Raw genomic sequence first — 70,015 nt, forward strand, 5'->3', positions numbered from 1 at the left:
AATGTGCCTAGTGTGGACGCGCACAATCGACTTTATAATATCTGTTTTATAAAATCGGTTTTAGCTGATTCAAATTTATCCTGTAGTGTAGACGTACTCTGATATTGTTAGGTTTTTGTGGGTTTTTATATAATTTTTTACAAAATATCAACAGAAAAAAAATTGTCTTTTAGAATTCCACAGGTTTTTTGGGAGAGTACTTATAAGCAAATAAACCAGCTCCTGCAGTATTTGCAACCAGCGCTGGTGTCTAGGGAATTGAAAACCTGAAGATGCAATTGGCTTGAAACTGATTTGTTACCAATGTGTAACTGACCAGTCTTTTCTTACTATCTGAACTGAAATGCAAAGAGAAAGTAAATAGCATGAATAGGAAGTCAGACTCTTTTACAGTTTCTTGCAGTTTGAGTAATCTAAGGTAGTGATATATTTATTACAAAACTGTCAATCCCAACCATATGTGGATTATAAAGTAGCCATATTATGTTGTAGAAATTAAGTTATAGTAATTAAATATTATATTATTATTTTATTTTTGTTTCTTTATTTGTTTTTAAAGTTGGTATTTAAAAATTGTTAATTCCTATTGTTCATTTTGGACTTGAATGTGGGGAGGTTGACCCTATGCAATTCTTGCTGAAAATCCTTAGTGACTGAATTCTGGGTTTCCAGGTGCTTTTCTGTGAGAGGCGGGGGTTTTCTTAGGCCTTGGAGAAGGACAATGAAGTAAACTCTAGCCCGGGGTTCTAAACCTTTTTCCTTTCTGAGGCCTCCTCTCCCCACCCCTCAACATGCTATAAAAACTCCACAGCCGACCTGTGCCACAATTGTTTTTCTGCATATAAAAGCCAGGGCTGGCATTAGGGAGAAGCAAGCAGGGCAACTGCGTGAGGCCCCTACACCACGGGGGGCCCCACAAAGCTAAGCTGCTCAGGTTTTGGCTTCAGCCCCGAATGTTGAGGTCAGGGCAGCATGGACTTTCTGACCCATTGCGATCGCCCCCAGCACCAGACTGAGAAGCCGGCCCACCAGAGCACCAGGCAAGCCCCAGCGCTGCCAGAGTTGGGCTGGCCCTAGCGCCCAGCTGAACCACCAGCCCCCACAAGCACTGGGCCAAGCCAGCAGCCTCTCCGAGCGCCGGGCTGGCCCCAGTGCAGGGCTGAGGCGCCAGCCCCCCAGAGCACCAGGGTGGCCCCAGTGCTGTCACAGTTGGGCTAGCCCCAACGCTCGGCCAAGTCAGTAGCCTCCCCAAACTCCAGGCTGAGCCGCCAAATCCCACAAGCACTGGGACGAGCCGGGCCAGGCCAGGCCAAGCTGGCAGCCTCCCTGAGCACCGGGCTGGCCCCAGTGCCTGGACACTGCCGCCAGCACACACCCCCCAATGGTCCTCCGACCTGCAAGAGTTAGACTTGGCCAAGAGCTGCTGGCAGCCTCCCCAAGCGCCAGCTCCTCCCAACCCTGAAGGCCACCTACTTCTGCCGAGCTGCCAGCCCAGTAGTGCCCGACTAAGTCTCCTCACTCCACCGGCCACTGCCTCTCCACATTGCTCCTCACTCCCTCATCCCAAGGAGTAGGGATGTGGGGAGCAGCAGGGACCTTGGGGATGGGGGTGGAGAGGAGGAGGTGGTGGGGATCTCGGAGAAGGGGGGGCAATTGTGGCCCAGTTGTCCTGCAGCAAGTCGGTGGCAGTGCCCATGCTGACAGCATCTTCTGGAAAGGTTGTTTAGTGACCATCTTGGTTGGCTCTGTTATCCTCAAAGGCTGCATTAGGCGTCTGCATGGAGTGCGGCCTGTTAACAGGTTTGTCACTGTATATTATAGAGTTTGATCAAGGTTGTGGTGGTTATTTCATGGGAATCTAGAGAGCTGTGTGCCAGGCCAGTCTCCTTCGCCTCTGTGTAACGACTAGGGTTGCCAGGCGTCTAGTTTTTGACCGGAGCCCTCTTACACACCATGAACGCCTCATTTCTGGTCCCACCCAGAGCCCACACCCCCAGCTGGAGCCCTCCTCCCATGCCCCAAACCCCTGCCCCACTCCAGAGCCCCCTCCTGCACCCCAAACCCCTAATCCCTGGCCCTACCCCAGAGTCCACACTCCCAGCCAGAGCCCTCCCTTCCTCCCATACTTTGTACCCCTCAGCCCCAGCCCAGAGCCACCTCCTACACCCTAAACCCCTCATCCCCAGCACAACCCCAGAGCCTGCACCCCATGCCAAGCCCTCACCCCCTCACACCCCAACGCCTTGTCCCAGCCCGGATCCCCCTCCTGCACCCCAACCTCCTCATCACCGGCCCGCCCCAGAGCCCACACCCACAGCCCTCATCCCCCTGAATCCCAACCCCCTGCCCCACCTGGAGCCTGCACCCACAGCCCAAACCCCTCACCCCAAACCCCTCATGAATGGGGAAGGCAACCTAGTGACAGATGATGTGGAAAAAGAGGAAATACTCAATGCTTTTTTAGCCTCGGCATTCACAGACAAGGTCAGCTCCCGCACTGCTGTCCTGGGCAACACAGGATAGGGAGGAGGTGAGCAGCCCTCAGTGGTGAAAGAACAGGTTAAGGACTATTCAGAAAAGCTGGACATGCACAAGTCTGTGGGTCCAGATCTAATGCATCCAAGGATGCTGAGGGACTTGGCTGATGTGACTGCAAAGCCATTGGCCATTATCACTGAAAATTCGTGGTGATCAGGGGATGACTGGAAAAAGGCAAATATAGTGCACATATTTTAGAAAGGGAAGAAAGAGAACCTGGGGAACTACAGACCGGTCAGCCTCATGTCAGTCCCAGGCAAAATCATGGAGCAGGTCCTCAAGGAAACCATTTTGAAGACCTTGGAGGAGAGGAAAGTGATCAGGAACAGTCAACATGGATTCACCCAGGGCAAGTCATGCCTAACTAACCTGATTGCCTTCTATGAGGAGATAACTGGCTCTGTGGATATGGGGAAAGCTTTTGTTACGGTCTCCCACAGTATTCTTGCCAGCAAGTTAAGGAAGTATGGATTGGATGAATCGACTATAAGGTGGACAGAAAGCTGGCTAGATTGTTGGGCTCAATGGGTAGTGATCAATGGCTCGATGTATAGTTGGCAGCCAGTATCAAGCGGAATGCCCCAGGGGTCAGTCCTGGGGCTGGTTTTGTACAACATCTTTATTAATGATCTGGATGGTGGGATTAATTGCATCCTCGGCAAGTTCGCAGATGACACTAAGCTCAGGGAAGAGGTAGATATCTGGTTCTGAGAAGAAGGATAAAGGAGTTTAGGGTGCAAGTGGTGGTGTTGTCCATCCTCCCTGTGGAAGGAAAGGCCCAGGTAGAGACCATCGAATCATGGAGCTCAATGAATGGCTATGCAGGTGGTGCTGGAGAGAAGGCTTTGGATTCTTTGACCATGGGATGGTGTTCCAAGAAGAAGGAGTGCTAGGCAGAGACAGGTGTTGTACTTAGAGTACTGCACAGGCTTTTTTCAGGGGGAATAAGGCAAAGAGCCACATTTATTGGTAATACATGTGTCAATCAACACTGTATCATTTGCATATGATATATATTACACTCATGAACTCACACACACACAAACACAATCTGTCTTGTTGTTGTTACCAATTAGCTGCTCCCCTTAACTTCACTGGCCAGGTGAGTTAGATGGAGGAGGCGTGGAGCTGGGCTTCTGCTGATCCAGATCGATGCTCCCACGTTGACAAGATGAGACCCGGGGTCCTCTGCAAGACATCTCACATTTATAGCAGCTTCCCTCTCATGCAAATCGGTACCAGATTCAAAATCTGTATCTGTATCCGTTGGTCCTTTGTGCTGCTTCCTTCTGGGTGCTGTCCCAATGCTGTTCAAAGAGGGTGTTTTCAAAAGAAGGTGCTCACTTCTAAACCCCAAGGCTATCAATATGTCTGCTCTTCTTTAGTGAGCCCACTTGACAAGTTTTATTGTTTTTGGGTCTGGCTTCCATCCCCTCTCCAACCCTTGCAACTGTCTGGAGGTTCTGCCTTCCCCGCCTTGCTCATTCACACCTCGTTCATTCAGCAGGGAGAGATTAAAAGGGGGGCGGGGGGCGATTTTATTCTACTCCTAGCAAAAAGACATCTTTTTAACATTATACCAAGTCTCAATACAAAGTTTTCTATATACGGATCTGATACAAAGTTGTATGAAAATAGAGGTATAATACAAAGTAATATGAAAGTTAGGTGAAGATGCTTAATGCAGAGATTTTTCTACACGGACTCCAACTAACGAAGAGAGGAAAAAGCATCTTCGCAAAGATACTGGCTAACCTAGTGAGGAGGGCTTTAAACTAGGTTCACCGGGGGAAGGAGACCGAAGCCCTAAGGTAAGTGGGGAAGTGGGACACTGAGAGGAAGAATGAGAAGGAGAGCTCAAGAGGGAAGGACTCTTGCCTCATACTCAGAGAGTTATCTTAAGTGCCTATACACAAATGCAAGAAGCCTGGGAAACAAGCAGGGAGAACTGGAAGTCCTGGCACAGTCAAGGAATTATGATGTGATTGGAATAACAGAGACTTGGCGGGATAACTCACATGACTGGAGCACTGTCATGGATGGATATAAACTGTTTAGGAAGGACAAGCAGGGCAGAAAAGGTGCAGGAATTGCATTATATGTAGGAGAGCAGTATGGCTGCTCAGAGCTCCAGTATGAAACTGCAGAAAAACCTAAGAGTCTTTGGATTAAGTATTAGAAGTTTGAGCAACAAGGGTGATGGGAGTCTGCTACAGACCACCAGACAAGGGGGATGAGATGAACAAGGCTTTCTTCAGGCAACTAACAGAAGTTACTAGATCACAGGCCCTGGTTCTCATGGGGCACTTCAATCACTCCGATATCTGCTGGAAGGGCAACACAGAGAATCCAGGAAGTTTTTGGAAAGTGTAGGGGACAATTTCCTGGTGCAAGTGCTGGATGAACCAACTAGGGGCAGAGCTCTTCTTGACCAGCTGCTCATCAACAGGGAAGAATTAATAGGGGAAGCAAATGTGGATGGGAACCTGGGAGGTAGTGACCATGAGATGGCTGAGTTCAGGATCCTGACACAAGGAAGAAAGGAGAGCAGCAGAATACAGACCCTGGACTTAAGAAAAGCAGACTTTGACTCTCTCAAGGAACTGATGGGCAGATTCCCCCTGGAGAATAACATGAGGAGGAAAGGAGTCCAGGAGAGTTGGCTATATTTTAAGGAATCTTTATTGAGGTTGCAGGAACAAACCATCCTGATGTGTAGAAAGAATAGTAAATATGGCAGGCAACCAGCTTGGCTTAACAGTGAAATCCTTGCTGAGCTTAAACACAAAAAAGAAGCTTACAAGAAGTGGAAGATTGGACAAATGACCAGAGAGGAGTATAAAAATATTGCTCAGGCATGCAGGAGTGAAATCAGGAAGGCCAAATCACACTTGGAGTTGCAGCTAGCAAGGGATGTTAAGAGTAACAAGAAGGGTTTCTACAGGTATGTTAGCAACAAGAAGAAGGTCAGGGAAAGTGTGGGCTGCTTACTCAATGTGGGAAGTAAACTAATGACAGAGAATGTGGAAAAAGCTAATGTACTCAATGCTTTTTTTGCCTCAGTCTTCACGAACAAGGTCAACTCCCAGACTATTGCACTGGGCAGCACAGTATGGGGAGAAGGTGACCAGCCCTCTGTGGAGAAAGAAGTGGTTTGGGACTATTTTGAAAAGCTGAACGAGCACAAGTCCATGGGGCCGGATGCACTGCATCTGAGGGTGCTGAAGGGGTTGGCGGATATGATTGCAGAGCCATTGGTCATTATCATTGAAAACTCATGGCGATCAAGGGAGGTCCTGGATGACTGGAAAAAGACTAATGTAGTAGCCATCTTTAAAAAAGAGAAGAAGGGGGATCTGGGGAACTACAGGCCAGTCAGCCTCACCACAGTCCCTGGAAAAATCATGGAGCAGGTCCTCAAGGAATCAATCCTGAAGCACTTAGAGGAGAGGAAAGTGATCAGGAACAGTCAGCATGGATTCATCAAGGGCAAGTCATGCCTGACTAAACTAATCGTCTTCAGTGTTGATATAACTGGCTCTGTGCATGAGGGGAAAGCAGTGGACATGTTATTCCTTGACTTTAGCAGAGCTTTTGATACGGTCTCCCACATTATTCTTGCCAGCAAGTTAAAGAAGTATGAGCTGGATGAATGGACTATAAAGTGGATAGAAAGCTGGCTAGATCATCGGGTTCAAAGGGTACTGATCAATGGCTCCATGTCAGTGGCAGCTGGTATCTAGCAGAGTGCCCCAAGGGTCGGTCCTGGGGCCAGTTTTGTTCAATATCTTCATTAATGGTCTGGAGGATGGCGTGGACTGCACCTTTGGCAAGTTTTCAGATGACACTAAACTGGGAGGAGTGGTAGATATGCTGGACGGTAGGGATAGGATACAGGGGTACCTAAACAAACTAGGGGATTGGACCAAAAGATACCTGATGAGGTTCAACAAGGAAAAGTGCAGAGTCCTGCACTTAGGACAGAAGAATCCCATGCACGGCAGCAGTTCTGCAGAAAAGGACCTAGGGGTTACAGTGGATGAGAAGCTGGATATGAGTCAACAGTGTGCCCTTGTTGCCAAGAAGGCTAACAACATTTTGGGCTGTATAAGTAGGGGCATTGCCAGCAGATAGAGGAACGTGATCATTCCCCTCTATTTGACATTGGTGAGGCCTCATCTGGAGAACTGTGTCCAGTTTTGGGCCCCACATTACAAGAAGGATGTGGAAAAATTGGAAAGAGTCCAGCTAGGGCAACAAAAATGATTACTGGCCTGAAGCACATGACTTATGAGGAGAGGCTGAGAGAACTGGGATTATTTAGTCTGCAGAAGAGAAGAATGAGGGGAGATTTGATAGCTGCTTTCAAATACCTGAAAGGAGGTTCTACAGAGGATGGATCTAGACCAGGGGTAGGCAACCTATGGCATGCGTGCCAAACGCGGCACGCAAGCTGATTTTCAATGGCACTCACGCTGCCTGGCTCCTGGCCACCGGTCCAGGGGGCTCTGCATTTTAATTTCATTTTATATGAAGTTTCTTAAACATTTTAAAACCTTATTTACTTTACATACAACAATCATTTAATTATATAATATAGACTTATAGAGAGACACCTTCTAAAAATGTTAAAATGTATTACTGGCACACAAAACCTTAAATCAGAGTGAATAAATGAAGACTCGGCACACCACTTCTGAAAGGTTGCCAACCCATGAGCTAGACTGTTCTCAGTGGTGGCAGATGACAGAACAAGGAGCAATGGTCTCAAGTTGCAGTGTGGGAGGTCTAGGTTGAATATTAGGAAACACTATTTCACTAGGAGGGTGGTGAAGCACTGGAATGGGTTCCCTAGGGAGCTGGTGGAATCTCCATCCATAGAGGTTTTTAAGGCCCGGCTTGGCAAAGCCCTGGCTGGGATGATTTAGTTGGTGTTGATCCTGCCTTGAGCAGGGAGCTGGTCTAGATACCTCCTGAGGTCCCTTCCAACCCTCATATTCTATGATTCTGTGATCCCTGGCTGCACCCCAGAGCCTGTACCCCCAGCTGAAGCCCTCAACCCCCCTGCATTCCAACCCCCTGCACCACCCCAGTGCCCTCTCCTACACCCCCCAAACCCCTCATCCCTGGCCCCAACCCCATCCAGAGTCTGCACCCTCCCACATCTCAGAACTGGGAAAGTGAGTGAGGGTGGGAGGAGAGCGAGGGAGGAGGGATGGAGTGAGCAGGGGCGGGCCCTCAGAGAAGGGGTGAGGCAGGAGTGTTTGGTTTTGTGCTATTAGGACAGAGGTGGACAACCTGTGGCTCTGGAGCCACATGTGGCTCTTCAGAAGTTAATATGCGGCTCCTTGTATAGGCACTGACTCTGGGGCTGGATGAAGCTACAGGCGCCAACTTTTCAGTGTGCTGGGAACTGCTCACCGCTCAACCCCTGACTCTGCCACAGGCCCTGCCACCACTCCCCCTTCCCGTCCCCTCCCTTGAGCCTGCTGTGCCCTCATTCCTCTCACACACACCCCCGAGCCTCCTGCACACCATGAAACAGCTGATCCGGAGGTGTGGGGATGGAAGGTGAAGGAGGTGCTAATCAGTGGGGCTGCCGGTTGGCGGGAGGCACTGGGAGCGGGGAGCTAATGGGCGGCTGCTGATGTATTATTGTGGCTCTTTGGCAATGTACATTGGCAAATTCTGGCTCCTTCTCAGGCTCAGGTTGGCCACCCCGTATTAGAAAGTTGACAAGTATCAGGGGGTAGCTGTGTTCGTCTGTATCCACAAAAACAACGAGGAGTCCGGTAGCACCTTAAACACTAAATAGATCTGTTAGTCTTTTAGGTGCCGCTGGAGTCCTCCCTGAGCATGCTCAAATAAACGTGCTAGTCTGAGAGGTGCCACAACAACTCCTGTTCTTTTTATTAGAAACTTGGCAACGGCAGCAGTGCTGCAGTGCCTTGGGTGTAGTGTACAGCGCCGAGCGCCCTGGCCCAGAGCTTGGAGGCCCCATACCCAGCCCCGCCCCGCCCGGGAGTTGCCCCTCTCCCTCACAAAAGACGCGAGAACGGAGCGCGGCCCCCATGATTGACATCCCGCGGTCCCGCCCGCCTGGCCTCGCTAGCTAATCGCCTGCGCCGCCTCAAGCTCATCTTCTCTTCTATTGGCTGCTTCGAATGAGGCGACGGCCAATGCGCGCGCAGGAACGGCTGGCTGCGGGAAGGGCGGGCAGACCGGGCCGCTGTGCTGGGCGCCGGCGGAGAACGTGAGGGTGTCATGGGGCGCGCGAGGGCCACGGCCGCCCAGGGTGAGTGCGGGTGGGACCCCGCCCGGCGGGGGGTGTGGGGAGAAGGGGGGGGTTCGGGTTGGGGTGCGGGGGGCACGAGCCCCTCCCTCCTCGGGGTCCTGCGCGGGTGGCCCCCGCCTCTCGTGGCCGGGGTGTTGTGCCCCCGCCCCCTCCTCTGGGAGCGGGGCCAGGCTCTGGGCGGGGAGCGGGTCGCGGGGAAGCAGCGCTTCCCTTGGCGCGTATAGGACAGCGGGTCTCAGACTCAACTGAGCTCCAGGGCCACATGAGGACTAGTACACTGGGCCGAGGGCCGCATTTACTGCCCCCCCCCCCCACGGTCCTGCCCCCAGTCCGCCCGTTCCATGAGGTCCCGCCCCTGCCCCACCTCTGCCCACCCTTTCTCTGCCCCCATTGCAACCCCTTCGCCAAAATCCCCGCCCCCTCCCTGCCCCCAGCGGGTGTGTGGTGTGTGGCAGGGGGTTGGGGTGCAGCAGGGGACTCAGGGCAGGGGCTTGGGTTGCAGTGGGGGGTGGGTGTAGCAGGGGGTCAGGGTGTGGCGGGCAGGTGCAGGGTATGGCAGGGGACTCAGGACAGGGAGTCAGGGTGCGGCGGTGGGTGCAGGGCAGGGGGTTGGAGTGTGGGGTGCAGCAGGGGGCTCAGGGCAGGGGGTTGGGGTGCAGGAGGTGTTCGAGGGGGCGGGCTCCGGACCGACGTGCATCGGTGGCAGAGCAGGCTGCCTGCCTTTCCCCTGCACCGTGCCGGGAAGTGGCCAAACCTGGGGGACAAGGGGTGCAGGGGTGTGTGTGGCTGTTGCTTCAGGCTCCGCCCTTAGCAGCTCCCATTGGCTGGGAATGGGAACTGCAGCCAATGGGAGCTGCTGGGGGCGGTGCCTGAAGGAACCGCCACACACGCCCCTTGTCCTCCAGGTTCCGGCTGCTTTCTGGCGCACCTGCCCTGCCCCTGGTGCACGTCGGTCCAGAGCCGCTCTAGGTAAACACTGGGGGGAGGGCGGAGGGGCTGCAAGGAGCTCGCGGGCCGCAGAAAATGATCCTGCGGGCCGCGTGTTTGAGACCCCTGGTATAGGAGATGCTGTGGCACACTACTGTACCCCTTTCTAAAGTTTGATTTGTCTGTGTACCCCCAAATTTTACCTCACTTAAAAACTACTTGTTTGCAAAATCACACAAAAAATATAAAGCTGTCTCAGCCACACTATTACTGAAAATTGCTGACTTTCTCATTTCTACCATATAATTATAAAATAAATCAATTGGAATATAAATATTTTACTTACGTTTTAGTGTATAGGATATAGAGCAATGTGAATAAGTCATTGTCTATATGAAATTTTAGTTTGTACTAGGGATGTAGGAGGTTAACTAATAAGTTTGATGCTTATTGGAGAGATCCTATCTCCTAGAACTGGAAGGGACCTTGAAAGGTCATCGAGTCCAGCCCCCTGCCTCTGCTAGCAGGACCAAGTACTGATTTTTGCCCCAGATCCCTAGGTGGCCCCCTCAAGGATTGAACTCGCAACCCTGGGTTTAGCAGGCCAATGCTCAAACTACTGACCTTAGACCTCTCCCACAGGTTTCTGTTAATGGTTAAACTCTGGTTGCTTGAGGCTGCTGGCCCCACATGCCCAGGGTCCGTCTAGGCTGCCAGCACTGCTGCTGCCTGGCATCCTGGTGCCCCCGGGAGGGTCTCCAAGCTATGGGACCCTGGGCGTGGGGCCAGCAGCTGAGACACCTAGTTCCCTGGGTAAACTTAACCATGTAACTGAATTTAAATCGGTTACACTGTTACTGTTTTTACACATTACTTACATCCCTAGTTTGTACTTACTTTGCTAGTGTTTTTTATGTAGCCTGTTGTAAAACTAAGCTAATAGCTAGATGAGTTGATGTGCTCCCTAGAAAACCTCATGTATTCCCATTGGGTACACATACCCCTGGTTCAGAACCACTGCTCTAGTCTAATGCCTCATTCTGTTTCTGCCTTGAATTCCCTTTATGCCAAAGGCCTGAGCACTGAACTGTTGTTTTTTTTGTTTTTGTTTTTTGCTATAAAAGCATTTGTGTGTGCTGTGCTGGACTGTAATACCTTCCCCTATATTCACAGTCAGGCACCCAAACTGCTGCACGAGGGCATTGTTTCCAGAATGGTCTTGCCTCTTTATTTTATGGGGCTCAAATTAAGGATGTCTCTATTTCCTTGTGTTTTGCCCCGTCTGTCTGTCTGTCTGTCTCACCTGTTGTCTGTAGTCTTATAGTAGGTTGTAAATTCTTTGGGTCAGGGATTATCTTTTTAGTTCTATTTGTACAGCACTTGACACAACAGGATACTGGGGGTTCCTAGGCACTATGGTAATACAAATGGAAATAGCTATATACTTCAACGGCAGACATCTTTGGGATGGTCTAAACTAGAAAATTAAATTGTCCCAGATACATTGCTGAGGGGTGTTAAAAATCCGCACCATGAATGATGTAGTTAAGCTGACCCAAGTTTCTGTGCAGATAGTGCAGGCCACCTCTTATAGAGTTGGATTACCCACACCAATGGGGGAACCTCCCCCATCGCCGTAGGTAGTCTCTAGACTGAAGCACTACAATGGTGCAGTTGCAGTGCTGTGGCTGTGCTGCTGTTGCATTTCAAGTGTAGACAAGACGTACTTACTTTCCATGTGCAGAGTTTCAGAGCATACTGGAGAGCCACATCTCTACATTTCATTTGGGGAGCGTCCACACTAGCTTTTACAAATGTGTTAACTACCTTGAGTCAAGAGACAGAAAGTCTAGTGAAGACAGAACTTATGCATTACTAGAGCAGTGGTTCTCAACTCTTGTTCCCAGTAGCAACTTGGGAAGAGCGAGGTGGTTATGACTCCATCACACATGTTCGTAGCTCCCAGGCTGCAAGCCTTTGTTCTAGAATTTCATAGGCCTGATCTAAAGTAGGGGTATGTCTACACTACAGCAGCACAGCTGTAGCATAGACACTTACTACAGTGATGGAACGGGGTTTTCTGTCACTGTAGTAAATCCACCCATCTGAGAGGCAATAGTAGGTTAAGTTGACCTAACGAGGTTGCACAGAGTGTGAAATTTTTCACAACCCTGAACAATTTAGCTAGGTCAACTTAGTTTTAGGTATAGACTAGGCCTAGGATTTGGAAGGGGTTATCTGGGTTGCTTCTGTTGGTCAGGCTAGTAAGTGTGAGAGGAGGAGGAGGAAGAGAACTTCTTTTCCTAAATAAAGCATTGGCTATTTTGCTCATGAATGACACCGCTCATGGCTCCTTTTTGCTAGCCAGGAAGGGTGTGGGGCAAATTCACAGGTCTTGGATCTGGACACCCTAATGGAGTCTTGTATTACTTAATGAGTGAATGTACTGAACTTGGGAATACAGGTGAGCTGTTTGTTAGCAAGTATAGGCAGGGTGGATCCAGAGAAGCCTTCCTAAATACGTTTGATCTTTTCAGTGAGGTACATTGGTAATTCTTTGCAGAGCTTGGTGCTGCGTTCTGTTATGAAGTGGTTGCCACCCTGGATAGCTCCTTGGGATGAGATTTGGCAGCTTGAGTGGAGACTGATAGGAAGTTTCTCTTTGCCTGAAATATAGCTTGTATAGGCTGGAAGAAAGTCTTTATTCCAAACTTTCTCAGCCTTTGTTTTCCTCCATCAATGCTCAAGTTTCTAACCATCTCTCTCCATTTGGTGCAAGGTGTCAGGAAAACCAAGGAGATCTGTGTGGCTGATGAGAAGTTTGGGGCTGTTTGGGGACCAGTTTGTCAATGGTTGAGGATAGCATATAACATGGAAGCTAACACCTTCCAAATCCTAATCTAGACAAAGCCATAGAGTTTGTCTTGACTAGGATTTAAACAGTTCTAGAAATCCAGTGCGTACAAGGCAGTGTATTCTTTTAATGTGCTAGATGGTCGAGTTGAAACCTTGGGGTGAGCTACATTGAGATCAAGGTGTTAATCTGTGTAAATACTAGGGAAAAGGTTGAAATTATATCAGGGCTAGTGAAGTACTCAATAGTCCTCACTGAGGTTTGTCTAAAGAGTTTGAAATTAAGCGTTAGCCTACAAAGAAGAGAAAATTGTGCTCTTTTTGGGTAGTTTGTATAAATAAAGGTTAGGAGTTATATATTTTTTCTTGTCTTTTTTTAATGTTAGACATATCAGGTCTTGTCTAGCCCATTTTTAGTAGAGGACTCTGGATGACTAGAGAACTAGTGACTTATGATTTAAGAAGATGAAAATTAAATAACTGAGGAAGAAGAAATTTTAGGCAAAACTCTGGGTTTTTTAGGTTACCTTGGGGTAACACCAAGCACCCCCATGTTCATCCTTGTAAAATAATTGTGCGGTATTTGATGCAAAGTTTGCATGTCGGGTGTCTTCGGAAGGCTCATGATGCACTGAGCATTGTTATAGTGATGTCATAGGTTATAATCTCATGTATATCGTTATGAGGCTGAAAATGTGTCTTCATGGCTTAAAATAAGCCTGGGCAAAAACTCTCCAAGAGCAAAGAGACAGTTCACACCTCATCAGGGCGTATATGGGACAAATCCAGCCCAGCCACACAGGAACAAAGGACACTGGTGTAGGCAGCAACAAAAGGATTTGTTGGACTCTTCAGTGAGTCACCATCCCCCTTCCTTTGGTCAGTTTGGGACTGTGATGGAGTAATACTCGCCTGACTCTGAAGGGATGGAAGCAAAGGGAAGAAAGGACATGATAAAAGGGAGGGTATGTCTACATCTACAATTTTGCAGCGCTGGTTGTTACAGCTGTATTAGTACAGCTGTATAGGGCCAGCGCTGCAGAGTGGCCACACTTACAGCAACCAACGCTGCAAGTGGTGTTAGATGTGGCCACACTGCAGCGCTGTTGGGCGGCTTCAAGGGGGGTTCGGGGAACGTGAGAGCAAACCGGGGAAGGAGACCAGCTTGCCCGCGGTTTGCTCTCGCGTTCCCGGAACCCCCGAGCAAGCAGGTCTCCTTCCCTGCGGTTTGCAGGGGGGTTCGGGGAACGCGAGAGCAAACCGGGGAAGGAGACCAGCTTCGCCGCGGTTTGCTATCGCGTTCCCGGAACCACCCAGCAAACCGCAGGGAAGGAGACCTGCTTGCACAGGGGTTCGGGGAACGCGAGAGCAAACCGGGGAAGGAGACCAGCTTCGCCGCGGTTTGCTCTCGTGTTCCCCGAACCACCCTGCAAACCGCAGAGAAGGAGACCTGCTTGCTCGGGGTTCGGGGAACGCGAGAGCAAACCGAGGAAGGAGACCAGCTTCGCCGCGGTTTGCTCTCGCGTTCCCCGAACCCCCCTGCAAACCGCAGGGAAGGAGACCTGCTTGCTCGGGGGTTCGGGGAACGCGAGAGCAAACCGGGGAAGGAGACCAGCTTCGCCACGGTTTGCTCTCGCGTTCCCCGAACCACCCTGCAAACCGCAGAGAAGGAGACCTGCTTGCTTGGGGTTCGGGGAACGCGAGAGCAAACCGGGGAAGGAGACCAGCTTGATTACCAGAGGCTTCCTCAGGTATGCTGGGATACCTGCTTATTCCACGGAGGTCAAGAAAAGCGCTGGTAAGTGTCTACACTTGATTACCAGCGCTGGATCACCAGCGCTGGATCCTCTACACCCGAGACAAAACGGGAGTACGGCCAGCGCTGCAAACAGGGAGTTGCAGCGCTGGTGATGCCCTGCAGATGTATACACCTCTTAAGTTGCAGCGCTGTAACCCCCTCACCAGCGCTGCAACTTTGTGATGTAGACAAGCCCGGAGAGACATTTGCCACGTTCTCTCTCTTCCACCTGCATCTGCTGACAGCACACAAAACCATTGAAGCACTGATCAAAGGGGAGAGCCTGGCTGAAGGGCAAACTAGCCAGGCTGTGGTGAGAAGCATCTTAAGTTTGTAAGGGTACTGGAAGTGTTAAGATCAGCTTAGAATGCTTTTTTCTTTTATTTCATTTGACCAAATCTGACTTGCTATGCTTAGATTTTAAATGATTGTAAGTCAGTCTTATACATTTGTTTGTTTGTTCTACCTGAAGCAGTACATTTGGTTTGCAGTGTGTCAGAGGCTCCCTTTGGGATAACAAGCCTGGTACATTTCAATTCCTTTGTTAAATTGACGAACTCATATAAGCTTGCAGTGTCCAGCAGACATAACTGGGCAGTGCAAGACAGAAGTTCCTAGGGTTGTGTCTGGGACCAGGGATATTGGCTAGTGTCATTCGGTTGCACAATTTAGGCAGCAGCTTACATGCCATAGGCTGTGCGTGAACAGCCTAGGAGTGGGGGTTGTCACAGCGGTGCAGGGTAAGACTGGCTCCCGGAATCAAGGATTGGAGTGACCTAGCAGATCACCGGTCTGGATAACACCAGAGGGAAACGTCACTCACTTGGGGAGCAGGAAGCATATTTATTTAACATGTTTATTATGCTAGTGCCTGGGGCCAGCCTCATTGTGCTAGGCACTGTACAAACAGTCATAGATGGTTTCTGCCCCCAAAAGCTTGCAATCTAAATAAATAGGACGAACACAAGATGTGGCAAGGGGTATAACACAGAAGCAGAGTAAACTATGTGATGACAGCAAACGTCATGTTAGGCTTTGTCTACACTTGCACTTTTGTTGGCAAAATTTTGTTGGTCAGAGTATGAAAAAAACACACCCCTGGCTAACGTAAGTTTCACCGACAAAAGCATTGGGATGGACAGCGCTATGTGGGAGGGAGAGTGTCTCCTGCTGACATAGCTACTGCCACTCACTGGGGGTGGTTTAATTAGAGCTGCTACACAACAGACCTTTGGCTCTGTAAGGTCCATAATGTAGCCATAGCCTCGATTCTCCTTTTTAGTTAACCTTTAAAAGATTCAGCCCAGCACCATCCTGCCCTGTACTCCCAAAGTCACCTCAAACAAAACAAACCTTCATATGAAAGATGAGAACCCACTTTATGTCTTATAGATCTCAAGTCTTACTTTCAGATGTTAGCTTTAATATTAACACCACAAATATGAACTAGTTTTATGGTACACCAATTTCAGTGACATATTTCTAGGAATAGTGTCACCTAGTGCAGTCAGCAGAGAAGGGAGCCCAAGAGATTTGTTTTAGGGTAAAATAATTTAATTGTGAATTAAAACAAATCAGCCACTCTCATTAATATGATAGAAATATTAAGTCCTGTGATTTTTTTAAAAAATGTATATTATACTTTACTGTGATCTCATTGCAGAAGAGCGGCAGAAGAAGCTTCAGGAGTATTTAGCAACTAAAGGAAAGCTGAAGTGTCCAAATACAAAGTGAGTTTAAACAAATTTCTAATTGAATCCTGCCTTGCTTGCTAATACTTAACTTCAAAATTCTCAGTTAATGATTAGCTGAGAATTTCTATTTCCCTGTGCATAGCTGCCCCTATAATGACAAAAGGAACATATTTTAGTACCCTGGTTCTCAAGTTGTGGTCCCCACAGAGTTGCTGTCACAAAACAGAATCATCTCTTCTTAGTTATAGCCTCTTCACGTATTTTTTTTTTGTCCTTTTGTCCAATTAAAGGGATATAGTTGACTCAGATTACACTGGTCAGAATATGTTGACTATAGTTAGATCTAAGATTACTGTAACTGAAAAATTAATTACCCTGTGTATTTGACAAAAAAATCTTATGCATTGTCAGTTAGGCCCCAATCTTGGAGCAGGATTTCTGAGGATAGACTCTTTTATGCTCAAGGAAATCCTTTTGGAGGACAGAGGCCTTGGTCAGTTTCCCTTGTTTCTGTGAGGGTCTCTCACAGAAAAACATTTCATTTTTAAAAAATGAGATTGTAAAGCTACAAATTGGCAGATAGATTTGTGTGGATGGGAGCAGATGTGGAACCTGATATTGTTCTTAATTCACTTTTTTTTTAATTGACTAGATTTATAGTTGACTTTAAACTATATTCTGTCTAAGTGCTTTGTCTGTCTTTAATTGAAGTTTGTAAATTGCACGACGATTGCATTTTGTGGCTGATGCCAACATTAGAGAGGTAGTAAAAATATTGGGGAGCAGAATAGAGCAGGGGAATTTGCAGGTGATATGGGGAGATTTGATGCTAATAAATTTGAAGTCATGCTCCCAAGGAGAGGAGGTAAATAGCTCAGATAGGGTGAGGTGATAGTCTTGACTCTTTAATTCTGACCTAATATTCAGTTGACAAGTACTGGTACTATGGCAAAGGGGAGCCCTCTTTTAAAAAAACAAAAACAAAAGAACTTCATATATGTTTGTGGGGTGATGAGGAATAAGGGCTGGGAGCCAGGGTTAGAAAACTGGCTCCCTGCCCTTCAAATAATGGCCAAATTGAAGCCATATGTTGCCTGTGGTAGTGCAGGGCCTCAAGAGGGCTACATGGCTTGGTGGTTTCTAAAGATCAGAAATACAGCTTAGTAGGAAGGGGAGAAAATGCATAATCTCTCAGTCACTTAGTCAGTGCACAGTTATGATCAGATATATATTCTCTATCTAGGCCCTTGTATCTCACCATCCAAGTAGTATCTGAGCACCTAACTAAGCAAAAATTAATCTCTATAGAAATTCCTGTTGTGCTGCTAATCTTTATTAATATTGCACTGCAGTTTGTTATGCTGTCTGGAGTGGCTCCCAACCCTGAATCCCTGCCTGGTGGTGTGTTCTATAATTAGATTTCACCAAGCCAGTAACAACTGTGAACTCCTGGATCACTATATGAGTCTTATGGAATCACAAAGAGTCCCCTAGGGCAGGAGTGGGGAACCTTTTTTCTGTTGGGAGCCACTGACCCACAGAAAAATCAGTCGTGGGCCACACACAGCCCCGTTTTTTGGGGTGGGGGGACCTCAGGGCTTCCCCCTAGGCTCCAGGGTGGGCCCAGAAATTAGGGGTTCAGGGAACGGGCTGGGGTAGGGGATTGGGGTGCAGGCCTTGGGAGGGGGCTCAGGGCTGGGGTAGGGGGTTCAGAGTGGGGGTGCATTCTCTGGGAGTGGCTTGAGATGCAAGAGGGGATGAGGGGTGTGGCTCCGGCTGGGCACCGCTTACCTCAGTTGACAGCGCAGCGGACTCCTCTCCCTGCCCAAGCCCCGCGCCACTCCTGGAAGCGGCCATGATGTGGCCAGGCAGCTCTATATGGTGCAGGTGGGGGTAGGCACACATGGACTTGGAGCTTCCCTGATCACTCCTGTGCCTAGAAGGGACTGCAGGGACAGTTGCCTGACAGTCCTGGCACCCTAGCTTCCCCCCGCAGTGGGGCGAGCCAGCACTCACAGTTCCAGCCCTGGGGAGGGGGGGTGGGCACCGAGTCTCAGGGCTTCCAGCCAGCAGCACAGAGACTTGCTGTGGGCCAGATAAAAGTAAGTAGGGGGCTGGATTCGCCCCGTGGGCTGGAAGTTCCCCACCCCGGCCTTACAGTGTGCCTACATTGGCAAGTTTTTGCACCAAAATTTATACCACTTTTATTAAAGTGCTTTAATTAAAAGCACTATTACGTGTCCACACTAGCTCCTTGTGTTGCTGGAGCAGCTGTGGTAGCTATTCCACTATGCAACTGGCTGTAGGGTACCTTGGGAAGGGTTTGCAATGCCTCATGGGGCAGGTACAGCCTCACATGATGTAAGTTTCTCAATCCCTTTGCCAGCTGCTTTTCAACTGAAGTGTGGTGGGGAGAGTGTGTGGGGGAGAGAGAAGACACTGTGTGTTGCGGGAGAGTGTTGGCATGCTGCCTCATAAATTCAAACAACTGCTGGAAGTAACCAGTCCTGAAACACAGAGAGGGGGAGACCCCAACCTCGGCCCCCGCCTCCCTCCATGGCTGTGCACAGCACAGTCTCTCTCACTGTCACACACACATGCCTGCCTGTCTGCCGCTGTTGTGGGAGATAGCAGGAGCATTCCTCATTAATGATTTACTTTCTCTCAGAGCAGCACAACAGCCCAGGCTGTCAGAACATCAGAAAGGAGCTTTGAAAGGGGAAGCATGCATGCCTGAAGGGCTGCTGAGTTCAAAACAATAAGCAGAGTGGTCATTGCAGGCACTGTGGGACACTTCTGGAGGCCAATTGCAGTGATAAAAGCAATCAAGGCATTCATACTGGCACTACTGCATTAAAGCCTCAGTGCAAAAAGCTTTATGACTATTGTCAGTGGTGGTTTTATTACAGAGCTGCAACTAAGGAGTTTTGGCACAAAAAGTGACTTGTCAGTGTGGATGCCACTGTTGTTTCATCACAAAAAGCTGACTTTTAGTGCAAAAACTTGCAAGTGTAGACCAGGCCTTAGACTCTCCAGTGTATCTTGCCACCCAGACAAAATTGGACTTTGTGATAAAATGGTTATTTACACCAAAAATCACATCTCATTTTGGTTGCTTCCAGTCCCAAGAGACTAGTCACTTACCCTAAATCAACTGGTACTCTATATCATACACCCAAGACAACGCTGGTAGTCAATTCTATAGTAAACTAAGTTTTATTAGCTAAGAAAAGGAAGTAAGAGTTATTCAGAGATTAAAGCAGGTAAAATATATCGACAGAAGTCACAGTTTGTAATTCCAAATGGTGGATGTGATGTAATAAACTGCCAGTTTCCCAAAAGTCTTTTCAGGGTAATCAGATTCTCTCTGGGGATTTCTGCTTTGCATCTGGTACACTTCCCTGTAATAGTTCAAACAATCCAGAGATGAAGGATCTTTCCTTGAATCCATACTTATAGCTGCTTCTAACAGAAAACAAGCTGACAGTGTCAGTACCCACATAGGCTTTTCCTTTGACAGAGAGCGAGGAATGCATTTTAGGTCTTTGACCTCAGTCTTCTCACACAGTGACCACTTGCTTTGAAATTAGTACTTTTTTGTTAAAGTTCTTCATTTGCATTTCACAAGTTGTCCTTGTCCTTTGATGTGTTTTGTTACAGGGATATACACGATGTAAATGTTTGCTACTATATTAGAACAGGATACAGATAAGTGAAAACAATGCAAGTAACGTCCCGTTAGTTCTCATGAAGTTTAAACACCAAATACACTCATACTGTGATGGGTTCCCCAGGGTGCAACCTGGAACTGGGGTACCGCTGAGCCCTCTGGATTACCAGCCTGGGCTCCCTCTCACACTGTGATGCTGTCACAAACTGCAAAGCTCTGCATTTAACACATCATCAAGCGGCTGGTGCTCAGTGGTCACCCTTTCAAAATCTTCAGCAAGACGGCTGTTCTTTAACAGAGAATATGTGCTATGGTTTAAGCCGATGGAGCTGAGGACCAAGTAGGGCCACAGAGGACACATCACAGAGCTGCTAGGGAGTCATAATCACATGAAGTGTTATTTTGATGGGCAGCTGAAATCCCAGGACATGGTGATGCTGAATCTGTACATGCGCGCCTTCCTTAAATGGACTTATGACCCACATGTGCCAGAGCCGGTACCGTGGGTGAGAAACGAACAGCAGGAGGGGAGATGGAATAACCCTCCACGGCTAGATGGCTGCTGTGGTTCGCACCTCCTGCACCCCACATAGGTGCTTGGCTGTTCCAAGCCTCATGAGAAGTAGGGAGAACTGCCCTGGACTTGCTGTGCCTTTCCTGGAGTTTGTGTCCAGCATTCATGCTGGCTGCTGCAGCATTAGATTTGGCTCACAACTGCCTATGCCCTAGTTTCCAATGTCAGTTTATTTCAATGGTAAATATCTTCACTTCAGTTTAAAAAAAAAAATAAAAATCCATAGGCAGGGACACACCCAGCTGTGATACATGAATACTTTTGCTAACTACTCATGAACTAACAATAAAGAGGCTCCAGCCAATTCCCCACAGCTCCCCAGTCTAGAACCCCAGAACTGTACCATCTTGCCCTGGTCAGAAGCCTGACCAGTGTACGTTTATAACCCTGTCCACCCATTCCCTCAGTGTGGACAGGACATGTACCAGCTCTCGTTCCTGAACAGATTTCCCAAGCACTTTGTTTTAAGTAAAATATAAAACAGATTCATTAACTACAGAAATATTTAAATCAAGCATTATCTCACCCTGATGGTATAATTCCTTCATACACAGGGGTTGGGATTCCTCTTTTCAGCCTTGGACCGCCTCCCTAGTTCAGTCTTTGTTCTACAGATGTGTTTCCAGGTGTTGAGTTGTGAGGGGAGTGAGGACAAGCAATGATGTCACTTGCCCCATTTATAGCTTCTTCCAGCTTGCTGGAAAGATCTTTTGCTATGATGTGAGGCAAGCAGTCTCCATAGGTGCTATCTCTGAGAAGTCTCCATTGTATATGGTTCCTGGGATAGTCCTCATGAGTATGTATTCCCTTTAATGGGTCATTAGCACACTTGGGCTCCTCCACTGTTATACCTGAAAGGCTGGATGTGGGTGTTTCCAACTTCGCAACAGTTTTCAGTAACACACACAGCAAAACTCCATAACTCCACGTACAATGATAGCACATACAGTTCCACAGGATATTAATGTTCATCAGATTAAGACTTTTAAAATGATACCTTACAAGGACTGTTTTGTACAAAACCTATCATAGTCATATCACCATGGTAAATATGGAGGTGTCAGGGTGTTGCTTTAGGGTACAGAGTGTCACACATACATTTAACAATCACTTAGATCTATACCAGGCCTGCACAACTCGTAGCGGCGAGGGCCATATTACTCCAAAGAAAATAGCTGAGGGCCAAACCCCCCCGGCTGCGCTGAAACCCCCCCACCACAAGTATAAAGCCTCACCACCACTACCTGCCCACCCACCCTCTCAGTCCGTCATCCCATGAAATAAGGGGAGGGGAAAAGGGGGACAGTTTGAAGGGATTTTCTGGGGCTATGAATCAGGCCAGGGAGGGGAAAAGGGGGCAGTGTGAAGAGATTGGATGTGACTGTTCAACACACAAACATGGGCCGCAGGGAGCCTGAGCGGGGCAGGGCGCAGTGTGATAGGTGCTGGGGAGGGGTAAGGTCCCTGGACCAGGGAAGGGGGCAGCAGTCAGGGCAGGGCAGGTGCAACACATACACACATGCAGGGCTGCCCAGAGGGGGGGCAAGTGGGGCAATTTGCCCCAGGCCCCATAGGGCCCCCGCGAGAATGTCGGAGGCTCCACCCTACCTCTGCCTTTGGCTTCCCTCATCCCCCGGCACCTCAGCGCGCTACCTCCAGGAGCAGCCCTGGACAACGCTGCAGCAGCATTGCTCCAGCGAGTCCTGAGCTCCACCCGCTCAGAGCCACGTGGTAAGGGGGCAGGGCTGCAAGCTGCAGCCGAGCGGCGGGAGCTCATGCCCCGCTGGAGCCAGGCCACTGCAGCGCTGTCCAGGGCCGCTCCTGGACGCGGTGCGCTGAGGCTCCGGGAGAGGGGGGAGGCGGGGGCAAGCAGCATGGTAAGCCTCTCTGAGCCGGGCATCCCCCCCAGCCCTGACCCCCAGCTCCGAGCCGAGCCCCTCTGAGCTGGACACCCTTCTTTCCCCATTCCTCCGCAGCCCTGACCCCTAGCTCCAATCCCAGTCCCTCTGAGCCGAGCACTCCCATGACCCCATCCCCCACCAGCTCCGAGCTCAGCCCCTCTGAGCCGGACACCCCCCTGACCCCAGCCCCCATGAGCTGCAGCTTGAGCCTAGGCCGGGTGCCCCTCCCCTCGCTCGCACTTACCGGCTCTGCCTCGTGCCCTGCGCTTCCTGCCTCAGCAGCCCTGGAAGTGACATACCCGCTGTACGCCAGCCAGGGAGAGCAGGAGACGGAGACGTGTGTGCCACGCTTCTGACCGTTTGGGTGGTCAGAGCGCAGTGCGCGCGCACACAGGGCTGTGAGGCCAGCCAGTTCACCCCGTGCTCACAGCCCCACGCTCCGACTGCCCAGACGGTCAGGAGAGTGGGGCTGTGTGCTCTCTCTTTTTTCCCCCCCGGCTCCTCCCCGGGCAGGGGGCAAACCCAGCAGCCACGCTTCTGACGATCAGGGCGGTCGGAGCATGGCGCACGGGGCTGTCAGGTCCCTCTCACCCCCGACGGGGTGAACCTGGCAGCTCCCGCCCCCCTCGCCGCTTGCCCGCGGGCCGCCTGCTGTGCAGGCCTGATAATACACAAGTGAATTGACCTGGGGCTCTGGCGTAAGCCGGCATCTGGTCTGCCAGTGTCACACAATTAACTAACTGGTTTCTACTATTAAACAGCTTCTCAAAAACTACTAACACTAAAACTACTTTTGAATTGTTGCCTAATGTTTAATCCTTCATTCAACATCCTGTTTGGTACATTGATATTTTGTTTGATTTCTATAGACCCTATTTAAAGGACCGGACCAATCAGCCAAATCCACAGTTACCACGACTTTCTAAATCAGGGCCTGTAAGTAGAAAAGACCTTTCTCTTATGATGATCTAGTTTTGTACTCTATGCTGGAATCAGCCTAGGCATGGTTAGGGGCTCTTTAGAAACCCATAATAAGAGCCACACCATCAGGGGCTCATTCACCTGCATGTCTACCAATGTGATATATGCCAGCAATGCCCCACTGCTATGTACATTGGCCAAACCGGACAGTCTCTATGCAAAAGAATAAATGGACACAAATCAAACATCGAGAATTGTAACATTCAAAAATCAGTAGGAGAGCACTTCAGTCTCCCTGGACACTCAATAACAGACTTAAAAGTGGCAATTCTCCAACAGAAAACCTTCAAAAATAGATTTCAATGGGAAACTGCAGAACTGGAATTAATTTGCAAACTGGAAACCATCAAATTAGACCTAAATAAAGACTGAGAGGGGCTGGGTCACTAGAAAAAGTAATTTTCCTTCTGTTGTTACTCACACCTTCTTGTCAACTGTTGGGAAGGGGCGACGTCCATCTTGATTGAATTGGCCTGATTAGCACTGACCCCCACTTGGTAAGGCAACTCTCATCTTTTCATGTGCTGTAATATATACACTGTATATACTTATTGTCTTTTTCACTCCATGCATCTGATGAAGTGGGTTTTAGTCCATGAAAGTGTATGCCCAAATAAATGTGTTAGTCTCTAAGGTGCCACAAGGACTCCCGGTTATTTTTGCTGATACAGACTAACACAGCTATCACTCTGAAACCTGACACAATAAAATGGGTTCCTTGCCCTAAAGAGATTGGTGTCAATGGAGTGTTAGCTAGCTTGGCGTAAGAAGCAATTAAATACAAAACTTTTCTTACTAAATATATTAAAAATGCTGAAGACCTCTAGTCACTAAGCATTAAATTCAGACTTTGAAACGTGCCAATATGCTTGATGTTTCAGCCACTATTAAAACAGAGTTATCTCTGGGGTGAAACACCAGCTGTCTACCAGGGCAGCAACACTGCACAGAAGTTCAGAACTGGAAGTGTGTACTACATCCAAACAAAACTAAACCACCTTAAATTACTATTTTTAAATGTTTTTTGTTCTCCTTTGAATGATTGTCAACATGTATATTCCACTGTTGGTATGTGCATGCCTAGTGCACTTGAGATGGAGACTTTTGGTCAGCAGTACCCACTGGAATGGTGCATGTATGTATTGGGATAATACTCGTACAATGCATAAATCCCCAAGCTTTAAGAACTACCCTGTTTGCAAGGCTCTTGTGCCTGTTAATGATGTTGCCACATTCAGTGCCTCATTTGCTTAGAAGATGGGCACATCACAGAGTTCTCTAAGTGTACTCAGAAGTTGAGTCTCATTTCAGGATGCATCTTATAGAGAGGTCCATGCATGTGGCCTCTGATATTGAAAACTTTAGGACAGCTGTGTCCATTACTCTTTCATGTAGACAGCTATGACAGAGCCTCTGTGATTGAGAATGGGTGTGGAAAGAGGGCCCTAGTGATTGCAAACAAGAAAACTGTCTCTCAAATGTATATGAAGTATGAACTCCTGTCTAATTTAGAATATGGTGGTGGATTCTGTTCATTTCTCTTATTTTTAAGGCTGATGTTTATCTTCTCTCTCCTCAGGTTGTCCAGCCCCAGAAGGATGTTCTCTCAAAAGTGTTCAAATGCATACCAAAGGATCATGCACCTCCTGTCAAAAACACAAGAAGTGCACGTCGTGCTCTTCAGCACAGGTCCTCAAATGCCCCTGGGTCCCAGAGGCCAAAGAGTATACCTCCCAACCTTCTGGGAAAGAGTACAGGGCCACCTGCCAACCTTCTACCAAACAAAAGCCATTGCGTGCATCTGAACAGAATGGCATCATCATCTACCTGTCATCAGTTAAATCAAATACAAGAGACTGTGAAATCTGAAAATCCAGGCTCAGTCACCGATCAAAGGGCTGTAATGTTGACCCAGACTGGAAATGATCCCCAGTGTGGGGAGCACCACTCAGTAACTGAGAATTTGCAAGAAATGGCAGACTGTGATAAAGTAAATCTTCCTAGTAAAACTGTTCTAGAATCTTCTGAGAACAGGACAGAGTCTGGACTGGACATCAAAGTACAGTCTAGGACTGGTTTAAACAAGCCAGAGAGCAAAATAGATTTGGTTCACAGGCATACCTTGGGCACAACTCCAAGGAACAATGTGAGTCTGAAAGACAGAGTTACTGGCTGTCAGACCAGTAAGGAACTAATTTCGAATAAACTAGCAAAATCTCCACCTGGCTGTAAAGTCGTGTGTCCTCAAAGACCCAGTAGCAAAGCCCAGGGGTCAGTGCCTCCTTCCCAGATATTTGCTGTTTCTAGTACTCGACTATCCAAGAAATCAGGTGCAGAAAAACAGTGTCTACATCCCAGTGTCGTGAGGCAAAACACAGTGAAACTACAGGCAGTTGGAATGCTCGATCTTGCAAGACAGCCCACACAAAAGCAATATGTGAAGCACTCAAGAACATGTAAAACTCCTGGTGCTCTGGAAGTTAGAAGGTCCAAACAACAGGCTAGAGCTGGACAAGACCTGAAACTGACAAGGTCTCCCATAAATTCTCATGTCTCCAAAAGGCCCTCTGTGATGGAACCGAAAGCAAAATCAAAACGCATGTCAGAGAGACCCAATTCAAAAACAAGTGGCACAACCAACTGGCAAATGAATGCAACAAAAGGGAAGCAGCGCATTAAAGACTTGAAGAAAGCTTCTCAGACTTGCGATACAAAATCCAAAAGTACTATCCCCAGAAACTGTACTGCAAGCACATGCATGTCCAGAGACCAAGCCAGTGTTGGCATGCTTAGGAATGTGAGAGAAACACCCAAGCGACAGCTGTTAAGGGTAAAAGAGGTCCTGCGTAATCAGGATTCCAAGACCCCAGCTGCTGAGAATCGCAAGTAAGTAACTTCCTTTCTGGTTCTCTCCTCTTTTCCCTCCTGCCTGTAACCCTGAACATGGCAGCTAACCTGTTTCCTCACCCCTTCACCAAGACAAGTTGTCCTCATGGAGAGACAGGAGGTAATGCCTCTTCAGAGTCAACCCACAGGAGATGAGCTCCTGCCTCATGGTGGCAAGGGCTCTGCTTTACCTTTCTGCTGCCTCCCTCTCCATGAGGGGGTCAAATGCCCTGGCTGGGCATCTACCTCCTCCCCTACCTCACTGGTGCAGTAGCTGTGTCTAATTCAGCTACTGATACCCTTGAAGGAAGTATCTCTTCAAGGGAAAGCTTTCTTATTGCTAAATTAGATACAGCCATCCTGAGGCAGAGTGAGATGCTCAAGGTTCACTTGTTCACCAGGATCCCAGTGTTCTTCCACCTCACAGATGGATGCTTTCCACCAGATTGCGTCCAAAATTTGGATATGTATTAAACTGCAGTATTCTGTCAGTACCCTTCTAAACAAGGCTGTGAATAGGAGATAAGGGCTCAGTATTTCCCAGGCAACAAGCAATATCTAAAACATATGCAGGAAATGCAGCTCTTTGAATTGTATTCAGTGCATTGTTTGATGTGATCTGCTGAAAGCAGGCTAGGGTAAATCCTATTGTCTGGGATATGGACAGATCCGGTCTGGGGAAGTGAAATGTTTATTACCTAGTGCCAAGTAGACATGCTGCTAAGCTGCACCAAGATATCTGTAACATTTCAATAGGTGTTCTATTCCTTCAGAAATAGTTTACCAGATATTCAGGATTATGTCAACCTGAAAGGAGAAGGAATATCTTCTTAAATTGACCTGGAAGTTCTGTTAGTAATAGTCTGTCCTTTTTAGTGTTTGGGGCTATTGAGGTGTTCTCCATTCTGACTGGTATTAATGTCCAGAGACTGAAAAAACACATGGATGAGAAATAGATGAGATTTCTAAGGCATGAGTCTGCCTCACCATCCAGGTTACAATCAAGCTCTGGCCTGTTTCTGACCAGAACATTTAAAAGGTAAAGGACCTTACTTTTTCCCTCTGTCCTGTAGACTACGCAAACAGGCTGCTTCAAAAAGCAATCATTTTGGGTGGTGGGCCCATTCTTTTACTCAAATCACTGCTCCTTGCCTCCAGAAAAACCCTACAACTTTGCTACATATTGAATTACTCTCTCTCATGCTCATTTCAACCTGCTGTCTGGGCTCATTGGAAAGCACAGAATCTAATGCTTCTAATGTATTTGAAAGTACCTGAAAGATCTTATGAATTAACATATTTGGTCCTGAATATGATAATTTTAAACTGGATGGGTTTGCTTAGAGCTGCCCATTAGTAGGACCTAAATCTGACAGGTCATCATATCTTCTAGTCTGAGCTTCAAAAATGTACCTGTTCAAGAATGGAGACGGGGTCCTCCTGAAATTCAAGGGTAAGGACAAGGGGCTCTGGGCTCCTTTCTCCTCCCATCAGAGTGTTGTCTCTGGAACTCACTGGGCAGCTTCTTTCATATCAACCTGGCAAGTAGGTCCCTGCTAAACTTGGAGCTCTTCCTACCCTTTCTGCAATTCCCTTTCTCCTGTGCATATCTTACCCCTCCCCTCTACTTACCCCCAGCAAAAACAGTAAAGTGAAACTTGCTAGAACAGGATCATTTTCACTTTGCAGTGGGCCTGAGAGTGCAATGAGATTGTGCTAATGATGCACTTTCAATAGAAGGGAATTGTAAGTTCAGATGCACCAAGACGGGTTCTCTGAAATTTCCCATACTATAGGACAAGTGTTGAAGCGTATGGCTTTGGTTTAATGCTGAATAAGCAGAATGCTCTATTCAAAATGTAGTAACTTGTTTATAAATCAGTCAAGCACTGTAGCTCCGGTCTGACTGGAAACGCCAGTGACCTCACCATATCATTGAGTAGGGAAGAAGAGGTGCAACTGTCATAAACAGATAGCTAAGGGTTAATGTCTTTTTCACCTGAAGCACCTGACCAAAGGACCAATCAGGAAACCGGATTTTTTCAACTTTGGGTGGAGGGAATTTTGTGTCTGGGGTCTTTGTCTGTCTGCCTGCTGTCTCTGAGCTTTGGAGAAGTAGTTTCTGCTTTCTAGTCTTCTGTTTCTAAGTGTAAGGACAAAGAGATCAGATAGTAAGTTATATGGTTTCTTTTCTTTGGTATTTGCATGAATATAAGTGCTGGAGTGCTTTGATTTGTATTCTTTTTGAATAAGGCTGTTTATTCATATTTCTTTTAAGCTATTAACCCTGTATTTGTCATCTTAATACAGAGAGACCATTTGTATATATTTTTCTTTCTTTTTTATATAAAGCTTTCTTTTTAAAACCTGTTAAAGTTTTCTTTACTGGGAAATTTCAGGGAAATTGAGTCTGTACTCACCAGGGAATTGGTGGGAGGAAGAAATCAGGGGGAGATCTGTGTGTGTTGGATTTGCTAGCCTGATTTTGCATTCCCTCTGGGTGAAGAGGAAAGTGCTTTTGTTTCCAGGACTGTTTGGATTCACAGAGCTTGTGTCTGTGTATCTCTCCAGGAGCACCTGGAGGGGGGAAGGGAAAAAGGATTATTTCCCTTTGTTGTGAGACTCAAGGGATTTGGGTCTTGGGGTCCCCAGGGAAGGTTTTTCAGGGGGACCAGAGTGCCCCAAAACACTCTAATTTTTTGGGTGGTGGCAGCAAGTACCAGGTCCAAGCTGGTAACTAAGCTTGGAGGTTTTCATGCTAACCCCCATATTTTGGACGCTAAGGTCCAAATCTGGGACTAAAGGTATGATATGGTTACGGGATAGACAAAATCCAGAAGCCAGTAGGAATATTATTTTTTTCTCTTCTCTGCTAAGGGCTTTTTAGCAGAGAGAAACAGTTTGGGTTTAAAAGAGAATTTTTTTTTTCTGCTCTCTCTGGCAGTTTGTGGCTTGCATGTTAAGCAAGAAGCCATTACCAGACTGTTAAGGGTCTTTTGTCACACAATAGCCCTCCCATTAGGAGGCAAGTACCAGTACTATATACATGCACATAAAGTGGTTTTTCTGGTTTCCTTTCATTGAACATTAGCTAGAGAGAGAAAGGGAAAAAAGCATTGTTGCTAGGCAGACCCCAGGAGGCAACAGAGCCTGCAGTTCAGAAGATAAACACCGGAGGGCACCCCAACACAAGAAAACAGGAACCATGACTTCTAAGGCAAAAATTGAGGCCGAAGAACAATTCAGAGAAGCTGAATACAGGCGACAACTGGAAATAAAACAAAAAGAGATGGAACTGAGAGAAAACGAAGAACAGATCAGAGAGGCAGCCTACCAAAGAGAACAGGCAGCCAAAGAGGTGGCCCACAGAAGAAAACTAGAAGAAGAAGAGGCGGCCCACCGCCGACACATGGAAAAACAACAAAAAGAGAATGAAGAGAAGGAAAAACAGAGAAAACATGAACTGGACTTGGCGCAAGCTGGGCTGCATGTGCCAGCCAACCCTAACAACCCGGCGCCAATTATTGCTCCACAGCACAGGAAATTTCCCACCTAAAAGGCAGGTGATGACACCGAGGCCTCCTTGGAAAATTTTGAAAGAGCCTGTCTTGGGTACAGCATCCCCGAAGACCAGTACATGGTAGAATTGAGGTCACAGCTCAGTGGACCTTTAGCAGAGGTGGCAGCTGAAATGCCTAAGCAGCAAATGAATGACTATAAACTTTTCCAAACCAAGGCCAGATACAGAATGAGGATAACCCCAGATCATGCCCGTCGGCGCTTCAGAACCCAAAAGTGGAAACCAGATGTGTCATTTCCCAGACACGCCTATTACGTTGCAAAAAATTATGAGGCCTGGATATCAGGACACAATGTTAAAACCTTGGAAGAACTGCACCTCCTCATACAAATGGAGCAGTTCTTGGATGGTGTTCCTGAAGACATCACACGGTACATACAAGATGGAAAACCCAAAGATCTCGCTGAGGCGGGGGAGATTGGAGCCAAATGGATGGAAGTGGCAGAAAGCAAGAAAGCTACTGTCAAGGGGAACGATTACCCCAGGGGGCACACCGACCATAAACCCTACAACTGAGGACAGCCAAAGACCCCACATACCACCCAAGTAAAGCCACAGACACCCTACTCTTCCACCTCACCAGTCTCCAGTAACTCACCTCGGCCCAGTGACCCATCAGATGGAAGATGCTTTAAGTGTAATGAACTGGGACATATCAAGGCCAACTGTCCAAAGAACACCATGCGAGTGCAATTCATTACACCACCATCACACCAAAGATCCCCAGGCCCGGATGCCTCTCAAATACTCTTGGAGCGAAGGGAAAATTTGAGAGTGGGTGGAAAGAAGGTTACTGCGTGGAGAGACACGGGGGCACAAGTGTCAGCTATCCACCAATCCTTCGTTGACCCCAAATTCATCAACCCAAAGGCCAAAATTACAATTTACCCCTTCATGTCACAAGCTGTAGACTTGCCTACAGCTCAACTGCCTGTCCAGTACAAAGGCTGGTGAGGAATGTGGACTTTTGCAGTCTATGACAATTATCCTATCCCCATGCTACTGGGAGAAGACTTGGCCAACCAGGTGAAGTGGGCCAAGCGAGTGGGAATGGTTACACGTAGCCAAACCAGGCAAGCTTCCAGACCCATTCCTGTTCCTGAACCGTCCACAGACGCCCCGTCTGGGTTACCAGAGACCCAGACAGAGGTAGTGGACCCGGATTCCATGCCAACCACTGAAACAGCCACAACACCTCCAGTCACAGGCCTGGAACTGGAACAGCAACCAGCACCAGCAAGTGCAACCACATCTTCAAACTCAAAGCCAGAGGGCGCCAGCGAGCGAAAACTGGCAGAAGCAACAGACAGCCATACCCAAAAGGCTCAGCCAGAGCCTGAAGTAACCTCAGGTGCACCAGCGGAGAGCGGTTCACCAGCAACGGAAACAACCCCATCACCTACATTGCTTCCAGAGGGACCAAGCCCAAGTCCACAGTCTGAGGAAGAACTGGTGACCCCAGCCTCAAGGGAACAGTTCCAGACTGAGCAGGAAGCAGATGACAGCCTTCAGAAAGCTTGGACGGCGGCACGGAGCACGCCACCACCTCTCAGCTCTTCTAATTGATCCCGGTTTATTATAGACCAAGGACTTTTATACAAGGAAATTCTTTCTGGTGGACACCGGGAAGAATGGCAGCCGCAAAAACAGTTGGTGGTTCCAACTAAGTACCGGGGGAAGCTTTTAAGCTTAGTCCATGATCATCCCAGTGGCCATGCTGGGGTGAACAGAACCAAGGACCGGTTGGGGAAGTCCTTCCACTGGGAGGGGATGGGCAAGGACGTTGCCAAGTAAGTTCGGTCTTGTGAGGTATGCCAAAGAGTGGGAAAGCCTCAAGACCAGGTCAAGGCCCCTCTCCAGCCACTCCCCATAATTGAGGTCCCATTTCAGCGAGTAGCTGTGGATATTCTGGGTCCTTTCCCAAAAAAAACACCCAGAGGAAAGCAGTACGTACTGACTTTAGTGGACTTTGCTACCCGATGGCCGGAAGTAGTAGCTCTAGGCAACACCAGGGCTAACACTGTGTGCCTGGCCCTAACAGACATCTTTGCCAGGGTAGGTTGGCCCTCCGACATCCTTACAGATTCAGGGTCTAATTTCCTGGCGGGGACCATGGAAAAACTGTGGGAAACTCATGGGGTGAATCACTTGGTTGCCACCCCGTACCACCATCAAACCAATGGCCTGGTGGAAAGGTTCAATGGAACTATGGGGGCCATGATACGAAAATTCATCAACGAATTCTCCAATAATTGGGGCCTAGTGTTGCAGCAGTTGCTGTTTGCCTACTGGGCTGTACCACATCCCAGTTTAGGGTTTTCACCATTTGAACTTGTGTATGGTCACGAGGTTAAGGGACCATTACAGTTGGTGAAGCAGCAATGGGAGGGGTTTACGCCTTCTCCAGGAACTAACATTCTGGACTTTGTAAGCAACCTACAAAGCACCCTCCGACACTCTTTAGCCCTTGCTAGAGAGAACCTAAAGAATGCTCAGGAAGAGCAAAAGGCCTGGTATGACAGACATGCCAGAGAACGTTCCTTCAAGGTAGGAGACCAGGTTATGGTCTTGAAGGCGCAACAGGCCCATAAGATGGAAGCATCATGGGAAGGGCCATTCACGGTCCAAGAGCGCCTGGGAACTGTGAATTACCTCATAGCATTTCCCAATTCCTCACTAAAACCTAGAGTGTACCATGTTAATTCCAGAGACTTACAGGTTTGTCAGTTTACAGTCCAGGGAGATGATGCTGAGTGGCCTGACGGTGTCTACTACGACGGGAAAAAAGACGGTGGTGTGGAAGAGGTGAACCTCTCAACCACCCTGGAATGTCTGCAGCGGCGACAAATCAAGGAGCTGTGCACTAGCTTCGCCCCATTGTTCTCAGCCACCCCAGGACGGACTGAACGGGCATACCACTCCATTGACACAGGTAATGCTCACCCAATCAGAACCCCACCCTACCGGGTGTCTCCTCATGCCCAAGCTGCTATAGAACGGGAGATCCAGAACATGCTACAGATGGGTATAATCCGCCCATCTACCAGTGCATGGGCATCTCCAGTGGTTCTGGTACCCAAACCAGATGGGGAAATACGCTTTTGCGTGGACTACCGTAAGCTAAATGCGGTAACTCGTCCGGACAACTATCCAATGCCACGTACCGATGAGCTATTGGAGAAGTTGGGACGTGCCCAGTTCATCTCTACAATAGACTTAACCAAGGGGTACTGGCAAGTACCGCTAGATGAACCTGCCAAGGAGAGGTCAGCATTCGTCAGCCATGCGAGGGTGTATGAATTCAATGTCCTTCCTTTCGGCCTTCGAAATGCACCCGCCACCTTCCAGAGGCTGGTAGATGGTCTACTAGCTGGACTGGGAGAATTTGCAGTTGCCTACCTCGATGATGTGGCCATTTTTTCAGACTCCTGGCCCGAACACCTACTACACCTGGAAAAGGTCTTTGAGCGCATCAGGCAGGCCGGACTAACTGTTAAGGCCAAAAAGTGTCAAATAGGCCAAAACAGAGTGACTTACCTGGGGCACCAGGTGGGTCGAGGAACCATAAACCCCCTACAGGCCAAGGTGGATGCTATCCAAAAGTGGCCTGTTCCAAGGTCAAAGAAACAGATCCAATCCTTCTTAGGCTTGGCCGGATACTACAGGCGATTTGTACCACACTACAGCCAAATCGCTGCCCCACTGACCGACCTGACCAAAAAGACCCAACCAAATGCAGTTAAGTGGACTGATGAGTGTCAAAAGGCCTTTACCCAACTTAAGGCAACGCTCATGTCTGACCCTGTACTCAGGGCCCCGGACTTTGACAAGCCATTCCTAGTAACCACAGATGCATCTGAGCGTGGTATAGGAGCAGTGCTCATGCAGGAAGCAACAGATCACAACTTCCATCCTGTCGTGTTTCTCAGCAAGAAACTGTCTGAGAGGGAAAGTCACTGGTCAGTCAGTGAAAAGGAATGCTATGCCATTGTGTACGCCCTGGAAAAGCTACGCCCATATGTTTGGGGACGGCAGTTCCAACTACAAACTGACCATGCTGCACTAAAGTGGCTTCATACTGCCAAGGGGAACAACAAGAAACTTCTTCGTTGGAGTTTAGCTCTCCAAGATTTTGATTTTGAAATTCAACACATCACAGGAGCTTCTAACAAAGTTGCTGATGCACTCTCCTGTGAGAGTTTCCCAGATTTCAGTAGTTAAAAAGTGTTCTTAAAATGTAGACGTCTGTTAGTTATATACTTAGTAGTATATGTAAAGGTGCATGTGTTGTAGTAATCTGTTTATTTTAAAGTTCTAGAAGGAAATCGCCGCCAGTGAGCTTCCCCACTGTCTGCAATTTGGGGGGCGTGTCATAAACAGATAGCTAAGGGTTAATGTCTCTTTCACCTGAAGCACCTGACCAGAGGACCAATCAGGAAACCGGATTTTTTCAACTTTGGGTGGAGGGGAATTTTGTGTCTGGGGTCTTTGTCTGTCTGCCTGCTGTCTCTGAGCTTTGGAGAAGTAGTTTCTGCTTTCTAATCTTCTGTTTCTAAGTGTAAGGACAAAGAGATCAGATAGTAAGTTATATGGTTTCTTTTCTTTGGTATTTGCATGAATATAAGTGCTGGAGTGCTTTGATTTGTATTCTTTTTGAATAAGGCTGTTTATTCATATTTCTTTTAAGCAATTAACCCTGTATTTGTCACCTTAATACAGAGACCATTTGTATGTATTTTTCTTTCTTTTTTATATAAAGCTTTCTTTTTAAAACCTGTTAAAGTTTTCTTTACTGGGAAATTGAGTCTGTACTCACCAGGGAATTGGTGGGAGGAAGAAATCAGGGGGAGATCTTTGTGTGTTGGATTTGCTAGCCTGATTTTGCATTCCCTCTGGGTGAAGAGGAAAGTGCTTTTGTTTCCAGGACTGGGAACGGAGAGGGGGAGTCACTCTGTTTGGATTCACAGAGCTTGTGTCTGTGTATCTCTCCAGGAGCACCTGGAGGGGGGAAGGGAAAAAGGATTATTTCCCTTTGTTGTGAGACTCAAGGGATTTGGGTCTTGGGGTCCCCAGGGAAGGTTTTTCAGGGGGACCAGAGTGCCCCAAAACACTCTAATTTTTTGGGTGGTGGCAGCAAGTACCAGGTCCAAGCTGGTAACTAAGCTTGGAGGTTTTCATGCTAACCCCCATATTTTGGACGCTAAGGTCCAAATCTGGGACTAAAGGTATGATATATCAGTCAAGCACTGTAGCTACGGTCTGACTGGAAACGCCAGTGACCTCACCATATCATTGAGTAGGGAAGAAGAGGTGCAACTGACTCTTTAATTTTAAAAAAGAGAGTTCTTTCCTAGCCTTCCATAGATCTTGGTATGTTTTTCATATCTATTAGCTCTTTATGAACAACACAGTGGACTCGACGTATGACAAACAAAAATCAGAGCTGTAGCCCAGGGGATCGATGAGAACTGGTAATCTGATGTTGATGGCCTATGATCTCTTTGCCCTTTGATAGGAAGCAACTGGAGCAGTGGTTGGCATCCAAAGGGAAATCGTATAAACGTCCACCCATGACACTGCCTGCTAAAAAGCCAACCAAGGAGATGGTGAACCTGTCCTTCTGGAATGGCATGGAGGAGGAGGAGAAGAGAAAGCAGCTCTGCGTGACAGACAAGATCAATGGCATGTTGGCAGAGTGTCTCGAACTTGCTGAGAAGGTGAGGACCGAGCAGGAGTGGCTTTAACAACCTGCTCCTCTTAATGTGTTTTGGGAGACTGTTAGGCAGAGGTAGCTTGAGGCAACCCTAACTTGTAATACAGGGGCATGGTTTGTGAAGACTGCCTGCCCCAGCACGCAGCATTCTTTGGGCTCAGTGGCCTTACTGCTTGGATCTGGCCTGCCAGATGCTGCCATTGGATAACAGAATGGATCACTTAATAGTTGCCCTGTTCTTTTCATTCCCTGTGAAGCAACTGGCATTGACCACTGTCGAAAGACAGGATACTGGGCTAGATGGACCATCAGTCTGGCCATTCTTATAGTTTTTATCAAGCAGCCCCATTCTGCAGTGCCTCTGTAGTCAAGATGAAGACCATTGCAATTTGCTCTTTGACACCTAAATTAGGTGTAGCCATCTGGGTTGGAGCAAAATACCAGGACAGATCTAAGGCAAAATTGCAGTATCCATGATCTTGGAGGCAGTATTAATGTCCATACTGAGCCAGTTTCTTTCCTACCAATGAAATATTAATGTCATACTTAAGATTGGATGAAAATCTGTTGCTCAGCTTTCCTTGAAGGATTCCATAGCCCACTACAGTAAGAGAGATAATTGGGATATTGTGTAGATTTAAGTTACGCAGCAGAGCAGCACTGAAATCTGTGCTAAAATGGGAATTTTACATCATTAATAGATGACAAAATAATTGATACGAGTGTTACCCATGATTTAAAATATCTTGTCACAAATTTTTTCTTGCTGCTCGCAGTGCATTTGGCCCCAGAAACTTCCAAGTCCAGCATCATACCTTAACTTGTGTCTAAAGTTGTACATTCTTGAAGAACCTCACTGCTGCTGAATTTCATTGCTGGAAATGCCAATGACTTTACATGATCTGTATAGGTATTTATATAGTCCCCATTACCACAGTATCAGCTCAAAAACTAAATGTATCATTGCAACACCCCTGTAATACATCTGTGACACTTTGGGGTTCAACCCAGACCAGGAAGGGATTGTGTCATTGCCTGCCCCGCAACCCTAGGTGCCTTAAATGTTATGCTGCTGTGGCTCACAGCTCTGACACCAACAGCCCACACATAATCGTGCAGGTCACATCCTGTCTTCCACTGTCCAGTGATCAACATTCATCCAGTCCCTATTTTCCCCAAAGCTGTCACCCTGCAGTGTCCAGCCCTCTCCTGAAGCACTTGCAGAGGTTAAGTTTGTTGCTCCTTTTAAAGAGACAATACACTACAACTCATTAATTTAACTGGGATTTGACAGACATTTCAATCACAGCACTGTACTGGTTTATAGTAAAAGTAAAACAAGTTTATTTAACAAAAGGACATAGGATTAAGTGATAGCAGGTATAAGAAATAAAGATAGAAAGGATTACAAACAAGTGTAAAAATATGCTTTCTAATGACGTAAGACCTAATTTTACAAGTTACAGTCTTAGGTGAGAACTACCTTGAACGATCTTTCTTTTCCAGCAATGGTTGACTAGCTCTTATTCAGAATCCCTACAGAGTCCAAGGTGCTTGTTTTCTTTGCCTCCTCAGGTGAAGGATAACTTGGAGATTCTCTGCCCTTTTCTCTGTAGTCCAGTAAACCTTTGAAAAGTCTCTCTCTCAAACTTTAAGAGGCAGGAAGGTTTCCTGGGGACGCAGTCTCCATCCCCCGGTGAGATTAAGTGATCACTTTTTCCTCCACTTGCTCTGCCAATGGCTTTCATTGCCTGGCATGCAGATATGCTTATCTTTGTCTTTTGTCACACCTTGCTTAATTTATACAGCAGACACATTTAAGCAGGTGGAACTGCATCCTTTGTCTGGAAAATACTTGTTTATCAACTCCCCCATACCTGTCTGGTTTAAATACATTTTAATCATAATTCCAGCACATCTGTATAATCCTTTGTGGGTTGATCATACATACAGCATTCAAGAATATTAATGATTAGTAAGTTGTTAGTTTTTCAATGACATATTACATGACACTTTTGGGGTATATATCCTGACAACAGTGTAGTAGGTGTAGGGAGTATGTCAGGCCTAATGAGTTCTTGATACACAGCTGTGAACCACCAATAGGCCTCTGTCACAACATTATCCTCATTTTGCTGATGAGAAACTGAGGCACAGAGAAAGTGATTGATTTGCAGAAAGTCACCACAGTAAGTATATGTCAGAACTGGGTATTTAACTGAGTTCCAGTCAGGTGCCTCAAATATAAGACCATCCTTCCTCTCCTTGAGGGATGTTAACCGTTAACCTTGTCAATGGTTTTCCTCCATTCTAACCTGCACCTCTCTTCGTGATATGGCTGTTTTTGCAGGGTTTTTCTTCAGAGGAGCTCTTCACCACACTGTCCAGTATCCCAGAGGCAGAGAAGTTTGCCAAGTTCTGGATCTGCAAGGCAAAGCTGCTGGCTCGTAATGGCACCATTGACATGACTGGGTTGTATGAAGCAGCGGTCTGTGCTGGTGCTGCGGTAAGTGATTGCTCCACAAACTTCTCATCGGAACTTCCTCTGAATTCGCAAATGTCCCAGCTAGTTCTGGTGGCCTCAACATCAGCAAACCTCATTCAGATATTTCCTGTCCCAGGAGGCTGGGGAAAACAGTGATGGTTACCCATCCTCTCCAATAAGCTAAACAAATTTTCTGGAGCTCAATAGCCAGATTTGGCTAGAGGGTGTTTGTGGCTAAACATATTAGTTGAATGTCTCTTTAAAGCTGCTTATATGGGGGTGAATAGACATACTGAAATGGCTACAGTCTAGCTCTAATTTTAGGTGAGGATGGTTGGTCAACTGTGTAATCGTGTTCCTTTCTCCAAACACACAGGAGTTACTGAGACACCTGCTCCCCATTACAGTGTAGGAAAGAGAGCAATGTTAAGTTTTCCTTTCAACCAGAGTTTGGAAGTTGCCATGGCTTGAAGGCAGCATAGTTTGGTAGGAGAGGCTATGGGAGGAGTTATGGGCAGACTCTGCACAGCTGTCATTTGCAGCCATAATATGTAGGTCTCTTATGCACTTGTCATATTCCATGTACTCAAGCCCAGCCCATTTCCACCTGGTGTCCCTGCTGACCCTGGCTTGTAGCCCTCTCAGGAGCACAGGATGGTGACAGTTAATCTTTATTTTAGAAAGGTGTGTGACAGGCTTCCCCAGAAGACAGGAACATACTGTGGACACCAGAACTGTAAGGACACAGACCAAGTGTGGAGGGAGTGGAATGTTTCTCTTCTTGCTGACAGCATCTAGCAATCCTCTGCTTGCTTGTTCAGGAACAGACTTCAGTCTGCTTACAAATATTTCCCCTCCTCTTTATCATTGATTCACCTTTGTTTGGCTGCCTGGTGTGAGGAGATGAGTTGTTATTTAATGGAATAGTGAGTTCCAAACACACTACACTCTTTGGGACCCAAAGTCTTGGTTCGGGTGCTCACATTTTCCTGAGTCAAGTGTGCTCTGACCTTAAAGTTCTCAATTGTTTTTCCTGCAGCCAATCCAGGAGCTGAGAGAAGTTGTTGTTGAGTTTTTGAAAAACACAGACAACGTATACCAAGGTAACACGTACTAAATGGAACTTAAGCCTTGACAGGGCTGGGCAAATGGTTAGCTGGGTGAAACTGGAAGAACGCAGGAATGGGAAAAGGTCCTCTGAAGAGGTATGATGTTTCCTTAGGAGTGGAGGATAAGGGTCACAGCTTTCTGACCTGGCTGCCTAAATTTGGGCATCAAAGTGCTCTGACTTTCATAGGCACTGAGGAACCCGCGCTACCCCCTGAAAGCCAAGCTAGCTTGTTACGTCTTGATGATGTAAGTCACATAGGCGCAGGCTCCATGGGTGCTCTGTTGCCAGGGATCAGTAATTCCTAGGCAGTCCCGCCCCCACCAACCAGTTAGTAGACAGCTGCGTTAATCACCTATGAGCTGTTCAACTTTTGTAGCTCCTGGGCTTGCTGCAGCAGAGGCTGACCCAACCCTGCTTCAGCCCTTGGTGGTGGGGCGGGCCTCCTCCAGCAGCCTCAGGGAGCTGCTCCTGCCGGGGTTAGGAGTGGGCGAGAGGGGAGTGCAGGGCTCCCTCTGCTCAGCAGAAGCCCAGCCTGATCAGCAGCAGTGAGACCCTGCTCACCTGGGTCTCCCTGCCTCCTACCTAGATCTCCTGGATAAGCTCCAGCTCCCAGCCAGCTCCAGCTGCAGGCAACATTAGGTGAGTCCTGTTTCAGGCAGAGGGAGCCTGGCTGGAGTGGGAGGGCTGCAGTGTCAGGTGAGGGGGAGGGGAGTCCACCATGGGCGCAGTTTGGGGGTGGGGGAGCCTGCAGAGTCACTGCCACTGCCTTCCCCCATTGCTACCAGTACCGAGCTGCTCTGCTCTGCCTAGGTCGGGAAGTGTCTGTCCTCAGGGGTGTCATTGGCGGGGGGGGGGGGGGGGGGGACTGCCCTGGCCCCCCCAGGATAGTAAAAATCTGGGGGCAAATTTGTCTCTCTCATCCTCCCTTGCACCCATGCATTCGTTATCCAAAATACTCATTTGGCACTGAAGTTAAATAGGTGTTAACAAAATCAGACAAAACAGTTTTTCAGAATGTGATTTTAAAATCCCTTCCCCTCTCCTTTGCTCAATTTTCTGTCTCTTGACTCTTGTGAATATCATTTCACTAGTTCTCCTGGTATCATAGGCTTTGTCTGGACTAGCATTTGTCCGTCTTTTGTAATTGATTAGCATTTACAGTCAGATTGCCAACTGCTTGTTAAGTATCAGGACATGCCTCAGGCAAACCACAAAACTTTGTGCCCCAAAACAAACATTTGTGGAGAACCTCAGTTTTCAGCACAATTAGCATTTAAGATCAATTAGCTCAAATTATAACAGGACCACCAGCTCTAGTCTAAACAAAGCCAAAGCATGAGTCCCCTAGGCTAGGCAGGACCTGGATCTTTAACATAAAAGGAGGCAACATAAATGTATTTTCCCTCCCCAAAACAAACAAAAACAAACAAACATGCAAACAAAAAAAAAACCACCTAGGCCCTCAAATCTTCATGCCTTCTTTACACATCGGAAGAAAAACAAACGAAGGCACAGTCTCAGTTATTGCTCTTTTACAGATCACCTTTAAAAATGAAATTAGCCTTTGAAATCCTAATTTCTGGAAATTAGAGTAACTGCTGACTTTGTGGGGCTGAAAGACTGGATCTGGGTCTGAAAATTTCTCCCTTTCCACCGTTGCAAATACATATAGAACAGAGTGCTGGGAGCACAACAGAATAGGTTAGGGTAAGAGAGAGCTGATAAAGGGAAATTGGCCCTCAAAAAAAATCTTGTCTTTGAAAATTGCCACAGGGTTGGTTTAGTAGTCAAGATTTTTGTGGTTGTTTAAGTGAGGTACAGTCCCACTAAAATAATCATGTAACATTCAAATTTTACACTTCTTATAACTTGATTTTTTTACACGTACGTAGGGCTCAGACTATGGCTCTGGTCCTGATATTACACTCTCAGGATCAATTGTGGATAATTTCCACCATCCATTCCCATTTTGGGGAAGCAATAATTAAAAAGCTATTCAGGGACTAGGGTAGAATTTATGGTGCAAATTTAGGTCATTTGATCAAGAGGTTCCCAATATATGTCTTCCCTCTGCATTATGAGCTTCTTTTTCAAAATACTCTAAATTCCTCATGCACAATGAGATTATCTAGGATATTGGTATGCCACAACAGGGGCAATGGTGCAAGTTTGGAATAATTTGGGTCAGGCGTTCCTCAGATACTGTCACCCCCAATAAGAAAACTTATAATATTCCAGTTGCTCTAAAACTTGACATGCATAGTGAGATTATCTTGAACAATGGTATTCCACAACTGAAACTAAGGTAGAGGGGAACTCACCACCCAAAGCTATTGCATTAGACTATTTATCTCTTTGGAGCATCCTAATTCATCTGAGCACTCCCACTGAATGGGCCATTCCACATTCCTGTACTGCAGAGGGCTGTGCAGAGCCCCTTCCTTCACACTAGCTCACTGAAGTAGGGAAGCTCCTGGAGGTTCCTGCTATTCTTTTTGCTGCTTCCAGCTGGTGGATGTGCTCCTCACAGCCCATCAGTTATCATCCTCCTTTCTTCCCATGACTCTTCCAGCTCTACCGGGGGAATGGTGGGGCCAGGAGGAGGGCAGAGCTGGTAGCAGATCATTCGCCTCCCATAGGTGCCCTCCAGTCATGCCCCCTCACTAACACCTCTTCCTCAAGAAACAAGGGAAATTAACTGCCCAAAAACATGGTTAATACAGGTCTTGTTTACACTACAGTGCCTTTGCCAGTATTGCTCTGCCAGCTAGACTCACCCCTGCTTAGTAGCCTCTTCAACTCAAGAAATGTGTTTCAGATTCCTGCTGGCACTGCCAGTCTGACATGCCTTCTCTGGCTTGTCAGATTGGGTTTATATCCGCTGGTGAACCACAGCACCTCGTTAGACTGCTTCCCAGGCTGGTGAACCAACTGCGGTTCATTCATTTTATATCAGTGCAACTCCACTGATTTCATTGGGATTGCTCCTGATTTACATTGCTACAGGTGAGGAGAGAATCAAGCATAGGCACCAGCTCTGTGGGTGCTCCAGGGCTCAATACCCATGCAAAAAAATAGTGGGGGTGGTCAACATCTGCCAGCCACAGCTGTTCAGCTGTGCTGCTGTTCGGCACCTGCATATGGGGTCTCAGGTGGGGGGAGAGAGTGGAGCGGGGGCAGGAAGAGATGGAATGAGGGCGAGACCTTGAGAGAGGGCGGAGCAGGGACAAGAAGAATCAGAGTGCGGGTGGGACCTCGAGGGAGGGGGTGCAGTGGGGCAGGACTTTGCTGTGGAGTGGAGGTGGAGCACCCACCTGGAAAAAAAAGTCAGTGCCTATGGAAGGTCATGCTATAGGCAAGGGGATAGAAACTAACAATACAGCCTATTGAATACAATGCTCCCTTAAGCCTGACCATGCAACATGTACTTGCATATGGGGCTGGAATAGGCCCTATGTGGAAGGGTAAAAGATGCAAGATCAGGCGTTACAGGGCAGGACAGCAAAGATTTCAGCTTTTCTCCACCTATGGGCAGCAGAAAGGTATGCCAGGGAATCCTGGACTTGTACATTTAATTTCCTGTGATCGTTAAGAGATGAAGTGCAGGTTTCTCAATGCAATGGGGGAGCGAAGCAGTGATGACCATTATCAAGAAGTTAAGAAAAGATAATATCTCTTGTCCTGTCCCACCCTCAAGCCTCTGCTGGTCTTCTAATCAAACAGCCAGCCCCAGCAGTATATCTGGTATCTTGGCACCCACTTTCTAATCTGTTCATCCTTCTGAGGGACATGAATGTGCTTAGTGCTCATAACTAAATGAGTCACTAACTGAAAATGCTCTGTAAAGGTGACTTGCCAAGGAAAAATAAATAGAGGTCTGTCTTTTTGCTGCTTTGAGATAAAGAAGGCCTCAGGTCTTTAAATATTTTTCATGCTTGTTTGTTATCTTAGTATCAGAACCATCAAACCTGTTTTTTCTGGAGGTCTCAGATGTGAGTTAAGAGCTTTCCAGGCATGGGGCAGTGTTGCTAAATCTTAATAGAGAACTCTTTTCTCCCATTTGTTTTTAGGTTGTTTGGGTTAAATAGAGGTTACAGTAGGAATAAAATTCCATTTTCCCTCTCAGCTAATCAGCTGTCACTTTCTTGGTGTTTTCTATAATATATCAATTTCTCCAAAGATCCATAGTGCTTTCCAGTGTAGAGAAGATACATACTATATAGATGTCATGGCCAGAAAGGGCCATTGTGATCCAGGCAGGAGATTATCACCCTTTGATTTCACTGTCAAGTCCAATAATTTGTGGTTGCATTACAAGGTATCTTTGTAGAAAAAGATTTCCAATCTGGATTTAAAGACTCAAGTGCTGATGAATTTATCCCATCCCCTGGAAAGCAGTTCTGGGGGTTAATTTCCATCCCTGTTCAACATATGCTTTTTTTCCAAGGTGACTTTTTCAGAAATCAGCATCTAGTATTTCTAAAAACAGAAAAACCTTCCTTAGCAGAGCCTCACTCCATCACAGAGAAGGACCCATGGCCAGTTCTCTTCTTTTGCAAGTCACTGTTTGCTATAACAGATTGAAAACTGGCTTCTTCCAAAGTGTTGCATTACCGTAACCCTACTCGAGCTTGCAGCTTCCTTCCTTCCCTCTTTAAGCCAAGTTGCGGCCACAAAACTTGGAATTGACATACCCTTTTTCTTCCTCTCCAGGGGTCTCTGCACACCCTTCTGCTGAAGTCAGCTGTCATATAGTGGAGGATGCAGCTGAACAGCCAGTGCTTCAGGGTCCCAGAACTCCTTGCCCTGGCATGAGAGAGCAGGTTGTGGCAACTCCACAATCCAGTTTAAGGTTCTTGACTAGCAAGCCAGTCTCCTTGGTCAAGTTACAAGTTGTCCCAGTGCCCAGGTAAGAACCTGTAACCTGCAGTTCAAGCTGCTCTTATCCCTGCTGTTGTATATTGTTCCTCACTTCCAGTGATCATACCTTTCTACCTGTTGCCATCAGCCAGCATGTCATTAGCCGAGAGATCTGCCATGCCTCTGCCATCAGTGTGTGGGGTCATGGGGTGAGTGTTTGGCTTCCTGTCTTGCTCCTGAGCTTTGCAGAGCGTTGGTCCTGCAGTGTCCTGATTATGGCTGCAACTACATCAGCCCTGAGGTCTTGCTTGCTTGTTTCTAGGTCAGCAAAATGTGGGGAAGACCTTCACAGGATGATGGACAGGGGTAGGCAGAGTGGCCATCAGCTCAGTGAGCCCTGCAGAGCTGTGGTAGCCCTGAGTAGTGATTTTTTTTAAGGGGGTGACTGATCTGAAGGAAGCCTCAGTGAAGGGATCCATGTTGTAGCCTTTCAGATGGGCATGGGCCTTTCGTTGTGGGTAGGGGAAATCCCAGCCTGGATGGTAGGAATCTAGTAGCTCCCCAAACCTCTCCTGCTTTATAGTGCTGTGTCTTTGTCCAAGGTCTATGTGTGGGAGACCAGACCAGGGCAATGAGACTCTTCAACCAGCCAAGCTTCAGCTAAGTGGCTCTTTCTCTTCTACTCTTTGCAGAATGAAGGGCTTGTCTGATATGCAAGACTTGAAATTCTTAACCCCGGTGCGGCGTTCTCTGCGGATAGAGCATGCCATATCCCGTTACCCAGAGATGCTGAGGGATCATGACACCGTAGTATCTTCCCTTGATGAAGTAATAGCCATGGAGGATGTGAGCCAGGTTGTGTTTCGTAAAAATGAGGCCCTGCTGGAAGAGGAGGAGCTGGAACTTTAGGCTGGTGGTGTCCACAAGCTTCATGGCCTTCTGTTATGGTTTCTTCTGCCTGACTAAAGGAGAGGCCTGTAAATATACTGGGGGAAATGTGTAATTGCCTTTTTACAGTGTTACTACTCTTAATAAATGTACATACCCTGTGACACAGTATAACCTAATGCATTGCCTACTGGCCTGGGACACAAGGGAGCTGTTTTTGGCTCTACTCCTGGCCTGCTGGGTGACCTTGAACAAGTCACTTCACCTGTCTGTGCCTCAGATTCCCCATCTATAAAATGGGGGAGAATAATGCCGACCTCCTTTGTAAAGTGCTGTGAGATCAATGGATGGAAGAGCACTGTGTAAGCCCAAGGTGGTGGTACTGTGATGAACAAACTAATGCTGAATACTTTGAGCCATTCAGTAGCAGAATAGCAGGGTCCTGATGAGCCAAGAGGGGACACCAGAGCAAAGCAAAGACCTTGCAAAGAGGCCCTGGGCTCTAATCCCACCACATGGGCAGGGCTTCTCAACACAACTAATGTTAGCACCTCCAATAGCCTTGTGCCTCTTAAAATGGTGCAGGAAAACTCTCAGGATTGACTGAGAGCAGCTGGTTTGGCTGCAGGACCTCCCACTGCCACAGCAGTGCAGTATTTCAGTGACCAGTGAGGAACTTCTTCCAAACTTGTGGTGACTAAGGCCATGGCTACACTTGAGAGTTACAGCACTGGTAGTGGCTTTATAGCGCTGTAACTCACTCACCGTCCACACTGGCAAGGCACATACAGCGCTGTATCTCCCTGGCTACAGCGCTGGTTGTACTCCACTTCTACAAGAGGAATAAAGACTATAGCGCTGCTGATGCGGTGCTGCCCCGCCAGTGTGGCCACCAAAAGTGCTATTATTGGCCTCCAGAAGTATTCGGCAGTATCCCAGAATGCCAGTTCTAGCCACTCTGCTCATCAGTTTGAACTCTACTGCCCTGGCCTCAGGTGACCAAGCATCAGACCCTCCCTTTAAATTCCCCGGGAATTTTAAAAATCCCCTTACTGTTTGCTCAGCCAGGTGTGGAGTGCAATCAGTGAATCTTTCCAGGTGACCATACCTCCATGCGCCAAATGAGCCCCAGCATGAAGCAATGGCGAGTTGCTGGACCTCATCAGTGTTTGGGGGGAGGAAGCTGTGCAGTCCCAGCTGCACTCCAGCCATAGGAATTACGATAACCTATGGGCAGATATCAAGGGCCATGCTGGAAAGGGGCCATGACCGGGACGCACTGCAGTGCAGAGTTAAAGTGAAAGAGCTGCGGAGTGCCTACTGCAAAGCTCGCAAGGGAAACCGCCGCTCCGGTGCTGCCCCCACGACCTGCCATTTCTTCAAAGAGCTGTACGTGATACTTGGGGTGACCCCACCTCCACTCTGAGGACCACCATGGACACTTCAGAGCTGGGGGAGGAGGAGGAAAGTGAGAATGAGAGTACTGGGGTAGGGGGAGACTCCCTGGAGGCATGCAGCCAGGAGCTCTTCTCAAGCCAAGAGGAAGGTAGCCAGTCGCAGCAGCCGGTACTTGGTTGAGGACAAACAGAGGAGTAGGTTCCCGGTAAGCGGCTTTTATTTTCAGGATGGAAATGTTTCGGGAGAGGAGGGAGGGTTAGGGCTGCATGCATGCATGCCTAGATGTGGAATAGCGCATTGATGTGGTCTATCACATCACAGTAATCGGCCTCGGTAATCTCTTCGAAAGTCTCATCCAGAACGTGGGCAATGCGCTTGCGCAGGTTTATTGAGAGAGCCACTATGGTCCTTGTCCCAGTCAGGCTAACACGTCCACGCCACTATGCCGCGAGGGGTGGGGGGACCATTGCAGCACACAGGCAAGCTCCATAGGGGCCAGGGCGGAATCCGCATTGCAGTAGAAGACCCTTCCTTGTTTCCCAGGTGACCCTCAGCAGCGAGGTATCTTCCAGGATAAACTCCTGTGGAAAATGTTGGGATAGTATTCAGTGTAGGTGCCATCTGCAGCTGTTGGCTCTCCCCAATGCACAGAAACCCAGAGGACAGTACAGCCCTGAAACAATCAGTTCCCCTTACTCACCATTTCAGGGCTCCCATGGGTTATGTGCACTTTCTTTGGGATGGGGAAATTATGCTATTGTGAAGATTGTATGTGCCCTCCTTAAGTGCAGGGGAATTACTCTGTCTGGTATAAACAGTGCTGCCTCTGTTAAGTGTTGCATTTTGCCTTTACAGATGCAAACTTGAGATCTCGGCTGACTGTGTTATCACCGGCTGAGAGACTGCAAAGCCTCCGGAAGAGACCGCGAGAAAGCAAAGACGACATACTGCACAAAGTGATGCATCATCTCTCACAGAGAATCAAAAAGCGCAGGAGTGGAGGGAGAGGGAAAGCAGGATCCGCAAGGAAAACGCAGTGCACCGGAAGCAAAGCACGGAGCGGCTGATAAGCATCATGGAGCGCCAAGTGGACTCTATCCAGGCGCTCGTAGCCATGCAGGTGAAGCACTACCGCCCCCGCTCTCCCCTGCACCCCTTGTCCCAAAGCTCTTTCCCTTGTGCCCCCATGTCAGCTCCAACCTCCCTTTCCCCAACATCCGGGTTCTTACCACCACCAGCTTCCTCCAACTCCTGTATGTTCACCAACCAGCCCTGAGAACTACGACCCTTACCCTCTGCACTCAACCCCTATCACCATGCAGTATAGCCATCCTGAAGTGCAGCAGTCATTGCACAGCACTCCAGAGAGAACATATGCAAATCTGTGATTGTATAGTTCCCCACCCCACTCCCTTGCCCTTTCAGTTTCCCAAAAAGTTGTGTTTCTTTCAATAAAGTAATTTTCTTTTCAATAAATGAATTTTTGCCTTTGAAAACAGTCTTTATTATTGCATAAAGTTAAAGATACCTTAGCCCAGGAAAGAAACAGGCACTGCACATCAGCTTAGCAAACAGAGATTCCTACAAACATTGTAACCACTGCACTTCACTCCTGCGCAGGGCACCAAACATTACTGTTGGTTTTCAGCCTCAGATTCCTACCTCAAGGCATCCCTAATCCTTGCAGCCGTGTGCTGGGCCCCTCTAATAGCCCTGCTCTCTGGCTGTGCAAATTCAGCCTCCAGGCATTGAACCTCGGAGGTCCATGCCTGACTGAATCTTTCACCCTTCCCTTCACAAATATTATGGAGGGTACAGCACACGGATATAACCGCGGGGATGCTGTTTTCGCCCAAGTCCAGCTTCCCATACAGAGATTGCCAGCGGCCCTTTAAGCAGCCAAAAGCACACTCCACAGTCATTCGGCACCGGCTCAGCCTGTAGTTGAACTGTTCCTTACTGCTGTCAAGGCTCCCTGTCTACAGTTTCATGAACCACAGCATTAACGAGTAAGCGGGGTCTCCAAGGATCACAATGGGCATTTTGACATCCCCTACTGTGATCTTCCGCTCTGGGAAAAAGGTCCCTGCCTGCAGCTTCCTGAAGAGGCCAGTGTTCCAAAAGATGCGTGCATCATGCACCTTTCTGGGCCAGCCTGCGTTAATGTCAATGGAATGCCCACGGTGATCCACAAGCACCTGGAGAACCATGAGAAATACGCCTTCCGATTAATGTACTCGGATGCTAGGTGGGGTGGTGCCAGAATAGGAATATGTGTCCCATCTATTGCCCCTCCACAGTTAGGGAAACCCATTTGTGCAAAGCCATCCACAATTTCCTGCACATTCCCCAGAGTCACGGTTCTTAGCAGGATGCGATTAGTGGCCCTGCAAACTTGCATCAACACGATTCCAACGGTCAACTTTCCCACTCCAAACATGTTCGCGACTAGACGGTAGCTGTCTGGAGTTGCCAGCTTCCAGATTGCAATAGTCAACACGCTTCTCCACTGGCAGGGCAGCTCTCAATCTTGTGTCTTTGCGCCGCAGGGTGGGGGCGAGCGCCTCACACAGTCCCATGAAAGTGGCTTTTCTCATCCAAAAGTTCTGCAGCCACTGCTCAACATACCAGACTTGCATGATGATGTGATCCCACCACTGCTTTTTTCCCAAGCCCAAAAGCGGCGTTATACGGTGCTGAGCATGTCTGTGAATGCCACAAGCAATTTCGTGTTGTACGCATTACGCGACTCGCTATCATTGTCGGACACCTCACTGTCACTTTGGCTCTTAAGGAATAGCTCAATTGCCAAACGTGATGTGCTGGCAAGACTCGTCAGCATACTCCTCAGCAGTTTGGGCTCCATTTCCCACAAACCGAAACGGAACACAGAATCGTGCGGCACAGAAACCATTGAAAGATGGTGCCAAATGTGGACGGAAACACAGGGATTGCTGGGATGTGAAGCGATGCATTACGGGGCATTGGGCCAGGAACCAGAATGCCCTGCACCCTCCGCCTCCTTCCCACAACCCACAGCACCAGAATGGGAAGAGGTGCTCTGTGGGATAGCTGCCCATAATGCACTACTCCCAACACCGCTGCAAATGTGGCCATGACAGTGCACTGGTAGCTGTCGGCATGGCCAGACTGCAGCGCTTTCCCTACAGAGCTGTACGAAGACAGGTTTAACTCCCAGCGCGGTACAGCTGCAAGTGTAGCCATACCCTAAGTATTTCTAAAGCAGCTTGTCTGCTCAGTGCCTAGAGGGGGTCATGCATGGTTCCAGTCTCCACACTGAGTTGGGGGACACATAGACCCTCTCCCCCCAAAGACAGTACCCAGTGGTCTTATTTTGTAGTGTCTTTATTCATGCATACATTTTTTAAAATTTAGTTTAATAGCCTTAAAAATTCTCCCACCCTAGTCAAACTCCTGCATTCTCAAAGAGCTGCCTGTGTGCTTTGAGCCATGAAAGTCAATGCAGGAGCAGCTCTGCACACAGTCTAGGGTGCTCAGACCCAATGGAACCTCCCTTCCCTTCCCTCTCCCTCCCCCACCCCCCAATCACACACACACTGTATTCTCCATCTCCTTCTACCTATGGATGCAGGGCCCTCTCAGCACTGTTGCAGGGGTAGATGGTATATATACTTGGATGCTTCTGTGATCTGGATGCTTATTCACTCTGTGGGATAGTCTTTGCACCACTCTGGTAGCTGACTTGATTTAAATTTACAATCAGGAACTTTCTCTGCCCTGCTCTGGAAGGCTGCAGTGCTAGGGCACAACTGCATTTCCAGTGGATCCATCATTTAGCACCAAAGGGAAGAAGTATGGAGCTTGTGACGTGAAAGTTCAGTCAGGTTTGAGCCCTATTGGGACAGCGTGGATTCTTTTATTCCGTAACAGACCTAGGACAACCTTCATGCACAAGCCTTTAAAAACGGTACTCAGTTTGTGGCAGGGGGTTGTCACTATCAAGCATCCCTGCTGACATAAATGCAGTGGTGCTGCAGGGTGTTTCCTGAAGGAGGAGCTGAGATCCCAGCTCAAAAGAAATCTAACTATTCAATTTATATTGAATGAGAGTTCACATTGCCTGGGGGGATGGCAGGGGAGTGGAGGCAGAGGGCACAGACCAGCACTGCCTGCTTCAAGCCCCAGAATCCAGGTTCAGCCACAATCCCCAGAGAATCAGAGCTTTCTTTTCCCATCCCACGTAAGAACAGTGGAAGCGGTCAGGGTCACTAGCTCCTGGCTTGTAAGGGGTGAGTATCTGACTCCAGGAACCGCACCACTGTAGTAGATTCTCACAAAGCAACAACTGCTACATGAATCAACCTAGCAAAGGAGAAATCAGAGTGGGGAGTGGACAGAGAAACTAGTGTACCACAGCAGCAAAGAATCCTGTGGCACCTTATAGACTAACAGACGTTTTGGAGCATGAGCTTTCGTGGGTGAATACCCACTTCCTCAGATGCATGTGACGAAGTGGGTATTCACCCACGAAAGCTCATGCTCCAAAACATCTGTTAGTCTATAAGGTGCCACAGGATTCTTTGCTGCTTTTACAGATCCAGACTAACACAGCTTCCCCTCTGATAGTGTACCACAGATTCTCCTGGTGCACCAGCAGCGGCCTCTTACCCTTCCCTGGCTGCTGCAAGCCTTTCTGCCTCAGAGGCAGTTGAGGGGATACCTGGCCATGAACTGTCTCCACTGACTCAATCCCTGGAGGAAAATGCAAACAACTGCTGGATTCCAAAGGGCCCCCTTAGGCACTGGCAGCTAAGGCCAGACGGGCAGGGATAGTTGGTGTGCAGTGTTTCTTTTCAGAACACTCTCCTGTTTCACAGGATTTTGATGCCTCAGAAAAATGCTTTGTTCTGGGTTTGGCGGCTGCTGTCCAGTCAGCAATCAGCCCGTGGCCCGGCTCAGTCATCGTCATCATCCTCAGCCTCCTCAGTGTCCTGAAAAATGCCTCTGAGGTTCTGAAATGAGAGACGGTTGGTACCACCTGAGAGCTGTCTCCATGTCACTGCTGCTCCAAAACCCATTCTCACGGAGTAGGAGTCTGATCCTGCCCAACTGCTAGTTCTGGTTTGCCAAACTCCAAAGCCACTACTTCCCTGCTGTGCCTGAGTCTCCTTACTCAGCAGTAGGCAAGGGCCTCCAAACCTCTCAGCTGCGCTTTTCAAGCTGACACAGCAAGCCAGAGGTACAGGCTGCTCTGGGAATGCTGAGCTGGAGGCTGCTGCTGGAGACACAGCCCCCAGTGGAGCCCTGCACAGGACTATATTTTTAATGCCACTCCTCACTTAAATTTATTAAAACCTTATTTTTTTAAAGGTAAAGTGGCTCTGTATTGCTGAAATTCTGTTCATGACAAACTGATGAGATATTTAGTGTTTTCCTGCAAATTCCCAGTCTGTTTTTTTCCCCCACCCAATCCCACCAGCAACATTTTACTCACTCCCACTCTTATGGAAGTGGGTCCTGTGGGATCCCAGGCCTGCTGCAGGGCTCTAGCCCACAGCCACACTGGGTCCAGGGCAACGTGCTATATTTGCCCCTCAAATCTGGGGGGAGAGCTTCAAGTTTTCTGAATTACTAAACATTTAAAGGACAGAAGATAGCAAATCTGAGCTGGGTTGCAGCATCTCCCCAAGCTGTGAGCCTGGGCCTGGATAAGCTGACCCAGCAGCATCTGGCTAACCTGATTTGATTTGTGTGTATGATGCACCAAGTCAAAAAGGAGATCCGGGAGGCAGTACAAGGCCTGGGTCGCTAAACCCTGCAGTGCTCAGCTCAGAGCTTTGCTGGATACTAAAGAGCCCAGAGAGAATTGTAGCTTCCTGTCTAATCCAAAGACAGCCAGTGGCCTGACTTGAGTACTACAGGCAATTACTTGGCTGATCTCCTGCTCTGCTGCCCCATAGATCTCACTTTACTGGCTGTGAAGCAGAATTTCTGCAAAGGTGGAGGCACAAGTATTTCCCACAGGGTGTGGGAGCGTGTGTGGGCGGGGGGCATTTCTTCAGGTGCATCACAGCCTTAGCAGCCCCTGGATCCCATCACATGACCTGGCCTGAAGCCCCAAATCATCTTGGCTTGTGAGGAAAGGTTGGAGTGACACTGCAACCCATTCTGATTAGGAACAGGCTGCTTCAGTGCACCATCCCCTGGGGTTTAATTAGGTGGGATATTTGCATGAAAACAGGGATATTTCCTGCTCTGGCTGCTTTTCCACACCAGGAGAGGGATTAAGGCAGTTTGAGGCCCCTGTCACGCAGATGGCTCAAAGGAGCCCAGCACCCAGGCCATCCCCAGCAGTCTGAGTGGGATGGCTGCAAGCTGGCTGGCGCCATGGCTTTAAGGAAGCCCAGCATGGCCCTGTCTCTGGTTGCTGGGCCAGCCTGCACCTGGGAGCAGCCATTGTGCTGGGAGGTTGGTGCCGCCTGTTAGGAGACACACACAGCACAGCTGGAAGGGGTGAGGGCTGAAAGCTGTGAGTGTGTAAGGGTCTAACTTGGCTCAATGACTTGTTTGCTCACTGACAGCTGCCATGGCCTCACTATGCTGCAGTATCTATTGCCAGAGAACAGGCCCAGCAGGGCTACCAGGGCAGAACAGTCGCAGGCATCATTACCGGCCAAGTGCTGTGCAAAAGCCCAACTCAGAGAGGTCCAAGAGCCAAGATCCAAACGCATCTGATCAGCCCAGAGAGCAGTTCCCGCTCTGGGGCAGTATTGAGTTTTGCTGGACGTGTCTACTCTTCACACTGTGGCTGAGGTGTGCTTGGCACTGACCCGCAAGGGCTACCGCAACCCTCGTAGGTCAGAGGGAAGGGCGGAGAGTGCTGGTCTAGCCAGCACTGGTCAGGAAATCCACCCTCATTGCACTCCCACCAGGGTTAGCAGCAGCGCTAGTGTAGACTGGCACAGGCTTTACCCACTCTGGGCAGAGGAAGAAGGCTCATGCCCACTCCAACAGCTGCTACCATCCGTGGAGCTGCAATGGTGGGAGGCCTTTGGAAAAAGCTGGAGCAGCCCCAGCGTCAGGGTGCTGATGACATGGCAGGGGCTGCTTGGTGGCTAGAACACGGTCAAGGAGCAGCCCGTGGGCTGGATGCAGGGCGGCTGGGCAGACAAGGTGGGCAGTGAGGGGCAGCAGGAGCCCAGTACAAAGGCTGATGCCCTCTAGTGGTGGGGAGAGGGTGGGGGAAGCTGGGAGAGTGAAGCAGATCAGCCCAGAGGGTGAGAGGAGAGAGAAGCCAGGTGCAATGAACATAGAAGGTGGAACGGTCAGATGTGAAAGAGCACAAGGTCAACAGTGCAGCCACCCCCGGGCAGGGAGAAGAGAGGCCCCAGAGGCGCCTGGCAGTGTTACCGACACCCACCCACCTGGTGGCCGTGGAAGCTGAGCTGGTGCAGCCGATGCCCCATTAACACTCCTGACTCCCTGAGCTCCAGGCGCATGTGCTCTACAGTTGATTCATGCGGCATCTGTGGGAGCAGGGAGAGCATTTGCACACAGATTTTGGGCCCTGAACTTTGTTTCCCAGGAGTGAGCCCGAGCTTCTCCAGCTCTACACTGCCCTGGGTTGGGGCCTCACCTCGTGAGCTGTATCAGGGTAGATCTAGGGAAGCAGCAACTGGATGGACCCAGTGGTATCTCCCCACCATGCCTAGAGGCACCTCCCAGCCTTTATACATCTCCTTCCATAGAGGGCTTCAAAAGCACCTCCCCCATATTAATGAAGCCTCACAAGAGGGGTCAATAGCAGCATGCCCGCTGAAGAAACTGAGGCCCAGAGAGTCCCTGGCAGGGCTGGGAATAGAGCCCAGCTCTTCTGGCTTCCAGCTCAGTGCCTGAACCACAAGGCCTTTCTTGCCCTCAGCAGCGCCAGCTGCATCCTGCCCTAGGGCGAACCTGATCCCATTGGATGGCCCTGTTGAGTTGCCCTCTGGACAATGGCCAAGCTCCCAGGACAGGCCAGCCGGACTGACCCAGGGCAGAGTCCTGGCCATCATCTCCCTCTCTAACCCAGGCTCCCTGTGGAGCCAGCCCATCTCCTTGCCCCGGCTTTGCCCTGGCCAAGGGCATACCAGCACGGGCGGTGCACGGAACAGGTAGCTGAAGGGGTAGTAGAGGAAGTTGAGGAAGGAGGCGGCGTAGAGGTCTGCATAGCGCATCAGCTGGTTGGCAAAGAGCGTCTGGCGGGAACCACAGCGGAAAAGGCTGCCCATCTTCCCGTAGCACATGTCCATCTTGTGGGTGACGTTCTGCAGGAGACAGCAAGTGAGTCAGCATGGCCTGAGGCCCAGCCCTGCCCTGGCTCCCCAGGGAGAAGATGGAGGCCTGTCAGTGTAGGACCCTTTTTTAAACGGAGACTCAGATATAGGACAGACACCGCAACAGAGACATCAAAACCAGCACAGGTGCATGCTCCAGGGGACTGGCCAACACTCAGGGCTATGTATCACAAGGCCCAACAAAGCCTAGAGAATCCCTGCCAGGGACCCCCAAGACCCTACTGTGTCAGGCCCTGCCTGCTTCCTCCAGTGCTAGCCCCTCCTGGCCAGGAAGCTCAATCACCACCACAGCAGAGAGTCGCTCTTCTGCCTGGCAGAGATAGCTCAGATTTTGCTGCCCCTTTGGCACCCGCCTGGCACCTACAGTGTTCATTCCTTGTGCCCCTCCATGCAGAGATCAGCTCCGGCAGCAGAGGATTTGGGTGTCTGCTTCTGCAGAGCGGAGCCACAGCACCAGCAAACAGCAGGAGAAGGCACCCAAGACTTTCTGATGTGGGAAAGGGATCAGGAGGTGAACTCAGGGACCCCAGCACCAGGCTTGACCCCCCCGAACGGCAGCTATAACTAGACACAAGGAAGCAGAGACCATTCTGTGACCCAGCTGGGACCTGCTGTGGATCAGGAAGCCAGGCCCTGGGGGCTGGGCTGGGCTGCTGCTCACTGCCCTGGTGGGGGGAGCAGGATGATCCAGGAGCACCAGCTGACAATCTTCCCCTCACATCTGCCTTCCCTCTCCCCACCCCTTGCCAGAGGCACGGAGGGAACAGGAAGCAAGTTTCTGCTCTCTCACTCCCCCAGCTCTTAAAACAAGTGGCAGGGCCCCAAAGCCCCTACCTGAGCCACGAGGGCTGGGTACCTGGATTTGGCGCTTGATGGAGCTGATGTCCGGACGCTCGCTGCTGCCGCTGTCCAAGGGCCTGAGGAGAGCACAGCATTGGCACCAGGGTGAGTGCTGCTGGAGGGGGCAGTCCCAGCCCCTCCAGCCTCCCAGCCACTCCCTGCACAGTGCTCTGGACTGAACAAGAGCCAGAAGGGGCCATTGCTACACGCTCACAAGGCGGCCCAGTTAACATCCAGACCTGGGCTGATTCTGCCAAGTGCGTGTCAGATGCCCCAGAGCCCTCCTCATGCCAGGAGGGCATCCCACCCCACCCCGCCTGGGTGTAACTGACACGAGGGACAGGACTGAGGCCCTGCCCCTTTGTGCTCCCCGACTCCAGGACGGGTCATGGCGCAGCCCTCGCTCGGTGCTAACAAGGGGTTGTTAGTTTCCGAGGCTCTGCGATGGGAAAGCATCAGGCCCCTGACAGATTGGCACAGTTGACGGCAATGAGCAGGCGTCAGAGGGCCGGCCTGGCACAACGAGCGCCTCTCCCAGACCTGGGACCTTCAGGGACACTCCAGCAACAGTTGGAGGCCTTAGGAGGGGGAGAAAGGGTCCCCAAGGAATAGCCCCATTGCAGGGGCCTGCCTGGCTGGCAGAGAGCAGCTGTACACAGTGCATGGCATTATGGGTATTCTCTGCATCCCAGCGTGTATGTTAGAGCAGCCCCAGAGCGTCTCTTGCTTACCGTGCATGGCCCGAGAACTCAGGGAGCTCCAAAGGGGGTTAAAGCCCCCTCACACCCCTCCCCTCTTGTGCCTCAAGTGCCGGGGCTCAGGCCCTCCGCCATGGGGCTGTTCCCTGGAAGGGCCTCATGCGCAATTCCAAACATCCAGAACGCTGAGCATTCCCAACCCCTTTCTGCTGGCCCCCAGCTACAGATTATGCCTAGGGAGGCTTTTGCAGAGCCACACCCATTTGAGTGTACCCCACCCCTCACAGAGCCACACGGTCTAACTTGCAGCTGCATCTCTATGTAAGGGGAGCAGTGTGGAACGGGCGAGGTCACTGCTGGGAAGGTGCCCGCTGGGCTGCCTGCCCAGGGCATTGCAGAGTCTTGGGAGCCTTGGGGGCTAGCCAGCTCGGTGACCATCGCTCCTCACGTGCGGCGGTGGGGGTGCTTGTGGGGTTTCCCAGTCACAGCTCAAAAACCAGATTTCCCAACACCTTCCCTAGCCACATGACCCTTGGGGGCAGAGCCAAAGGCAGGTTCTCCTTCTAGTCCCCCTAGGTTAAAGCCTTGTCTAGACTACAAAATTAAGGTGACCTACAGCCACCGCTGTAATTACTGCAGTTTGTCATGTCCACACTGTCCTCCTTCTACCAGGAGTGCCCATCCTCACCAGGAGCGCGTGCACTGACAAATGGGGCAGCATGGGGGGCTGACAGCCTGAGTTGTCAGCCCTGTGCCAGGCTCACCGCTGGAGCCCTCCCACCCCGAGCTGTCAGCCCCACCCGAGGGCAGCGGGCTCCAGCGATGAGCCTGGCATGGGACTTACAGCCAGCAGGCGATGACAATAATGCAGTGTCTACACTGCCAGTGTGTTGCCCTAACTCCAGCGACCTAAGTGCTACATCTCTCATGAAGGTGGAGTTATTAGTTTGGTGCAGTGGGTGACTTACATTGGCGGGAGCAATGTTGTAGTGTAGACATAAGCTGCCTTATGCTGCCCTAACTCTGGAGTGGAGACCAGGCCTAAGTCAGGTCAGCCTTGGATGAAAGCAGTGGGGCTGCCCCTGGGATAGAGGAACCAGCTCTGGCTGGAGAGCGCTAGCCCAAGAGGAATGAGTGAGCGTGTACTAAGGGGTGGGGTCTAACCCCACCATTTCGCAACCTTCCCTGCAGTATTCGCATCCAGTCCAGTCTGGAATTCACACTCTTCCCCTCCAGCTGGATTCACTAGCAACAAAACTTCACGTACACAACGGGCCCAGCAAATTCAGCCGCGGAGATGGTGACTCTCCGGCACCAGCAATGCAGAGAACAGCACAGGCGCACAGAGAGGCCTCAACCTGCTGCCATTGAGTCACTCTGAGCTCACTCCAGGGGCAAGTTGGCCCACAGAGCGTCTGGCACCTTCCCCCACTGCTGGCTGGCATGCGAGGCGGCCGCTCGCCTTTACTGTTTCATGGGGAGATGGGGTGCGGCTGCTTCTCTTTCGTTCCAAAGCTGGCAGCGTGACAGGCTTGTTGCTCTCTGACTCACTGGCCAGAGAGCAATAGCTGATCTGTGTCTGCACAGAGCCTGGCACAGTGGGGCCCTGGTCCATGCCTGGGGTTCCCAGGCACTAGCACCGCACAAACAATAGATGATGGACAAGGGGGCAGGAGGGGCCACTTTGAAGTGATCCAGACAGGGCACTCCAGGAAAGCGCTAGCTCATTGCCTAAGGAGGTCCAAGCACTTTGCGGACACAGTGACATAGGCCAACAGAGGAGCACTATCCCTGTTGCACAGATGGGGAAACTGAGGCAGCCAGAGAGGAAGGGGCTACATGGTGATTCAGTGGCAGATCTAAGAATAGAACCCAGAAGTCCTGCTCTAACCCATTAGACTCCACTCCCCTCCCAGAGCTGGGAATAGAACCCAGGAGCCCTGGCTCCCAATCCTGGTTTTGATCCATATTTCTCATTCCTCGTGCAAGGTGCTGCATGGGCACAGAACACAGGGCTTGGCCCCAGGGAGCTTACAACCTACCAGTGCTCCCTCTCCAACTCTGCTTTCCCTACACTGCCCCAGACACAGAGGGGTCTGGTCAGCTCCCGGCATAGGCTCCGCACCAGGAGGTGTTGCTGCTGCCCGTCCCCTTGGTTATTCAGTCAGATAGCCACAGGTTTGCCCTGTTCCAGCTGCAGAGAGAGAAGCTGACATGCAGCTCTGGGCTCTGTGGCAGGGAGGAACCAAACTGTGGGTCTGGCTCTGGGGTCTGAGCCCCCAGTCAAGCACCAAGTGACCTTCCCCCACCTCTCTGCATTCAGGCTCCGCCACGCAGCTAGAGCTCAGCTTCTCTCCTTACACTTACTGGTACAGCTCCGCCAGCAGCACGTCCAGGCTCTGCAGCTCCTCAAAGATCTCTGCAAACAGAAGTGAGCGAGGGGGCAGGCACGGGGGGTTAGCTGGGAGTGACATTCTCTGTCAGTCCTGGCTCCCGACAGCCCCGGCCCGCCTGGGGGTCAGACGCAGATCCTTTCCCCACCTGCATGAAGCTCAGCACAGCTTAGGATCAGTGGAATTGTGGGGGGGATTGCACCCCAGCATAGGCCAAGGACAGCTGGCCCAGACCCCAGAGCCAGACCCACAGCTGGATGCAGCACTCCCAAGAGCCCATGGTGGCAGGATCAACCTCAGCTCAGGCCTTCTCTGGGCTGGCCCATGGCATGAAGCTTCAGAGAGGTGCTTTGCTGTTAGTCTGTACCTGCTCAGGGGGGTACGCAGCCCCAGCAGGCAGGGGGGAAGAGGCTCCCCATCGCGGGGGGGGGGAAGGGGGGAACCAGGCATGGCTCTAATGCTTCCCTCGGCCTGGGCACTGGCTGTAGGGATCCCCAGCACTTTGCCGCCGCCACCCCCCCCAGCCCTGGGCACACACTCCTGCCCCATGCTCCCCCGCCCAGTGCCCAGGCCAGGGCACTCCTCACCGCTCTTCTCTGTCCACACGTGCAGCTCTCGGGCCAGCTCGGGCACCACCAGGAAGGTGCGCCAGCCCTGCCTCTTCTTGGACTTGAGGATGTCCCCGAAGATGTGGTCCCCGATGTAGAGGATGTCCTTGCCCTTCACCCCCAGGAGGTCGCACACCATGTCCGAGGAGCCTGGGGCGAGAGGACCGGAGATCAGCGCCTGTGGCCTGAGGGCACACTCTGCCCCCAGGAGACCATGTGCTGGGGGAAGGTCCCAGCAGGATTCCTGGGGGCTGGCAGAGCAGCTAGAGGCCCTGGGCCAGGGGGCGGGTGGGGCACCAGGCATTACCTCCAGAATAGACAGCGCAGTGCTGGAGGGGTCCGGTGTAGGTCCCGATACACAGCTTCCCCGTGTCCTGGAAGTAAACGCAGGGTGTTACACTGGGCAGACAGCGAGGAGCCATGCAAAGGGGGCTGGATTCTTGAGCACAAGGGGCCCACTTGGCAGGCCCGGGGGTCCCCAGATGAGGGAGGGTAAGGGCCATGCACCCTGCTGGCTGATCCAGGGAGCGGGTGAGGAGCATGCTGCGTGGGATCCAGTCCGATGCCACTCAGTGACTCAGACAATGGCTGCTGGGTGGAAGGGACAGAGAAAGCAGCCCTCAGGGAGTGGTTGGAGGGGCCAGGACGGAGACAGAGGCCTTTGCTGCACCCCACGCATGGCAGAAGCCAGGTAGTGCAGGAAGGGCACTAAGGCGAGGGCTGGAAGCACCCACAGCAGAGCATAAGCCATTTCAAACCCATCCAATGCCCCAGCCTAACCAGCCAGCACGTGGAATTCCAGCTCCAATGCCCAGCTGGCTAATCCATGGGCATGACTAACATTAGCAGCTATGCCAGCTAATCTCATGCTTCAAGGCACAGAAACTGACCCCTTGCAGAGGTCAGGCAAGTGCCGCTCACTTCCCACAGTGCTCAGTAGGGCGGTCTCTTTGCCTCTGGAGCAGCAGAACCAGGATTGTGGGGTAACCAGACCCGTGCTCTGCTCCAGTCTTGCACTGCCAGCAGGCCTGGCTGGCTTTCCGGGGAAGTCACTGCAGTGGGGGCCCTACCGTGTTGACCTGCCGCAGGACGGTCCCCTCGGCGAAGAAGAGCGGCTTTCGTGTGTCCACGACAATCAGGTCAAAGTAGGAGCGCCATGGGCGCTGGACCTGCAGGGAGACACCAGGTCAGGGGCCCAGCGGACGCACCCTTCAAAGTCACAGCTCACGCTGCTCCCAGGTCTGGGCCCACTAGGCCAGAGACAGACTTCCCTCCCCAAATCACTAGCACTCAGTTTTCCTGCAGCCAATCCCAGCCTTGCAACCAGTGTCCAGGAGCAGCGGTCAGATACCACGGTGATGGCCAGATCTCCCAGTCCACCTCGAGAGCCACAGCCCAGGAGCCATCCCCCCTTCCCCGCAGTTCCCCCTTGGTGTTCGTCCAGACTCACCTTGTCTCCCAGGTCAAAGGTGAACAGGTACGTCATTATCGCCTGCCAAAGACACAAGTGTGAAGTTGGCATCAGCTGTGCTGGCACAAGACGCTCTGCTTAGGGGCAGCGGATGAACAGCACTCAAGGGAGCGGGGAGCTGCGTAGCAAGTGCTGTGATCACACAAAGGCTGCCCAGCCTGGCACCAGCCCCACACAGGGGGCCTGGATACACCTCACTTAGTGCCCCCAGGCCTCGAGTCTAGCTCCATCCTGCACAGCATGGGGTGCAGAACCTTTGCTGGGAGCACTGAGCATCTCGCACTCAGGGACCCTTGGTCCCTCCTGTTCTCTGCTGGTGGCTCTCCACAGCTGGCTCTCCTGAAACGCTTTGGGTTAATGCTGGTCACTGGCTTGGAGACGGGTCTGTGCTATACAGAGGGTCTGGCTTGTCCCCTCCACTCTGACTCAGAGACAGACATGGCTGCTGGGAGCCACTTTCTGATTATTTTAAGCAGCGTGGCTCTTAATTCGGGCCAGGCCAAGCCCCAGAGCACCCCTCATGGCAAAACTGGGCCCCACAGGCTGGGAGTTAGCGACCCAGAGACAACCGCAGGGCCCCATTCCCTTTCTATTTGTTGCAGGCGAGCCCTGATGCTATCTGACAAGGGAGACGATGCAGCCCCCCAACACATCCCCAGGGGAACCACCTTTGTCAGGCGCTCTCCCCACACATGTATTTCAGCTTGGGTGCTCAAGATGCCCCCCACCAGCAGAGTGCCGCAGACCCACAGGTGGGGCAGGGAGGCTGGGGCAAACAGGGCTTTGGCTCCGGCTGAGAGCGCAGGCCATGCCGGGGCCCCGGGGGAGGGCTGGGTACTCACATCTGTGTAGTTGTAATCGCTGTTGGTGGCCAGGAAAACCTTCCCCACTTCCTTCATGCGGCTCAGCAGCAGGGGCACACGGGGCTGCGCAGAATGAGATCCATGCAAGGGGCTGGCTTTGCAGGCCGGGGCAAGGGGGGCTGGGTCCTAGGACCAGCACTAGCTGGGGGAGTGTGTCCACAGAGCTGGAGGAGCAGGGTTCCTGGCCCAGCTCACTCACCACTGGGTAATGCAGTAACCTGGGAAGGGCAGCTGGGTGGGGCGGGGGGCCATTGGCCAGGGGTGCCCCCACTCACACACTAGGGGGATGGTTTTGCTCATCTCCCCCACACACACATGCTGCAGGAAGGGAGCCTGAGAGAGATCTCAGTGCGAGAAGGGAGGGAGTCAGTCTGGTCCCAGGGGGTTGGGGGAGCAGACAAGTTTGGGAACCATGTGGCCACAGAGACCAGGGGAGGGGATGCCCAGGAAGGATGCATGGGGGCCATGTCAACCCTGCAGCGCATGGGTGTGATGCCCCTCTAGTCCCGTTTGGGGGGTGGGGGAGCAGCCATTCCAAGCTGGGGATGCAACACTCACGTCTTTCACTACGAACTTCTCCAAGTTCTCCAGCGTCTTCTCCTTCAGACAGCCCTGGGCAAGCGTGGGGAGAAGGGGCAGGTCACAATAGCTGCCATCTGCCCCCATGGAGTGTTTGCCCCCTTCCCCTGCCATGGGGGACTCTTCTTATACCAGGAAATGGACAGAGGCCCCAACTCCAACTTCGTGTCCCGCCTCTCCCCCCAGTGCCCTCACAGCAGCACCCGGATGGCAGTGCCCTGGAGCCACGCCTGGCCGGGCCACATCCCAGCCCATCACACACTGTGGGTCGCAGCACGGGCGCTGAGGCCCAGGGAGTGTTAGACCCTCCCTCCACGCCCGGGGCACTGCCCAGTGCCCTCTGCTGCAGGACAGAGCCAGCCCCCATTGTAGGGTGCAGGTCCGTGCCCTCAGGAGGAGCACAACTTCACGGGAGAGAGGACAGCACCCGGAGCCCCCTCACTGGGGCAGGTATGTGCTCCCAGCCAGCATCTGATCACCCAGCTAGTCCCTTCCAGTCAGCGCTTTGTTTGGAATGAAAGCAGGGCCAGGGCTCCGGACTGCCACAAATAAAGCCCTGGATCCGATGCAGTAACTCACCTTGCTCATTTGGGGCCGGGACTCCACACTTGCCACTCAGGACACACGGTGCAGGGCAACGGGCTGAACCGGGCTACGCCCAAACCCACAGCTGGAGCCCACAGGCCAGAGGCAGCAGCCCAGCCAGGGGAGCCAGACGGGCACCTCCCCGTGTCTGAGCCAGTCCCATCAGGGAATCACCTCCCCTGGCAAAGCCACTGGGAGCCCCCTCGAACCTGTCCCATCTGCACAGGGAGCAGTGTCTCCTGGGGAGGGTGCTGCTGGTGGGGTCTGTGCATCCCGGGGCCCAACCTGTCCATTAGGGGTGAGATCACACAGCTGAGCTGCCAGCTTTCCTGGGCTGGGCGTCAGCCTCCCATGCGGGCACGCAGTGCCTCTGACTTGGCTCAAAGAGCCAATCGGGAGTCCCCACCCTCACGTGCGCTCCAACATCCTCTGCACAAACATCGACAAGCCCCACGCTGCCTGGGGCACTGTCTGGACTGGAGACCATGTCCTGGTGTCACCAAGATCAAACCTCATGTCACCCCCACACACCCCAGCTACAGATGGGAGCAAGCAGGTGTAGCCCACAGCAGTAACTTGCCATGTCACATTGGCTAAGCCTGCTTGGAACTGGTTTTGGTGGGTTTACACTAGGATTTTAAACTGATTCCAGTGCAAGCTTCCCAAAGCAAACCAGGCCTCCCAGCCCACCAAGGGGTTCCCAAGCAGCGACCGAACAACCGACCGAGAGATGCACGTGGTCCATGGCCTCGCGCACGTCCTGGAAGATGCTGCGGAATGACATGAAGAGGTTGCCGTGTTTGTAGCCCGTGTCACAGCTGGGAAAGCGAGGAGAGAAAATGGTCAGTGGGGAAAGGAGAGGGGCACTGGGCTGGGGGACTGTGAGTGGGGCAGGGGGAGGTGCAGCTGAGATGGCAGCCAAGGCACTCCTAGACGCCCCAGGGAAGGGGGGAATTGCTGCCCCAAGCCCCTCAGACAGACAGTTCCCCTGCGATCAAAATGCTTTTTCCCCACCACACCCAGCAAAGGGAAACCTAGGGCTGGTGTTTTCCCCTGCCAGGCCCCAGAGCAGCTAGGCATTTCCCAGAGCAGCCCCAGGGGTTGGGAGTTTTGGGGGCTCGTCTCAGACACAGGCACCCAGGTGGGCTGGAGTCTCAGTGGCAGAAGATTGGGCTGCCTGTCAGGCAAGAGGGAAGCAGGGTGGTGTGACAGCTTGCCCACTGGCCACCTGGCATCTGCTACTGCCAGGCCCCAGGGCTCTCGCTCTGGCAATCAACAGGGACGTTGAACCTCCCAAACCTGCCAGTCTCCCTGGCTCCAGGGACCCCCTCCTGAGTCCCAAGGAAAGCTCTGCTCAGAGCCAAACCCAGCCGGTCTTTGGCAGAGTGTCTGGAGCTTTCCCAGCCTGCTGCAGAGATGGCAGGACCCAGCCGGGCTGCTGAGTGCAGGGATCAGCAGGACGCCCCCACACACGCCTCAAATCCTCAGCATGCCGCAAGGCAGGGGCTCTCACTTGACGTATCTGGAGCAGTTGGTAAAGAAATCCACCAGGCAGGCGTAGAGATAGGTCTCTGCCAAGGGAAGGGGAGGGCAGGTCAGCAAGGCAGCTGGCTCGGAGACAACAGGCTCTGGGAGAGGGGCCCCGGGAGCTGTGGGTGCGGCCCAGGTGTACAGCCACTAGCCTAGGACATGGCTTCAAGGCCTGCTCTGCCACAGACCCCCCTGGGCCAGTCACTTAGCCTCTCTGGGCCTCCGATCCCAGCTGTCACCTGCATGGCGCTGGCACAATCGGGGGGGTGGTGTAAACATTCAGGTGAGATGCTCAGATACTGGAGGGCAGACAGGTACCAGAGAGAGGCAAGGATCCTGGTGAGTGAGGGGGGCCCCAGGGGAAAAGGGGGGGGTGAATTTTAAAGCAGGGATGCCCCCTGCACATGAGGGGGAGGCCATAGACCTGCATACCTGTGAGGTTGAAGAGCGTGTTGAGAATGTGAAATCGTTTCATATCGTCCCGCTGAATGAACTTGTTGGGGTAATAATTCCAGATCTCAGCCCTGGAGGGGGAGACAAACCCGTGTGAGGGGTTGGGGGGCACTGGCTGAGTGAGGGCCAGGGTGGAGCTGCCAGAGAGGGAAGCGCAGAGGCAGAGCTCAGCTGTGATGAATCCTACAGGGATTTTCCCACAGAGGCTGCTGGACCCAGACGACCCTGGGGTTCTCTCTAGCTTCCAGCCTGCAATACCCAGTGTTACCACAAGCTGGCACCCTAAGTCCAGGCCTCCTGCCCTGCATAGGCGAGCTCCCGGGTGGCTGGAGCAGGTGTGCTCTGCACACACACAGCACCCGGAAGAGCGAGCTGCATCTCCCTGAGCCACACGCTTGTCTGCCTGGCCCCGTGCAACATCCCAGCAGCACCCACAGCAGGGAGCCGGCCAGTCTGCAATGCCCACCCAGCTCCCTGCAAGCAGCTCAGCAGTCCCAGGCCAAGAGCACTGATTGGCCGCTGCTGCGTGGCAAAGAGAACAAACACTATGTTATAAAGCAGGGGCGGGCAAACTGTGGGCTAGCAGGCCACATCCGGCTCGCTAGCCAATTTAACCCAGCCCTGGAGCTCCTGTTGGGGAGCAGGGTCGGGGGCCACTCCATGCACCGCGGCTCCCAGAAGCAGCGGCAGGTTCCCCCTATGGCTCCTACGTTTAGGGGCAGCCAGGAGGCTCAGTGCGCTGCCCCATCTGCAGGAACCATCCCCGCAGCTCCCATTGGCCAGGAACTGTGGCAAATGGGAGCTGCAGGGGCAGCACCTGTGCACGGGGCTGCACGCAGAGCCGCCTGGCCATGCCAGAGCTGGAGGGGGGACATGCTGCTGCTTCCGGGAGCTGCTTGAGATAAGTGCCGCCCACAGCCTGCACCCCTGACCCCCTCCTGTGTCCCTGCCCTGATCCCCCCCTCCACCCTAAACTCCTCAGCCCCACCCCAGAACCTGCACCCCCAGCTGAAGCCCTCACCCCCCCCACCACACCCCAACCCTCTGCCCCAGCCTGGAGCCCCAGCCTGCACCCTGAACTCCTCTTTTCTGGCCCCACCCCAGAGCCCTCACCCCCTCCTGAACCCCAACCCCAATTTTGTGAGCATTCATGGCCTGCCATACAATTTCCATACCCAGGTGTGGCCCTCTGGCCAAAAAGTTTGCCCACCCCTGCTATAAAGTATGAGAATGGGATATCCTCCTGCACCCCAATCAACGCTGACAGCATCCCCCCCTGCCCTATTGACACTGACACCATGCCCCCCACCAGCTGATGGGATGCCTCAGGATGATCAGCGAGGGCACACAAGGCTGCACTATTTATACACTATAATGCAGGGCATTCGCTGGCCACTTTCCCACCAAAGACCCCACCCCCACCCCGAATCCTACTTGCATCTGGTCTGATTCTCAACCTGCTTCCTGCCCCATGGGGAACCAGTACTTCTGCCCCCATCCAGAGATCTAGCCCCATGGCCGTCCGGGCTCAGACAGGCCCCTGAGATGATGCTCCCCGGGTGGGCCTTTTGTCCCGAGCTGCACTGCCTAAACCTCAGAAGTTTTCCAGATAAACCCAGCACAACTTGAGTCTCTCAGCATGAGGCTTCCTTCCTTTCCAGGAAGGAGATGACCTTCCTCATGCCCTTCCCTGGAATGTCTCCCCAGAGCGCCCAGGCGGGGGATATACACCACATTCCTACGTTTCCCTAAATCTCCTGCATGTTTCCACTGCCCCCCAAAGCCGGTGGTTCAGCTGGGCTCACAGCTGCCCAGTCACTCAGGCCATGGGGATGGAAGGTAACAATCACCTCTGGCCCTGCGTCTGAGTGGAAAGAAAACACGCTGGCTAAAAATATCCCCTGCCTGGCAAGCAATGGAACTGCTGGTCCCGTTGTGCCTAGCTGCTGCACCGCCTCAAGCCCCGCCTGGGCAGAGACAGCTCCTTGTGGGGCACAGCCCCCCATCTGGGAGTATGCGGCTCTGCCCCAGTGCTTCCCAACGCAGCCACAAGGGAGCTGATGGCACAGCCATTTCCCCACGGAAGCAGACACGGCCATGCCAGGCAAAAGGCAAAGAATCCTAGAATCTCAGGGTTGGAAGTGCCCTCAGGAGATATCTAGGCCCCTGCTCAAAGCTGTGACCAAGGGCAGGGCAGAGCCAGGCCCCTCAGATCTCCTCTCTCCAGTGCAAGAGGGGTTCTGGGGCAGGGGAGCAAGGGTGGACTGGGGCCAGCCCTATGCCCTGATGCGCCCCCGGTGCCAGCCTCAGCACTGGGGTGAATTTGCCCCTTTGCGAGTAACCCCAGCCTGCCCTACCTCCCCTTGTGGTTCAGGGACAGCTCCTCCAGGGATGAGTGCCGGGCTGCAGGGGAGGCGCAGCCCCGGCACACTGGACAAGGCCGTGTTTATAAAGATGAAGTGCTGGGCCGGCAGCAGGCTGGTGTTGTTGTGCTTTATTTAGAACCATGACAGCAGGCTGGAGATAATCCCTCCACCCCAACATGGTTCCTCCCCTACCTCCTGGGAGCAATTTATAGGCTGCCAGCCTGTTGTTATGCCCAGGATCAGAGCACTGGCAGCAATCCCAGGAGCGCAAGGATGGCCCACTGGTTAGGGGCTGGCCTGGGAGACGAGGCAAAGTCACTTAGGTGCTCTGTGCCTCCGTTTTCCCTCTGTCCATTGGGAGACCAACCCTGCCCTGCCTCCCAGGGCTGGGTGAGGATAAATGCATTAAAGACTGGGGTGTTCAGAGGCCAAGGTGACAAGGGCCCCAGAAGTACCTTCACTAGGGTTTGTACAGCAGGGTCCCCCTCCAGTTGCCCTGCAAGGGGAAGGACATGGGGGTGGGCCTAGCATCTCTGGAGAGGTCAGAGCAGGCGGCTTTGTCAGGGACATGATCCATTGCAGCCCACAGTGCCTGAGTCAGACCCTTCCAGCATGGTCAGTGCCAGATGCAGGGGCAAGCCCCACTCCGTGACTCAAGGGCAACTTGGAGACCGACTCCTGCAAGGCCTTTTCTCCTCTTCCCCCAAAGCAGTAAACCAGGGAGCCAGCTCCAGGGTCCTCCATGCTCTCCCCACCTGCCCTGCTGTCCCCCACCCTCTCTGACGCAGGAGCGACGGAGACAAGGGCAAGGAGCAAACAAACCACCCAGGGGCAACAGGTGCATTTGGTTCCCAGCCCCCTCCCTGGGCAGGGCTGATTCCTGGCACTCATAGGGCCCCGCTGTGCAGCCAGGCCAGGTACCCACCAGCAGACACTGAGCAGTGCAGGCTGAGAGCAAGAGAGCCCAAGTAGGAACCCAAAGGCCTGTCTGTGCCCAGCAGCCTCCATCATGCGGCTCCTGGGAGGGGAGAGGAGGCCAAATGCTACTGTCTTGACAGTGCCCCTGGTCTCACTCCAGCTCCTAGACATGCAGCTGAGTGCTGGGTCGTCTCTCATTGCCCTCTCCTGCCCCCCAGCCTTCCCTTAACTGCAGGGCATGCGCGCTAATCCCTCAAAACCCGCGGGCAGAGCGGGTGGCAGGACCGAGCAGCTGCCTTAGGAGCCTGGCCAGGAATAGCTCTTATCCAGCAGGGGCCTGGCCCAGCGCAGCAGGACAATTCAGCCCTGGGATCAAGTGTCCACAATAGGAGGAAATCTAATAGGGGCCATTGCAAGGCAGATGCCTCTGGACAGTGCAGGGGTCGTGGGGAGGGGGTTGGTGGGTGGCAGTGGAGGATACGCAGAGCCTGAGGCTGCACTGGCAATGCCAAGGGGCCGAATGCCCTCACCACCCCACAGGTCACTATGCCCAGCGGGCACTCAGCCCTCAGCAGGATCAGGGCTCAGTCTGCTGCTTCCACTGGACTCAAGGGGAGGGAGGAGGTCAGAGGAGCCCGGGGTCCCGATGGGATAGGGAGACACAGGAGAGAAACACTGCCACGTATCTGCACTCGGGAGCCCATGGACTCAGCACGGGAAGAGCTCCGCCAGCCCCTGGGTGCGGGGGGTTGCTCCAGAGTCTCCCGGGGCTCCTGCCCCACCCCACCCCAGGGCCCCTGCCCCACCCCACCCCAGGGCCATGCCCGCACCAGCCAGCCTGCTGAGCTGGCAAGAGGAGCAGCAAAGGCACCTACCCCTTGAGGAAGCGGAAGCCGTGGGCGCAGACCAGCAGGTTCCCATGGGAGTCAACCTTCAGAAGGTTCCCGTACTGAGCATCAAACACCAAGCCCCTGCAGGGGGGAGAGGAGAGTGTCCAGGGACGGGGGGGGCCCCGTTCAGAGAGCAACCAGCTCTAGGAGCTGCTATAACCTCTGGCACCAGCCCGCCGACCCTCCACGCAGGGGAATTCAGTCCCAGCAGCAGAGCTGTGTCCGAAGCAGGGGGCTGGGCTCCACTGGCGTGGCAGTATATGAGCGGCAGGGTCTTGGGTTCTGAAGCACTGTGACCTGGGGGGGAGCAATGCCAGCCCCCCCTTGCCCATCCCTTGTCACCTGGTGGCTTCACTGACTCCACAGGCCTCAGGAAACCACTCAGGTCCTTGGCTGAACAGCACCACCAAAACAGCATCTTCTGTCCACATTGGTGTCACCCCACTAGTGTCACTGGGTTTACACCTGGGACCAATTGGGCCTCCAGGGCCCAGCCCATCGTGTCGTGTGCCTTGTGTTTACACCTGGGTATGGGGTGCCAACTTGGAATGGCAGCAACCAGCAACTGCTTGGCATGGGGGTAAGTGACAAGGCAGGGTGGCAACGGACAAGGCCCAAGACCCCTGGGAACAATGGAGGTTCCCCCATCTCCCCCTCCCCATGACGAACAAGGGAACCCCCCACCCCCCAGCTGGAGCTCCTAGGTGCTGAGCAACGCAGCCTCTGGCCATTCACTCCAGAGGATGATATCCAGGGAGCCCAGCTTGACTCTCAGATTGAAGGGGGCAAATAGCCACTTAGTGGTGTAAACCAAACCCCTTTGACCTGGGGGTGTTCAGACACCACGAGTCTGGCGCACTGGGGAAGGAGGGGCACTTTAAAGCATCACTTCCCCACCCCACCCCCAAGCAGTCGGTGGGGCTCGCTAGGGGACAGCCCAGAGCGGCTGTGGGGGCAGCGCTCACCTGGTGGGGAAGGTCGGGTCATACTGGTACTTCAGAATCTCGTGGGGGTACCCAATGGAGACCAGCCGGTCCAGCAGCAGCTCGAAGGCCAACTCCTCGTAATCTGGGGACTTGTACACTGCGGGCAGGGGGAGGGAAGAGAAAAGGAGCACAAGCCAGAGCTCCAGCAGCCAGCGGGGGGAACCCTTCCTCCAGACCAAGGGAATAGGGTCCAGGGGTGCCTCCTCTAAAGACCCCAGGCTGTAGGGACACCCAGGGGGAGGGGCAGGAGGTCCCAGTTCGCCCGTTGGCACTGGTATGCTGCAGACAGCGTAACCAGCATGAGCCCCGCTGGGGCAGGCAAATGGAACCTGCCTTTGGAATGTGGGGAGCCCCTGGCACTCGCA

At 51.1% G+C, this 70,015-nt stretch overlaps 2 protein-coding genes across 13 annotated transcripts in view; one reads left to right on the forward strand and one right to left on the reverse strand.

The window, feature by feature from the left end:
• The first annotated feature begins 8,741 nt into the window (after window positions 1-8,741).
• CKAP2L (cytoskeleton associated protein 2 like) lies at window positions 8,742-47,648 on the forward strand. Its single transcript, XM_050937426.1, has 10 exons — window positions 8,742-8,833; window positions 16,075-16,141; window positions 23,120-23,186; window positions 24,811-26,117; window positions 35,213-35,414; window positions 37,761-37,916; window positions 38,935-38,998; window positions 43,720-43,915; window positions 44,559-46,357; window positions 47,008-47,648. The coding sequence occupies exons 1-9, from the start codon at window positions 8,803-8,805 to the stop codon at window positions 44,773-44,775; spliced, it is 2,307 nt and encodes a 768-aa protein (XP_050793383.1). The 5' UTR covers window positions 8,742-8,802; the 3' UTR covers window positions 44,776-46,357; window positions 47,008-47,648.
• A 1,852-nt stretch (window positions 47,649-49,500) lies between these two features.
• LOC127043543 (cytosolic purine 5'-nucleotidase-like) overlaps window positions 49,501-70,015 on the reverse strand; it is a 34,455-nt gene continuing 13,940 nt past the window's right edge. For 8 of the 12 annotated variants that reach the window (XM_050937455.1, XM_050937461.1, XM_050937467.1 and 5 more), the window contains 16 exons: window positions 69,630-69,747; window positions 68,650-68,745; window positions 64,470-64,561; window positions 64,021-64,078; window positions 63,232-63,325; window positions 61,902-61,955; window positions 61,323-61,406; window positions 60,460-60,501; window positions 60,080-60,178; window positions 59,317-59,383; window positions 58,989-59,159; window positions 58,376-58,427; window positions 55,327-55,387; window positions 54,264-54,440; window positions 53,559-53,660; window positions 51,001-51,146 (listed from right to left, as the gene is read on the reverse strand). In XM_050937455.1, coding sequence (XP_050793412.1) covers window positions 51,090-51,146; window positions 53,559-53,660; window positions 54,264-54,440; window positions 55,327-55,387; window positions 58,376-58,427; window positions 58,989-59,159; window positions 59,317-59,383; window positions 60,080-60,178; window positions 60,460-60,501; window positions 61,323-61,406; window positions 61,902-61,955; window positions 63,232-63,325; window positions 64,021-64,078; window positions 64,470-64,561; window positions 68,650-68,745; window positions 69,630-69,747 — 1,424 coding nt within the window. In that variant the 3' untranslated portion in view covers window positions 51,001-51,089. Of the gene's footprint in view, window positions 51,147-53,558; window positions 53,661-54,263; window positions 54,441-55,304; window positions 55,388-58,375; window positions 58,428-58,988; window positions 59,160-59,316; window positions 59,384-60,079; window positions 60,179-60,459; window positions 60,502-61,322; window positions 61,407-61,901; window positions 61,956-63,231; window positions 63,326-64,020; window positions 64,079-64,469; window positions 64,562-68,649; window positions 68,746-69,629; window positions 69,748-70,015 lie in introns of all 12 variants that reach the window. The other 4 variants (XM_050937456.1, XM_050937459.1, XM_050937460.1 and 1 more) reach the window with 4 other exon arrangements.

Source organism: Gopherus flavomarginatus, chromosome 2 (genome assembly GCF_025201925.1).
Source record: "Gopherus flavomarginatus isolate rGopFla2 chromosome 2, rGopFla2.mat.asm, whole genome shotgun sequence".
NCBI classification, from domain to species: Eukaryota; Metazoa; Chordata; order Testudines; family Testudinidae; genus Gopherus; species Gopherus flavomarginatus.

Excerpts from the sequence above, each read along its gene's own strand:
- CKAP2L (XM_050937426.1), top strand. The coding sequence starts at position 8,803 with ATGGGGCGCGCGAGGGCCACGGCCGCCCAGG. Across the intron at positions 23,187-24,810 it reads GACTTTCTAAATCAGGGCCT|GTTGTCCAGCCCCAGAAGGA; the intron begins GTAAGTAGAAAA and ends CTCTCTCCTCAG. Across the intron at positions 35,415-37,760 it reads GTCTCGAACTTGCTGAGAAG|GGTTTTTCTTCAGAGGAGCT; the intron begins GTGAGGACCGAG and ends CTGTTTTTGCAG.